The 63,109-nt window shown below is 43.2% G+C and overlaps 1 protein-coding gene and 2 pseudogenes across 2 annotated transcripts; 2 read left to right on the plus strand and 1 right to left on the minus strand.

Moving 5' to 3' along the window:
• The first annotated feature begins 20,192 nt into the window (after positions 1 to 20,192).
• On the plus strand, positions 20,193 to 26,068 carry LOC111965985 (heterogeneous nuclear ribonucleoprotein H). Of its 2 annotated transcripts, none has more exons than XM_023990427.2 (10): positions 20,193 to 20,320; positions 20,872 to 20,975; positions 21,088 to 21,243; positions 21,443 to 21,586; positions 22,350 to 22,488; positions 23,451 to 23,635; positions 24,687 to 24,799; positions 24,882 to 25,017; positions 25,150 to 25,326; positions 25,464 to 26,068. In XM_023990427.2, exons 2-10 carry the CDS (start codon positions 20,891 to 20,893, stop codon positions 25,550 to 25,552), a joined length of 1,224 nt encoding a protein of 407 aa, XP_023846195.1. In that variant the 5' UTR covers positions 20,193 to 20,320; positions 20,872 to 20,890; the 3' UTR covers positions 25,553 to 26,068. The 2 variants fall into 2 exon arrangements, with proteins under 2 accessions (XP_023846195.1, XP_070300391.1); XM_070444290.1 differs by having other exon boundaries at positions 25,150 to 25,330; positions 25,464 to 25,550.
• A 633-nt stretch (positions 26,069 to 26,701) lies between these two features.
• Positions 26,702 to 48,390, minus strand: LOC111965536 (RUN and FYVE domain-containing protein 1-like; annotated as a pseudogene).
• Positions 48,391 to 49,239: 849 nt separating this feature from the next.
• On the plus strand, positions 49,240 to 57,534 carry LOC111965538 (proheparin-binding EGF-like growth factor; annotated as a pseudogene).
• The last annotated feature ends 5,575 nt before the right edge of the window (positions 57,535 to 63,109 follow it).

Below are 63,109 nucleotides of genomic sequence, written 5' to 3' on the forward strand. Positions count from 1 at the left end.
CGTGGGAACATACCGCTGGCGTGGGAAACATACCGCGTGGTTGGAAACATAACCGCTGGTGGGAACATACCGCTGAACTACGGTGGAAACATACCGCTGGGTCCGGGAACATACCGCTGGTGGTCGAATATACCGCTGTTTGAAACATACCGCTGGTGGAACACTACCCGCTGGTTGGAAACATACCGCTGTGTGGAAAACAGTACCACTGTTGGAGAACATACCGCTGTTTGAAACATACCTGCTGCCGTGGGAACATACCGCTGGGGACATACCCTGGTGGGAACATACCGCTGCGTGGGGAACATACCGCTTGAACATACCGCTGGGGAAACATACGCTGGTGGGAACATACCGCTGTGGTGGAACATACCGCTGGTGGAAACATACGCTGGTGGGAACATACCGCTGGTGGAACATACCGCTGGTTGGAAACATACCGCTGGTTGAAACATACCGCTGGTGGAACATAACCGCTGGTGGGAACATACCGCTAGGTGACAACGATCAACCGCTGTGGGTAGGGAACAACCGCTGAGTTTTCCAACCAGTGGTATGTTCCCACCAGTGGTATGTTTCAAACAGCGGTATGTTCCCACCAGTGGTATGTTTCCACCAGCCGTATGTTTCCACCAGCGGTATGTTTCAAACAGCGGTATGTTTCCAACCAGCGGTATGTTTCCAACAGTGGTATGTTTCCAACCAGTGGTATGTTCCCACCAGTGGTATGTTTCCAAACAGTGGTATGTTTCCACCAGTGGTATGTTTCAGTGGTATGTTTCCACCAAACTGACTTGTTGTGGATAAAAATCATTGCGTGATGATGGAGTGCACACAAAATGTACTTTTTCGTGTAAGTTTTCATGTACAGAGTAAAAATCGAGAGTTCAATGTATTTCCATTGCATTTTCAACTCTATCGATAGTTGTCACAAAAACTGTTAGGTTAAATAGTAAATATGTCTACTCTGGTCCTCGTACCTGCACTCTAGCCAACAGCTGGCAGATACAGTGCGCGTAGGCTGTGAGGACCACACCATGCACAGCAAGTTCACTTCCATATGATGGTTATTATTTCAAAATTTGAGCATAAAGGCGTTTCCACTGCCATTTCCCAGATAATTTATTTTACCGACACAAAAAGAACCCACCATGTTGAACTAACAAATGATCTGTCAGCAATTATGTAGCTGGCATTTATGCAAGATTTTGTTTCTGGGTTGCTGAGATTACCCATTTGATAATGGAGGAGGTAAGGGATAAATGTATACTTTTATAATCATTTGGTAGGTGCTTACATTTGTCCTATATGTTTTTTATCTATGCACTTTACCCCTACCTACATGTACAAATGACCTTGACTAACCCGTACCCCCGCACATTGACATTGACTATGTACCGGTATCCCTTGTATATAGCCTCGTTATTGTTATTTTATTGTGTTACTTTATATTTCATTTTTTACTTTATTTGATTTAGTAAATATTTTCTTAACTCTATTTCTTCAACTGCATTGTTGGTTAAGGGCTTGTAACTAAGCGTTTTTGTTGTGTTCAGCGCATGTCACAAATAAAATTTGATTTATTTGATCATTCAGGATAATTTAAGGTAAAAAATATTCTCTTAAGGTTCCTGTAGGATCCTTTAAGATAATATAAGGTTAATTTAAGAACCTATAGTCTGCAATCAGTTCGTTGTTGAACCTTTGTAGACTTAAGGGGTGCTTTGAAGAACCCTTTCCAAAAGAGGGGTTCATTTTGGAACCATCAGTATGCTCGTGAATAATGGGCGCTGGTGCATATTTAAGTGATAATGCCTGAGAAGCCGCTGTTTGGAGGATATATTGGTTTGTCTCTGGCGGCCAACCGTGCCAATATACCCTCCAAACACCGGCTTCGAGGGCATTATCACATTTATACAACGGGTTACCAACATATTCAAATAATGATTGACATATTTTCATTAAAAAAGTTATTTTGATGAATTTATTCATACTACTGTATTTCATCCTTCCACAAGATATAGTCCCAACACAAATCTAGGCTTGCTACCCAAGCCAGCTGGTCGTTAGTTCTATCGGTTCGGTCAACAGAGATGTGACCCAGTTGTTCAGTCTTTTTTTTCTGTTTCTATGGACGTTCGTTCTAAATGTTCTATTGCCATCCTGGCTGACAACATTCTTATCCCTTGCTTGCCAACTACCGCTAACTTACAGGCGCATCATTTTTTTTAGCCAGCATAACAACAAAGTAGGTGCATTTTCATTTGTTTAAGCTGTTTTCTAGTGATGTGTTTTCATAAAAATACAGTGGGGAGAACAAGTATTTGATACACTGCCGATTTTGCAGGTTTTCCTACTTACAAAGCATGTAGAGGGTTCTTGTCATTTTTATCATAGGTACACTTCAACTGTGAGAGACGGAATCTAAAACAAAAATCCAGAAAATCACATTGTATGATTTTTAAGTAATTAATTTGCATTTTATTGCATGACATAAGTATTGATCACCTACCAACCAGTAAGAATTCCGGTCTCACAGACCTGTTAGTTTTTCTTTAAGAAGCCCTCCTGTTCTCCACTCATTACCTGTATTAACTGCACCTGTTGAACTCGTTACCTGTATAAAAGACACCTGTCCACACACTCAATCAAACAGACTCCAACCTCTCCACAATGGCCAAGACCAGAGAGCTGTGTAAGGACATCAGGGATAAATTGTAGACCTGTACAAGGCTGGGATGGGCTACAGGACAATAGGCAAGCAGCTTGGTGAGAAGGCAACAACTGTTGCACAATTATTAGAAAATGGAAGAAAGTTCAAGATGACGGTCAATCACCCTCCGTCTGGTGCTCCATGCAAGAATCTCACCTCGTGGGCATCAATGATCACGAGAATGTGAGGGATCAGCCCAGAAACTACACGGCAGAAACACAACCCTGGTCAATGACCTGAGAGAGCTGGGACCACAGTCTCAAAGAAAAACCATTAGTAACACACTACGCCGTCATGGATTAAAATCCTGCAGCGCACGCAAGGTCCCCCTGCTCAAGCCAGCGCATGTCCAGGCCCGTCTGAAGTTTGCCAATGACCATCTGGATGATCCAGAGGAGAATGGGAGAAGGTCATGTGGTCTGATGAGACAAAAATAGAGCTTTTTGCTCTAAACTCCACTCGCCGTGTTGGAGGAATAGAAGGATGAGTACAACCCAAGAACACCATCCCAACCTGAAGCATGGAGGTGGAAACATCATCTTTTGGGGATGCTTTTCTGCAAAGGGGACAGGACGACTGCACCGTATTGAGGGGAGGATGGATGGGGCCATGTATCGCGAGATCTTGACCAACAACCTCCTTTCCTCAGTAAGAGCATTGAAGATGGGTCGTGCTGGTCTTCCAGCATGACAACGACCCGAAACACACAGCCAGGGCAACTAAGGAGTGTGCTCCGTAAGAAAGCATCTCAAGGTCCTGGAGTGGCCTAGCCAGTCTCCAGACCTGAACCCAATAGAAAATCTTTGAGGGAGCCGAAAGTCCGTATTGCCCAGCGAAAGCCCGAAACCTGAAGGATCTGGAGAAGGTCTGTATGGAGGAGTGGGCCAAAATCCCTGCTGCAGTGTGTGCAAACCTGGTCAAGAACTACAGGAAACGTATGATCTCTGTAATTGCAAACTAAGGTTTCTGTACCAAATATTCAGTTCTGCTTTTCTGATGTATCAAATACTTATGTCATGCAATAAAATGCAAATTAATTACTTAAAAATCATACAATGTGATTTTCTGGATTTTTGTTTTAGATTCCTTCTCTCACAGTTGAAGTGTACCTATGATAAAAATTACAGACCTCTACATGCTTTGTAAGTAGGAAAACCTGCAAAATCGTCAGTGTATCAAATACTTGTTCTCCCCACTGTATATATATAAATACATTTTTTATTTGTACTTACCCCTTTTTCTCCCCGGTTTCGTACTATGCAATTGGTAGTTACAGTCTCGTCTTATCGCTGCAACTCCCGTACGGACTCGGGAGAGGTGAAGGTCAAGAGCCGTGCGTCCTCCGAAACACAACCCAGCCAAGCCGCACTGCTTCTTGACACAATGCCCACTTTAACACCGAAGCCAGCCATACCAATGTGTTGGAGGAAACACCGTACACCTGGCGAACGTGTCAGCGTGCATTGTGCCTGGCCCGCCACAGTAGTCGCTAGAGCGCGATGGGACAAGAACATCCCTGCCGGCCAAACCCTCCCCTAACCCGGACGACGCTGGGCCAATTGTTCGCCGCCCCATATGTCTCCCGGTCACGGCCGGCTGCGACAGAGTCTTGACACAAACCAGGATCTCTAGTGGCACAGCTAGCCCTGCGATGCAGTGTCTTAGACCACTGCGCCACTCGGGAGGCCCCTAGTGATATTTATCTGGATACATCCATAACAATGAGCTGAGGTGCGATTTCGCCTGGCATAGCAAATGTGCTCACTTGTCAGTACACTGTTGTTCAGAGGAGCTAGCCAACAACACAGCTAACACAATCACTTCAAACTGAAGCTACATGTATATATCCATAAAAATGATGCCAGCTGATTCATGATTTTGACTGGCTGAGAAACGCTGTCTGCCTGTCAATCTAAAAGAAATGTGAGACAATATCTAGATGCTTTTTACAGTGGAGATCAAGTTTATAAATTGCTTGGCTGGGCTAATGAGACAGTGGATTGTGCAGTCAGATGGAACAGAGTAAATAGGCATTTTAACGTCATACATTTAGCTGGTGGTAACTTGTGCAATAGACACCGGCTGGAATGCGGTTTTAACCAATCTATATTCAGGATTAAACCCCCCATTGTATAAAATTAAAATTGCAAACATTGGTCAAAAGACAACTGGAAGTGGGAAGCACGCGGATGGTTGAAGAGACGTGACAGATAAGAGATGACTTGCAGCGAATTGACGTGAAAGGTGAGTGAACCTAGCTATTTGCTAGCTAAGATACTACTTAATCAACCTGCTAATGTAATGTACTCTTCGTATTTCATCATCTAGCCATGCTAAATAGCCTGTAATGTTATCTGGTAATTGTTGTTTACGTGTTGGTACGTTTTAGCTAAAATTAGCTAGCTAGTAAAGTTACTCAATATTGAGAAATGTTAGTCCTCATTTCAACTCATGATACACTCTCACCATCTCCTTCCATCCTCCTCCCTTTAGTACCTGGCTTATCATGGCCCTGTCCAATTAATTGGTGGAGAGTTCGGGAGCTGTGAGTTCTGATAGAGCAATGCATCAACCTACATGAATAGGTAAGACACACACACATACACACACACACACACACACACACACACACACACACACACACACACACACACACACACACACACACACACACACACACACACACACACACACACACACACACACACACACACACACACACACACGCGGCCCCACACATCAGACACACACACACACACACACACACACACACACACACACACACACACACACACACACACACACACACACACACACACACACACACACACACACACACACACACACACGCGGCCCAATGAAGGTTATGTTAAATTTGACAAAAAGAAGAATACATAAAACAGATCTGATTAGTTAGATGCATTTGATATTGAATACTCATGTTGTTTATGTTGTGTTTGTGTCTAATTGATGTCTTTCAGGTTGGTGTATTGGGGCGGCCTGTTCTGTCCTATGTATTTCAGACCAAGGCAAGACAACGTTTAAAGCTCACTATGGATCTACAAACAGGTTAGCCTCTATAACATCTTTGGATGTATTTGCAGTGTGATTATAGTGTGTTCTGTGTAATTCCTTTGTCTTTTCCAATGCTAACTGAATGGTGAACGAATGTATTTACAGTCAATCAATCAATACAGTGTGATCATTGTGTGTTCTGTGTAATTCCTTTGTCTTTTCCAATGCTAACTGAATGGTGAACGAATGTATTTTACAGTCAATCAATCAATACAGTGTGATCATTGTGTGTTCTGTGTAATTCCTTTGTCTTTTCCAATGCTAACTGAATGGTGAATGTCTGGTGTCATTGTGTCTTCTTTTTGTATGTGAGAAGAGAAGTTGTTTCTGGGGGGAAGGGATATGTTTCTTTCACATTCTGTATATTCTAACCAAATTATACTCCAGTTTAAGAACTGGGATAAACTGCAAATCACATTGTGGGGTAGGCCATGTTATAAATATGGTTATAGCTCCTAAACTGAATTACGTTATCAGCATGTTTCCACTGTCCATACCTGCCTTCACCTTTAACACCATAGACAAAATGATGACTCAGTTTATTTGGACTAGGAAAAGGGCAATAATTAACCTAGCTAGATTACAGGCAAGGGTTTAGAAGGGAGGATTAAACTGTAATTTATACTGAACAAAAATATAAACAAAATGTAAAGTGTTGATCCCATGTTTCATGAGCTGAAATAAAAAATCCCAGAAATGTTCCATATGCAAAAAAAGCTTAGTTCTCCAAAATGTTTTGCACAAATTTGTTTACATCCCTCTTAGGGAACATTTCTCATTTGCCAAGATAATCATTCCACCTGACAGTTGTGGTATATTAAGAAGCTGATGAAACAGCATGATCATTAGCCAAGTGCACCTTGTGCTGGTGACAATAAAAGGCCACTCTAAAACGTGAAGTTTTGTCACACAACACAATGCCACCGATGTCTCAAGTTTTGAGGGAGCATGCAATTGGCATGCTGACTGCAGGGATGTCCACCAGAGCTGTTTCCAGATAATTTAATGTTAATTTCTCAACCATAAGCCACCTCTAATGTTGTTTTAGAGAATTTGACAGTACATCCAATCTGCCTCACAAATGAAGACCACGTTTAACCATGCTAGGCCAGGACCTCCACATCCGGCTTTGTCACCTGCGGGTTCGTCTGAGACCAGCCACCTGGACAGCTGATGAAACTGAGGAGTATTTCTGTCTGTAATAAAGCTCTTTTATGGTGAAAAACGTATTCTGATTCCCTCAGCCTGGCTCCCCAGTAGGTGGGCCTGGCTCCCCAGTGGATGGGCCTGGCTCCCCAGTGGGTGGGCCTGGCTCCCCAGTGGGTGGGACTGGCTCCCCAGTGGGTGGACCTGGCTCCCAAGTGGGTGGACCTGGCTCCCAAGTGGGTGGGCCTATGCCATCCCAGGACCACCCATGGCTGTGCCCCTGCCCAGTCATGTGAAATCCATAGATTAGGGCCTAATACATTTATTTCAATTGACTGACTTCATTAAATAAACTGTAACTCAGTAAAATCGTTGAAATTGTTGCATGTTGCATTTATATTTTTGTTCATTATATATCAAGAAGCCTTTAAGTGCCCAAATAGGCTCTCTCTCTTTATTGACAACTCAAATTGGCCAATTTGGGTTGACATGCAAGAAGAACTGAATGCCCAATTTGGAGCATCATATTATCTGAGTCAACACTTAAATATGGAACTGCAGAATCCCATAATGTCCCATACTTAGAAATATGGCGTCAAATAAATAAGAGAGAGACATCTTCACCAGATCTGCTTCGTTATAGAACAACCATAAATAAAAATTAGAAGGACAGGTGGTTTTCTAGAAAGAGTGGTATAGGTTTTGTTTTATCCGCCACACTAATGCACTTCACTTTTGCTTTTAGTGTCAACTTGAATTTGAGTGTGGCTGTGGAAGACTGGTTCCTTGATGATGTCTGCGATGATCTCTGATTCCATCCCATCATGCCAAGGTTCACAATCTGTCTGAAGAATGCCAACTCTATTCAATTGTCCACTTTGCAACAAACATACTTTCTCTGTGTCCAGACTATTCACACATATTGGCCTCTATCACCAGCACTAACCAAATTGCATAATTACCTGTGGATTTAATAGGTGCTGGAAAACATATACAGTGCATTCGGAAAGTATTCAGACCCCTTCCCTTTTTACACATTTTGTTATGTTACAGCCTCATTCTAAAATTGATTAAATTAATTGTTTTCCTCATCAATCTACACACAATACAATATAATGACAAAGCAAAAACAAAGTAAAAACACCTCAGGGAGCTGACCAAGAACCCCCTTGGTCACTCTGACAGAGCTCCAGAGTTCCTCTGTGGAGATGGGAGAACCTTCCAGAAGGACAACCATCTCTGCAGCACTCCACCAATCAGGCCTTTATCGTAGAGCGGCCAGACGGAAGCCACTCCTCAGTAATAGGTACATGACAGCCTGCTTGGAGTTTGCCAAAAAGGCACCTAAAGGGCTCTCAGACCATGAGAAACAAGATTCTCTGGTCTGATGAAACCAAGATTGAACTCTTTGGCCTGAATGCCAAGTGTCACGTCTGGAGGAAACCTGGCACCATCCCTACAGTGAAGCATGGTGGTGGCAGTATCATGCTGTGGGGATGTGTTTCAGCAGCAGGGACTGGGAGAATAGTCAGGATCAAGGAAAAGATGAACAGAGCAAAGTACAGAGAGAGCCTTGATGAAAACCTGCTCCAGAGCACTCAGGACCTCAGACTGGGGCGAAGGTTCACCTTCCAACAGTAGGTTCACCTTCCAACAGTTCGCAACATGTAAAGTGTTGGTCCCATGTTTCATGAGCTGAAATAAAATATCCCAGAAATTTTCAACGACCCTAAGCACACAGCCAAGACAATGCAGGAGTAGCTTCGGGACAAGTCTCCGAATGTCCTTGAGTGGCCCAGACTTGAATCCAATTTAACATCTCTAGAGAGAACTGAAAATAGCTGTGCAGCGACGCTCCCCATCCAACCTTACAGAGCTTGAGAGGATCTGCAGAGAAGAATGGGAGAAACTCCCCAAATACAGGTGTACCAAGCTTGTAGCGTCATACTCAAGAATGCTCGAGGCTGTAATTGTTGCCAAAGATGCTTCAACAAAGTACTGAGTAAAGGGTCTGAATACTTATGCTAATGTAATATTTCCGTTTTTTATTTTTAATACATTTGCAAAATTTCTAAAAACCTGTTTTTGCTTTGTCATTATGGGGTATTGTGTGTTGATTGATGAGGGAAAAAAAAAAAAAAATTCAGAACAAGGCTGTAATGTAACTGTCACGTTCCTGACCTATTTTATGTTATTTTTGTATATGTTTAGAGGGTCAGGGCGTGAGTTGGGGTGGGCATTATATGTTTTGTGTTTCATTGTTTAGGTCACTTGTAATTAGCCTTATATGGTTCTCAATCAGAGACAGGTGTTTGACGTTTTCCTCTGATTGAGAACCATATATAGGTTGGCTGTTTCACACTGTTTGTTTGTGGGTGATTGTCTCCTGTGTCTTCCGTGTCTGTGTCTGCGCACCACACGGGACTGTTTTGGTTGTTCGGTTCGTTTATTGTAGTCTGTTCCTGTTCGTGAGTTCTGCGTGTTTTATGTAAGTTTCATGATCAGGTCTGTCTACGTTGTTTGTTTGTTATTCTGTATAAGTCAAGTATAGTTCGTGTCAGTCTTCGTTTTTTTCAATAAATTCATTATGTCAACATACCTCGCTGCGTATTGGTCCACCGATCCTTCTCTCCTCTCCTCGTCCGAGGAAGAGGAAGACGACCGCCGTTACAGTAACCAGATATGGAAAAAGTCTAGGGGTCTGAATACTTTGTAGATGTTTCATCACCTATCGGTCACACATCTACCTGTCACGCCTGCTCCCGCTCTCCCTCACAGGCTGCCCTTCATTGCGCACACCTGTCACCATCATTACGCGCATTAGCGCTCACTGGACTCACCTGGACTCCTTCACTTTGTTGATTTCCTTCCCTATTTCTGTCTGCTTCCACTTTTGTTCCCTGTGTCAGCATTAATGTCATTATGTGTTCATGTCCAGACGCTGTCCTGTCCTGTTTTATGTCCATTGGTTATTAAATGCTCACTCCCTGTACCTGCTTCTTGTCTACCAGCGTAGATCCCTACACTACCGAAACCACAGAGAGCTTTTAAGCTCCAACTTAGATGAGAATTGCCCTCATGATGAATTTCCGGCGACAGTTCCCAGTCCAGAGCTTCCGGCGACAGTTCCCAGTTCCCAGAGCTTCCGGCGACAGTTCCCAGTCCAGAGCTTCCGGCGACGGTTCGCATTCCGGAGCCTCCGGCGACGGTCCGCAGTCCGGAGCCTCCGGTGACGGTCTCCAGTCCGGAGCCTCCAGCGACGGTCCGGAGCCTCCAGCGACGGTGCGCAGTCCGGAGCCTCCAGCGACGGTCTGTAGTCCGGAGCCTCCAGCGACGGTCTCCAGTCCGGAGCCTCCAGCGACGGTGCGCAGTCCGGAGCCTCCAGCGACAGTCCGGAGCCTCCAGCGACGGTCTGTAGTCCGGAGCCTCCAGCGACGGTCCGGCGCCTCCAGCGACGGTCTGTAGTCCGGAGCCTCCAGCGACAGTCCGGAGTCTCCAGCGACGGTCTGTAGTCCGGAGCCTCCAGCGACGGTCCGCTTTCCGGAGCCTCCAGCGACGGTCTGCAGTCCCGAGCATTTAGCGAGGGTTCCCAGTTCTGAGTCCCCGGCGACGATCCACTGTCCGGAACCTCCTGGGACGGCCACCGAGGCTAGATGCCCACTCGGACCCTCCCCTATAGAGTCAGGTTTTGCGGCCGGAGTCCGCACCTTTGGGGGGGGGGGGGGGGGGTACTGTCACGCCCTGACCTTAGAGATCCTTTTTATTCTCTATTTTGGTTAGGTCAGTGTGTGACTAGGGTGGGCAATCTATGTGTTCTATTTCTTTGTTGGCCGGGTATGGTTCCCAATCAGAGGCAGCTGTCTATCGTTGTCTCTGATTGGGGATCATACTTAGGCAGGCTGTTTTCCACCTTAGTTTGTGGGATCTTGATTTTGTTAGTTGCTGTATAGCCTGCAGAACTTTACGTTCGTTTTGTATTTTTTTGGTGTTCATTTTAAATAAAAGTAAGATGTTCACCTACCACGCTGCACCTTGGTCCAATCCATCTTTCAACGGAAGTAACACAACTAGGATACTTCCCAACTCCAGAATATAGACCTCTCCACACTGGTTCATCACCGCCTCATTCAAATACAAGTCACCACTTACTAAGAAGTATTGGAGCATTTGATACGTGACATCCAGGAATTGGAAGCACTGGATGTGAAGTTAACATGCAATGGTGAAAACAAAACCTTCCGAATCACAACAGTTGAACAGTCTCAGCAGATGATCTCTCCTCACGCAGGGTTGAGAAAAAAAGTTTCCTCTGGTCGCATTTGTCGCTTCCAGGCATTGTATCGATGTATTGGCATCAAAAAAGCCTGTTGCTTCTCTCAGCTGAATCATGTGTCATCTCCCATTATCTATCTGTTTCCACCAGACGTCATGCATAACCTTCATGAGGGCATCATACGCGCAGACTGGTGTTGCAACAATTACTCTTGTCCAGATCAACTATGAGGTTGAGAACTTGTCTTATGGCAACGAGATGTGTCTTCTAAACCTGCTCCACTATCCGAGAGAGTCCAAAGGAAGAATGGCCATCTATCAGGAAGTTCATCAGGAAAATGTGCACTTTTCCGTTTACTCCCCCAAATGATTGGGGGAGCTGGAGCTGTTTCCAGGGAAGACAATCGCAAAGATGCACTACCTCATCCACTACCCTAACCTACTATGAACCTTTGATGCACCAGTCCTCCATGCGATTTGAAGCAAAACACCAGTATTTCAAGAGGCTCTCAGCAGTTGTGGAAAACCTTAAAAATACAACGAAGACCCTGGCTAAAAGACATTAGCTCAGACAATGCTGGGAGCAAACCAACAACAACAACACACTGTACGGACACAAGAGACGTCCAACTGAGACGTCCCACTGCATGCACTTCCAAACTCTGCCCGTGTAGTGTTAAGTGCCAGATTCGGAGAAACCATCAGAGCAAAATGTGTCACCAAGACAATGTCCATTGCAGTGAACAACGCGCAGTACAACGTAGGAAACTATCTGGTCATCGACACTCATTCATAAGAGATTCATATGTTCATGGACGTGTGTGTAATATACAGATTCCTTGGTGCTGGTGTGGTAAAGTACTGCTACCAGCCAGTTTCAACAGCCATCTCCACGCATACATGGTTCAACACAGTCAACAATGGTTTCTATAAGTGTCACGAACGTCGTCGGGAGAAGGAGAGGAGGACCAAGGTGCAGCGTGGTAAGTGTTCATACTTTTAATAAAACAACTGAACACTGAACAAAACAACAAAAACGACAAACGAACAGTCCTGTAAGGTGACGAAATAACACTAAACAGAAAATAATCACCCACAACTCAAAATGGGAAAACAGGCTACCTAAGTGTGGCTCTCAATCAGAGACAACGATAGACAGCTGCCTCTGATTGAGAACCATACCAGGCCAAACACATAGAAAAGGAAAACCTAGACCTACAACATAGAATACCCACCCACATCACACCCTGACCAAACTAAAAATAGAAACATACAAAGCAATCTACGGTCAGGGTGTGACAATAAGTCCTGTTGAGGAGATGGATTTCCATGGGGTTAGATGGATACAGGGACACAGAGGAAGAGTGTCCATTCCATTCTGCCACTGGTTTGCGGTTAGTTAAAATCATTGATTTATTAATTTAGGAAACACAACGCACTTTTATTTTCATATGGGTTTTCTATTCTGATACACACGGACCAAACACCGACATGTTCTTTTTTATTTGGGTATTTTCCCCACAGAACACCAAGTTGATGGAGAGACATTGATGTCATTGGACCAAAGAATGGTGGAGCAACTTGTTTCAGTAATCTAAGTTTGAATCAAATTCACAAAATGAATCCTAAGCTGTAAATATGTAAGTCAATGTATGACTGTCATCTGCATCGTTGATTCTATCACAGTGATCCTATCACATTCTTGCTCTTTTGTTTTCTTTCTGAGCCTGAAAGCACAATTAAACTGTATTATTGTCAGTTCCCAACAAACAGCCCAGCAAAATGACCCAGCATCTGTCCAGCAAAATGACCCAGGATCTGTCCAGCAAAATGACCCAGCATCTGTCCAGCAAAATGACCCAGCATCTGTCCAGCAAAATGACCCAGCATCTGTCCAGCAAAATGACCCAGCATCTGTCCAGCAAAATGACACAGGATCTGCCCAGCAAAATAACCCAGGATCTGCCCAGCAAAATGACCCACCAATTGGCCTTCAGCATGATATATCAACTGGCCAGCAACAGGAAACATAATACAGCAAGAATCTGGCCATCTGGGCTAAGACTACCAGAATTTCCAGACGTATTAAAAGAAAAACTAGGGGGGGAAAAGTTGACGATCTCCGTTGCCTTGAGGTTCTCTCGAATTGGAGGTCTCAGATTGTGCAGGTGTTGTTTGCCTTCATGTGTACCTACACTTGGTGAGCATAGTAGTAAACTGATGGTAGCTCAATGTTAATGACATAAGTTCATACATTATGCTTGTGTGTGTGTGTGTGTGTGTGTCAGCCTGAGCACTTCTCCTGTCTCTGTCCTCCATACTCTGTCTTCTCATAATCACTGCAGCTGATAGCATAGCACATAGTCAACTGATACATGATGATAATCAACACCATCAGTCAATGTCATTTGTATTACGAACATAATTGTTAGTCTAACTGTATTCTTGTATGTTTCTACCCCTCGTTGAGAGACCAGACTGGGAAGGGATATGTACGAATTCTTCAGTTTTCATACTCTCGCTAATAACCTTTTTACACTATTGTGCCTATCCAGATCATAATGTGCTGGCTTGGATATTTTCTTCTCACATTGTTAAACCATCACATTTCCAGCAGCATAACAAGGCCATCTTTATTCTGCTCCTCTGACCTCGGTCCCAATAATCCGTCATGATATTTCTCCTCTCCACATTTTATTTTTTAAGGAGTCATGGCACGGCATGATAAAGAATAAATCCAAAAAGAGGGGCAGCTCACGCTATACAAGTACAGGAAATGCAGAAGAAGTTTTGGGAGGCAAGGGAAAAAATAAACCCAGATGACATCAAAAATGAAGACCTGACCAAAATAGCCAAGGTAACTATATACAAATAATGGCTCATATTCAGTTTGTCAAAGTCGAACCGCTGATCCCAGATCCGTTTTTAAGATCAAATATAAGATTGTATGGACAGGTGTGGACCTGATCCTACATCAGCACTCTGAGATGCTTTGTGAATAAAGAACATTTGGCCTTTTTCTATAGACTGCGATCGTGTTTGATGCTGTATGTATCAACATTTGATGATATTTATTTGATTTTCAGATTGAGACTGGTGAGGATTCCTTCAGTCAGAAGTTAMATGTTGAAAAGTGCCCAGAAAAGAGACCGAACAGAAGTTCCCTACAAGACTAAATGAAAAGGACTGAAAAAGAGAGTTTTTATGAAACAACAAGGCACCAAGGATATCTTAAAACAGTGCCCAGCACTCCATTTGTCAGCCATTGTAAGTAGACAAAAAGTCTGATAGAAAGAAATGGTAAAAAGCACAACGAATATAGAATAGCCATGAACTGTCATCTGAATCTAAGATGGCTGCAGCCATTTTATTACACACCCTATTACACAGGTCTGAAGGTCACTGCAGCCATTTTATTACACAGGTCTGAAGGTCACTGCAGCCATTTTATTACACAGGTCTGAAGGTCACTGCAGCCATTTTATACGACACCCTATTACACAGGTATGAGGTCACTGCAGCCATTTTATTACACACCCTATTACACAGGCCTGAAGGTCACTGCACCATTTATTACACACCCTATTACACAGGCCTGAAGGTCACTGCAGCCATTTTATTACACACCCCATTACACAGGTCTGAAGTCACTGCAGCCATTTTAGACACACCCTATTACACAGGCCTGAAGGTCACTGCAGCCATTTTATTACACACCCTATTACACAGGTCTGAAGGTCACTGCAGCCATTTTATTACAACAGGCCTGAATGTCACTGCAGCCATTTTATTACCACCCTATTAACAGTCTGAAGTCACTGCAGCCTTTTATATTTACACACCCTATTACACAGGCCTGAAGGTCACTGCAGCCATTTTATTACACACCCTATTACACAGGCCTGAAGGTCACTGCAGCCATTTTATTACACACCCTATTACACAGGCCTGAAGGTCACTGCAGCCATTTTATTACAAACCCTATTACACAGGTCTGAAGGTCACTGCAGCCATTTTTATTACACAGGTCTGAAGGTCACTGCAGCCATTTTATTACACCCAACATATTACCAAGTCTGAAAGTTCACTGCAGCCATTTTATTACACACCCTATTACACAGGTCTGAAGGTCACTGCAGCCATTTTATTACACACCCTATTACACAGGTCTGAAGGTCACTGCAGCCATTTTATTACACACCCTATTACACAGGTCACTGCAGCCATTTTGCTCCTACCCTACCTCTTCAAAGAAGATCCAAGTGGGCTGTACGTCACAGGGTATGTATTTCCCAGCAGACAAATAAATAAATGCAAAGTTAGTATTACTGTGTAAGGTGTGATGTGCTCAGTTGTTAACTTACTGTTTGAAATATGATTTGAGTAACCTTCATTTTACTTTTTTTTGTTTTACTTCTTTACAGTGTGTTCCCATCACCTACCATAAGAATAGAGGGGAATACGGGGAATACCTTTACGGATGAGAGTCAACTCTTCCTGGATGGGGAGGAGCTACTCACTGAAGAGCCGGAGAACATCTCCATGGGATTGGGAGTGGCAATGGGGGTCCATTTCCTTTTTAACATTGAGTATGCAGCATCATTGAAAAGCACTACGTTGTTCATTCAGAAATGTGTTCTGGGAAATGATGAGGGCGATAAATTACCAACAAATGTTGTACGAATGGGAAACTTTTTGCTGTAGAGAGGGATAAGGGAGACCAGAGATTTCTGTGATGTCTGCAAGTGAGATTTCTGTGTCACGACTTCCGCCGAAGTCGGCTCCACTCCTTGTTCGGGCGGCATTCGGCGGTCGACGTCACCGGTCTTCTAGCCATTGCCGCTCCACTTTTCATTGTTCCATTTGTTTTGTCTTGTTTCCCTGCACACCTGGTTTACATTCCTAATCACACTACATATATATTCCCTCTGTTCCATCCATGTCTTTGTGTGGACTTGTTTTGTTACGTGTTTTGTGTGACGTGCCAGGCTGGTTTTCCCCCGGGTACCGTGTTTAACCCGAAGTATGTTTAATTGTTAAACATTTGCATTATTTGTCACTTTTGCCTTTGGCTGGAGGTTTGTTGGACACTGTTGCGTCCGTCTGTTGTTGTTTCTGCCAAATAAAGTGTGCGCCTGATCACAACTCTCTGCTCTCCTGCACCTGACTTCAACACCAGTAGCGCACAACATTCTGGGACTTTTAAAGTCAATAAAATGAATTTGTGACTTTACTAGTTCACCACTCAATGTTATTTGTATTATTATTGTTAATATTATTATTATTGTTATTATTCATAATAGAATACATGGGACATAAAAGTTTCCTACAGGAACCTTAACACCTTTTTAAAAGATTCCTCAGGGAAAAGGTTCCTGTGTCACTCTCGTCGAAAGGAGTGGACCAAGATGCTGTGTGGTATGTTTCCATCTCTTTTAATAGGAAGAGAAAAACTCAAAGAACAAAAACAATAAAGCGAACAAACGAAACGTGAAGCTAATAATAGTGAACAAAGGCAACTATACATAGTCAAGATCCCACAAATCACAATGGGGAAATGGCTGCCTAAATATGATCCCCAATCAGAGACAACGATAAACAGCTGCCTCTGATTGGGAACCATACCAGGCCAACATAGATATACAATTCCCCTAGATAACCCACCCTTAGTAACACCCCGACCCAACCAACATAGAGAATAAACAGCTCTCTATGGTCAGGGCGTGACATCCTGAAAGCAAAGACAGTTCCAAACATCTCTGCCAATGGGCGAATTCGATTATAGACCGTACACCGGTCTATGGCCTGTGATGTGAACGGGCAAAAGCGGTGAGGGAGGAGCGCCCTTCTCAAATGGAACAGTAAAAATGTAACATGTTGTCAACAAGGCAGAATGTTGCATCGTTCAGAAACACACAAAATCTATTTTCTACAAAATACATGTTTAATTTTTTTTGGGGGGGTGGGGATAAATAAAGCGTTTTTATTAAAAGCAATTATTTTTGCATTTGAAAAAACATAATCCTACTCATTACCTTTCGTGCTTAACTAGGTCACTTTTGTTTTGTGCAGACTTCACAGTGGGCTTTCAACAGGGCACCTGGCTCATGCCTGGGAGGAAGCCCGGTTTCAAAACTAATCCAATCAACTTTCACCCGGTGCAAAACACGCCTACCCCAGGCCAGATTAATCAAATCACCTCATCCTCAGCTAGTTTTCAGTTTTCCCCTCCCCACTCAGACCACTCCAAGACAGTCCTAGGAAAATTATTTATTGAGAAATATTTTCTTGCTAAAAAGCTATTGTTGCCCATTTTAATGGAAATCTATTACACTATGGTACGACTTATTTTTTACCCAGAAATTATTTGATATTGATTTTAAAATAAACTGCTGCATTGGGGCTTTAACTCAATTACTTGAGTTAATTTTGTGTTCCTCTGTGAACTTGAAGTTGTAGATTTAAGGCACGTTCTAGTATAGGTTGTTTTCATTGCCAGGCACTCTTCACAGATGATCAGATGAGAAATGGAGGGAAATGCATTCTGGAGGGAAATGCTGTAGGAATGCTCAACCGCTGTCGCTCATTCAGCCGACAGAAACTTTCAACCGGTTTTCCCCATTAAGCAGCGAATCGGAGTCTGAGGCTGAGCCTTCTCTGGTCTCTACTCCTCCCGTTACGGGGTCTGAGACGCCGAAGCTTCCCACCATTAGCTCTGACAAATTGAAAACCCTAGTCATTGGCGACTCCATTACCCGCAGTATTAGACTTAAAACGAATCATCCAGCGATCATACACTGTTTACCAGGGGGCAGGGCTACCGACGTTAAGGCTAATCTGAAGATGGTGCTGGCTAAAGCTAAATCTGGCGAGTGTAGAGAGTATAGAGATATTGTTATCCACGTCGGCACCTACGATGTTAGGATGAAACAATCAAAGGTCACCAAGCGCAACATAGCTTCAGCGTGTAAATCAGCTAGAAAGATGTGTCGGCATTGAGTAATTGTCTCTGGCCCCCTCCCAGTTAGGGGGAGTGATGAGCTCTACAGCAGAGTCTCACAACTCAATCGCTGGTTGAAAACTGCCCCTCCCAAAAGATAGAATTTGTAGATAATTGGCCCTCTTTCTGGGACTCACCCACAAATAGGACCAAGCCTGGCCTGTTGAGGAGTGACGGACTCCATCCTAGCTGGAGGGGTGCTCTCATCTTATCTACCAACATAGACAGGGCTCTAACTCCTCTAGCTCCACAATGAAATGGGGTGCAGGCCAGGCAGCAGGCTGTTAGCCAGCCTACCAGCTTAGTGGAGTCTGCCACTAGCACAGTCAGTGTAGTCAGCTCAGCTATCCCCATTGAGACCGTGTCTGTGCCTCGACCTAGGTTGGGCAAAACTAAACATGGCAGTGTTCGCCTTAGCAATCTCACTGGAATAAAGACCTCCTCCATTCCTGCCATTATTGAAAGAGATTGTGATACAACATCATCTCAAAAATAGGGCTATTTAATGTTAGATCCCTCACTTCMAAGGCAGTTATAGTCAATGAACTAATCACTGATCATAATCTTGATGTGATTGGCCTGACTGAAACATGGCTTAAGCCTGATGAATTTACTGTGTTAAATGAGGCCTCACCTCCTGGTTACACTAGTGACCATATCCCCCGCTCATCCCGCAAAGGCGGAGGTGTTGCTAACATTTACGATAGCAAATTAAAATTTACAACAAAAAAAACGACGTTTTAATTTTTTGAGCTTCTAGTCATGAAATCTATGCAGCCTACTCAATCACTATTTATAGCTACTGTTTACAGGCCTCCTGGGCCATATACAGCGTTCCTCACTGAGTTCCCTGAATTCCTATCGGACCTTGTAGTCATAGCAGATAATTTTCACATTTTTGGTGACTTTAACATGGAAAAGTCCACAGACCCACTCCAAAAGGCTATGGAACCCTGAACTGTTCACCGGACGTGCTACCTGTCCCAGACCTGCTGTTTTCAACTCTCTAGAGACAGCAGGAGCGGTAGAGATACTCTGAATGATCGGCTATGAAAATCCAACTGACATTTACTCCTGAGGTGCTGACTTGTTGCACCCTCGACAGCTACTGTGATTATTATTATTTGACCATGCTGGTAATTTATGAACATTTGAACATCTTGGCCATGTTCTGTTATAATCTCCACCTGGCACAGCCAGAAGAGGACTGTCCACCCCTCATAGCCTGGTTCCTCTCTAGGTTTCTTTCTAGGGTTTGGCCTTTCTTGGGAGTTTTTCCTAGCCACTGTGATTCTACACCTGCATTGCTTGCTGTTTGGGGTTTTAGGCTGGGTTTCTGTACAGCACTTTGAAATATCAGCTGATGTAAGAAGGGCTATATAAATACATTTGATTTGATTTGAAATGCACTTAATCCCATTGCGCCACACTCTAATAAGAAAAGGTTTCTGGAGGCACCTTTAGGTGTTCCTCAGATTGCAACACTGGCGGAACCCCTAAAGGTGCTTCCTGGTCTAGTAATCAATTTACTGCATGGTGATGTCACCATGGAAAAATCGACATTTCAGCCTATGCAAACCTGCTTATTAGAAGGTCCAATGTAGACTGTATTTTCAACCAGCAACTATCAGGAAATAACAGTGATATATTTTTTGCAAATTTTTACAGTGTTAGTTTCATCAGCCGTTGTACAATATGATACAAAATACAGGAAACTGAATTTTGACTGCACTGGGCCTTTCATTTTAAAATGTACATTTTAAAGTTTTATATTAGGAATGTACCTTAGAGTAATGGGAGTGCATTTTCTCAAGAGCAATGGAAAGCTATGTAAATGTTACATCTGACAGCAAGAAATAGCTTGCAAGTTTCCCAAGAAGCTAGATAGGTCTCATTTAGTCTTCAGCATTGGTACAGTTCAGTTTCCAATTTACAGTTTCCTCAGGAAAAAGGGGGCCCAGATAGGCTACGTCATACTTTTTGGGCGTGGACCAAGTTAGCAAGCTAGGAGCTAGCTAGCAGAAACAGACCGACCTGACACCCCGAAACACAGCTAGCTAGCTATACTAGCAATCGTGGTAGTGATAATATTGTCACTGAATTCAAATTAACAGGTATCTATGTTTATTTTTCAACGAATGTGATTTGTGATAATGCCTTTAATTTGCTTGCTGTTTAGGTCAGCCAATGTGATCAAGCTAGCAAGCCAGGTAGCGAACGTTAGCGCTAACTTATCTAGCTAACGCCAGGCCTGACATTTGTGTCTGACTGTCGGTGATAATGAAATTATTATTATTATCTAATAACGTTAGACACATTGACTTAATCTAGTTAGTTTTTTATATGTAAATTAAATAGAATGTTTCGTGATAATGGATTTAGCTAGCCAGCTAAATGTATATAACTAACGTTAGCTAGCTAGTAGCAACAATTCATAGTTAGTATCTACATTCATAATGCGCTGGCCTAATGTTAGATAGCTAATCATGTCTTGTGACGTTAGACATTTTAAATTGCTGCAAATGCTACATAACTTCATTCACTTACCTAAAAGTAAAATACAATGTAGACGGCGGGCTAGGTAACTAGCTAGCTGAGTAAAGGTAATTAGCTAACGTTATCTAAGCATTGCAAACATACCCTTATGCTTCTTTACTTTCCTCAGTGTTAAGAGAATAGCAACCATGTCTGATGGAGAGGGTTACGTGGTGCGTGTGAGAGGCCTACCATGGTCCTGCTCTGTGGAGGAAGTACGGAGATTCTTCTCAGGTAATAACACCTTTACGATAAAACCTGAATAGCTTGCTTAACACCTTTTATAGCCTACACCTCTCACTTCTGAGATAACTGTGAGTCCCTCTACCCTCTTCTTGGCATATAGAATGTAAAATCGCCAACAATGGCACCAGCATCCATTTTACCTCCACACGTGAGGGCCGACCCAGCGGAGAGGCCTTCGTTGAGCTGGAGAATGAGGATGACCTGAAGATCGCTGTGAAGAAGGACAGAGAAACCATGGGCCACAGATATGTGGAAGGTGTGTGTGTCTGTGTCTGTGTCTGTGTTTGTGTTTGTGTATCACTGCCCAAGTCTTCCTGAAGTTTCAGTGTTCGCAGCTGAAGCATAATATGTGCCTTGGGACTTCACTTTAGGCTACATTTCTCAACCTTTTACACTATGTAACACTAGCAGTAGTGACTTTGGTCTTTGTGTTGACTTGACTTGTTTGTCCACAGTGTTCAAATCCAACAACGTGGAAATGGACTGGGTGATGAAACATTCTGGTCCAAACAGCCCAGAAACGACTGGAGACGGCCTAGTCAGGCTTCGAGGCCTCCCCTTCGGCTGCAGCAAGGAGGAGATTGTCCAGTTCCTCTCAGGTACCAGTAGCTAGCTCCCACTGGTTCACATGAACACCCCCATAACATCCTGTAGGAGGAGGTAAACTGTCCTCAGCCCTCATCAATGATCCAGGATAAGTGACATTTTTCAGTCATTTAGCATACGATCTTATCCAGAGCGACTTACATTATATAAGCTATAGTTTGTCCAGGATTTCCCCCATCACCTACGTTTCTCTATCACTGCTTTGGTCCCAATGAACACTTTTAAAATGAATTATTCTGTACAATAATTTGGCCTGACATGCTAGTCCCGTCTGTCACTTTTCTTTGACAGTTGTCCTTTGGTGTTTTCCCATGAACCCACTATATCATAACAAAGATGTAATTCATCCCATTGGGACAATTATAGAATGGGTGGGTACTAAAGGTAACACAAGTACTGCCAGAGCCACTCATTTTCATTCCTTCACACCTACAGTCGCTTCCTCTTCTGTATCCTTCTCTCTCTCGCTCTAATTTTCTCCTTCTCATTTTCTCTCTCTAATTTTCTCTCCTTTTCTCTCTCTCGACACTCTTTCCTCTCATCCTCCTTTATGTTCCCCCAAATGCAGTAAAAGTAAGTAGCCTGAATGGTTGCTGAGTCTCATTGGTTAAAAATACTCATCTGGTATGTACAGTACATGTCGTAATGCATAGTTTTCATTAATAAATAAAGCAACAACAGAGAAAGCTACCTTTCTGTAACTGGGCATGTGATTTACTGTGTCCCCCACTGGGGTTATCTGTCCTTGGGTTGAAGGGTTGGAAATCGTGCCAAATGGGATAACATTGCCGCTGGACTTCCAGGGGAGGAGTACGGGGGAGGCCTTCGTGCAGTTTGCTTCACAGGATATAGCTGAAAAGGCTCTAAAGAAACACAAGGAAAGAATAGGGCACAGGTGGGGATGGTTGGTTGGTTGGCTGGATAAAGTTGCTGTTCTTATGGTGTACAACTTACAAACATTAACCACAGGTATAACTGACTGACACTCAACAGAACAGTTAATTTAAGACAACACATACTCAGATATTGATTGTAAAGACACATAGTTACAATATTAGATCAGAACACACTAACACTCATTCACTCACAGCAGTCTTTGGGAAGCACATTCTCTTGTTCTTAAACCATTGGGAGATAGATCATATTCTGAGTTTAGTGCCGAGGTGTCTTGTAAGCTCTCAGGTTTGTCACCAAGTTTGGTTGAGAGTGCAGAGTAAAAATTGCAGTTGAATTTGGGCATATCCATTTTACCCTGATTCTTAAGAGTGAAGCTGATTGGTTCCTGGGCACTAAACATCACTACAGGTAGCCAATAGACAGACAGGATTCTCCCAGGTGTTCTAACTCACTGAGGGCCAATCAACATGAGGACATGGACCCTGCACACTGTCACTCACAGGTAATGCTCAGCGAGTGGGTCTCCATGGATAACAACAGGACAATGACCATAGCAGGGACACAGATTGTACTGTAACATCAGTGTTAACTGTATCGGGTATCTGCAGGTGACCATAAGAAAAGTGCCTGTTGTACTGTCAAGGCTCTTATACTAGACAGTATACTGTTACCCACCAGATCAAGTCTCACATAGTTCAAGACTCACCTACCTATGGAGCAGTACTGCACATGGCAGCACTTGTCCTGAATTGCCCAACTTTATCAGTACCCTCAATGACAAGCAAATACACCAAAATGTCAACTCATCACCTGCATATTGAACACCCAACTATATTGGTACCCTTTCCATTTGAACAGACACATTGATTCAGCCGTAGGAGCTGTACAGTAGCTAGCTGTAGTCTACACCCCCTCTGTGTGGTGGGGTCTTCATGGTGATGTGTACTGTATGTGTCTCAGGTACATTGAGATCTTCAAGAGCAGCCGTGCCGAGGTGAGGACCCACTACGAACCCCAGAGGAAACCTATGGGGATGCAGAGACCGGGGCCCTATGACAGACCGTCTGGGGGCCGTGGGTACAACATGATGGGGGGCCGAGGAGGGGGCTCCTACGACAGGACTAGACGCGGAGGCTATGGTGGAGGTGTGTGTTGGGGAGAGGGTGTGTGTGTGTGTGTGTGTGTGTTTCATCCGACTGGATTAATTGGGAGCCATTATCAGTCATAAATGTTTATGGATCATAACATGATGGTCTCCCAGTCATGCTCTTCCTAGCCCTATGTCATGCTCTTCCCATGCCAGTCATGCTCTTCCCTCTATCATGACGATATGCTGTCTCCAGTCATGCTCTTCCTAGCCCTCTATCATGACGATATGCTGTCTCCAGTCATGCTCTTCCTAGCCCTCTATCATGACGATATGCTGTCTCCAGTCATGCTCTTCCTAGCCCTCTATCATGACGATTGAGTCTCCAGTCATGCTCTTCCTAGCCCTCTATCATGACGTATGATGTCTCAGTCATGCTCTTCCTAGCCTCTATCATGACGATATGCTGTCTCCAGTCATGCTCTTCCTAGCCTCTATCATGACGATATGCTGTCTCCAGTCATGCTCTTCCTAGCCCTCTATCATGACGTATGCTGTCTCCAGTCATGCTCTTCCTAGCCCTCTATCATGACGATATGCTGTCCTCCAGTCATGCTCTTCCTAGCCCTCTATCATGACGATATGCTGTCTCCAGTCATGCTCTTCCTAGCCCTCTATCATGACGATATGCGTCTCCAGTCATGCTCTTCCTAGCCCTCTATCATGACGATATGCTGTCTCCAGTCATGCTCTTCCTAGCCCTCTATCATGACGATATGCTGTCTCCAGTCATGCTCTTCCTAGCCCTCTATCATGATGATATGCTGTCTCCAGTCATGCTCTTCCTAGCCCTCTATCATGACGATATGCTGTCTCCGAGTCATGCTGTTCTTCCTAGCCTCTTATCTGACGATATGCTGTCTCCAGTCATGCTCTTCCTATCCTCTATCATGACGATATGCTGTCTCCAGTCATGCTCTTCCTAGCCCTCTATCATGACGGTATGATGTCTCCAGTCATGCTCTTCCTAGCCCTCTATCATGACGGTATGATGTCTCCATGTCCCAGACCAGTCTCTCCATAACTAAGGTGTATGTGTCTAACCTCAGGTGTGTCTGATGGGCGGTATGGTGACAGTAGCTCCTCCTTCCAGAGCACCACAGGTCACTGTGTTCACATGAGGGGTCTGCCCTACAGAGCCACAGAGACTGACATCTACAATGTGAGTTCTAGGATCTCCTACTAAGAATGGTCTGTGTGAGAGACGGTGAGTATAACACACTGCTTCCTCCCTCCCTCTGTAGTTCTTCTCTCCTCTGAACCCAGTGAGAGTGCATGTAGAGATCGGTCCTGACGGCAGAGTGACAGGAGAGGCTGACGTGGAGTTTGCTACACATGAGGATGCTGTGGCAGCCATGTCGAAGGACAAGGCCAACATGCGTGAGTCTGATCTTTTTATACATTTTTTAGCCAGCCACCGCCATTATGAAAGGCACTCTAAAAACGTTCTCTCTTCCTCCTTCCCACCTTATGATTAAATGCATGTACTAACCAGCTGTCTCTGTCTTGCAGAGCACCGCTATGTGGAGCTATTCCTGAACTCTACAGCAGGGGGCAGTAATGGCTCGTACAGCAGTCCGATGCAGGGGGGTATGGGGAACCAGTCCTCCTATAGCAGTGGAGGGCTGAGCTCTGGATACTCTGGAGGCTACAGCAGCCAGGGCAGCATGGGAGGTTACAGTGACTATAGTGAGTATCAGCTCTGTAAAACACACCCACCTCCACCACTGATGTGTATGTATCTGCGTATGACCCGGACCATCAAGCTTTAGACTGTGTGATCTCTGAACTCCTCGGTCCTATAGTGTGTATCTCTCTCCTGTCAGGTAACCAGGGCGGTATGAGCAGCAGTTACTATGGCGGCAGTGGAGGAGGCAGGAGTTCCAATGGTCTGGGGTCAGGATGGGGGATGTAGGTCTTTAATCCAGCATGTGTTCGGATGGAAGGACTGGAATTGTAGTTCTCACCTGGTCTTTTGGATGGGTTTTGTAGTTCTGAGCCAATTTATAGTGAGGGTTGGGAAATGTTTTTTGTTTTAGACTGATTGTATTCATGATTGAGGCTCCTTTTGAAGTTAGGTTGGTAGAAATTAGAGCCGTTTTGTTTCCATCCTCTCCTACTGTTGTTAATGACATGACTGCAGCAACACAGACTGTATGATACTGCAGCAACACAAACTGTATGATACTGCAGTAACACAGACTATGACCGTGGTTGTTTCGTCATCGTTACCAGGAAGTGTGTTTTAACGAAGATTCAAAACAACCAACTCTGATTGACCCAGTCTGTTTATTTAACCCGAGCATTAAGTAACTGACTGCAGGGTTGGGGTAAATTCAATTTAAATTCCAGTCAATTCAGAAAGTAAACGAAATTCCAATTCTACATTTTCATAAGTGAAAAGCATTGACCCTGCCTGACTGTCATATGAGTGTATGAACCAACACTTCTGTAAATAGTATTCTAGATGTTCCTGGACTTTTCTCCAGTAGCTGCAAAAATATCTAGCTTTTCTGTTGAAGTCTGAAACAATGTTAAAATAATGGTGTGTGAAGTTGACATTTTATATGGTGAACAAAGAGCACATTTAAGTTAGTTTTATATTGAAGTGATTGTTATGGGAGGGTTTGGGGGGAATTCTCCACGAGGGATGGATGCTTTACTTAGTTGGCAAACAAACCTTAAGTTTTTCTGTTATAAAGGTTTCTTTCTACTGCCTATGCAGAATTCTTTGTATTTCTTGTAAGGTGCACAAGAGTGAATACAATTTTAAGATGTATACATGTCTTTGAGGTGAGTAGTTTCCCATACAGTCAAGAAGAAACTCATTCAGATAAGTTTTTATTAAATATCTTGATAGAAAACATTGCTCAAAACACGCCCCAATGACTGGTCAGAAAATGGCTGTTAGTATGCACAAAACTCATTATATACATTCTAAAATAGACATGATGTGTTAAGAACATTCTGTAGTCCTCCGTTCCTTTGCCTCACGAAGTGAAACTTTCACATGATTCTATCTATATAAATCAGCTCTAAGACCTTTTCAAAGCTAAATGAAAAACTCCTGCTCTAAATTACTATAATAAAGTCAATCAACGTTGCTTTTCTTGAACTATTTAAATGCTATTATTGAAGGTCAGTTCGTCTAACATTTTCCCACAATTGAGATATTGTTGCATAGTCGGTCATTCATATATTACAACAAACAATGATGTTCCAATACACTGTGGCTCCCTTCAACTATCATTTTACATTTGGCATCTTAGAGGGTATATACGGGAATGGAGTTAGTTCGTAACAATGAACAATTAGCCCCGCTGACTCACTATTTAGTGATATTATTGAGTGAAATCCCCCCAGATGAGTTTAAAAGAGAGAAGGCAGTATTAGCACAAGAAGAGGGTAGAAACCTCTACAGTTCAAAAGTCAACCGTGCCCAAAGATCCTGAATTTCAGGTAAGTGGCAAAACAGAACTTTATAGATCACACCAAATCTGTTCCTGCTCAAATTGGATTAAAATGTGTTCTCAATGACCAAGAGTACTGCGGGCTTTGAGCACAGTAGCCTAGATCACTGCAATGACTTGAGAGAAGAAAGATTGAGTGTGTGTGAGTGTCTGTTTGCTTGCGTGAGAAGGAGTGTGTGTCAAGAGGAGTGTGTGTATGAGGATCTGCTTGTGTGTCAAGAGGAGGTGGAAGAGGTGCTCCTCTGCAGCAGTAGGGAGTGGCAGATGTCACAGACCCGTACAGGTCGAGGGTAGGAGGGCAGGGCCAACTCGTTATTAGAACAACTGTTACAGTAGATGTCTCCACAGTTCCTACAGTGGTGCTGCAGAGGGAGAGAAAACACATGTCCAAGTAGAACTATTTGTAACACTTGTGGCAAATGAGAGTTTCAAATAAATGCATTTATATACTGAACAAAAATATTAAAAAACGCAACATGTAAAGTGTTGGTTTCATGAGCTGAAATACAACATCCCAGAAATGTTCCAAACGCACAAAAAGCTTTCGCTTAAATTTTGTGCACAAATGTGTTTACATCCCTGTTAGTGAGCATTTCTCTTTTGCAAAGATAATCTATCCACCTGACAGGAGTGGCAAAGATTAAACAGCATGATCATTACACAGGTGCACCTTGTACTGGGGACAACAAAAGGCCACAAAAATGTGCAGTTGTCACACAACACAATGCCACAGATGTCTAAAGTTTTAAGGGCACGTGCAATTGGCATGCTTGACTGCAGGAATGTCCACCAGAGCTGTTGGCAGAAAATTCAATGTTCATTTCTCTACCTTAAGCAGCCACCAATGTCATTTTAGAGAATTTGGCAGTACGTCCAACCGGCCTCACAACCGCAGACCACGTGTAACCATGCCAGCCCAGGACCTCCACATCCGGCTTCTTCACCAGCGGGTTCGTCTGAGACCAGCCACCTGGACAGCTGATGAAACTGAGGATTTCTGTCTGAAATAAAGTCCTTTTGTGGGGAAAAACTAATTCTGAATGGCTGGGCCTGGCTGCCAAGTGGGTGGGCCTATTCCCTCCAGGCTACACCCCTGCCCAGTCATGTGAAATCCATAGATTGACTGATTTCCTTATATGAACTGTAACTCCGTAAAATTGTTGTCATGTTGCGTTTATATTTTTGTTCAGTATAAATCCTTTACATCTGCCACAGACCATAGTTCACAACTGATGGATGGACAGAGCTTTACCTTTCTGCGAGCGATAGAGAACTCCTTCTGACAGTGTTTACACTGTGTAGCCTCATCGTCTTTCAGCCAGGCTTGGCCCTGATGGACACGGACAGACAACAATGCTCAATCACAAATGATTACAGAAATGAGTGAGCGTGTGTCTGTCGTGTAGGTGGGAGTCATAGACTTCTCCTTGTACCTGAAGGATCCTATGAGCAGCGGTGTTTCTATGTCTCATCTGTTCTTCACTAGTAAACTCCATAGAGACTTGGTATAACGGTGGGCTAGGGGAAGTGTTAATGTAGGAACACCTTACCTTCAGGGCTTTGTTGACCTCTTTGAAATCCTCCATCTTCAGTTTAGACCTATGAGAGAGTCACACAAAGATAAAACAGATGGAACACAGGAAGTAAATGAAGAGGGATGTTAAGAGGATTAGGAGTGGGCCTAGTTCAGTACTCACTGGCTGAGGTGTAGGCCCATTTCCTGTAAGGCCGCCTAGTACGGTACTCACTGGCTGAGGTGTAGGCCCATCTCCTGTAACGCCGCCTAGTACAGTACTCACAGGCTGAGGTGTAGGCCCCTCCTGTAAGGCTGTCTAGTATAGTACTCACAGGCTGAGGTGTAGGCCCATCTCCTGTAAGGCCGTCTAGTACGGTACTCACTGGCTGAGGTGTAGGCCCATGTCCTGTAAGGCCGTCTCCTGATCCTGACAGGTCTGCTGGAGCTGCTGCTTCTCCTGACGAACATCCTGCAACTCCTAGAGACACACATAAACAAGCTCAGAAGAAAAACGGGAGGTAGACTTCTCTTTTCTCTCTCTGAGTGTGTGAGAGAGACACTGACCGTGTGTAGCCCCTGTATCTGCTGTAGTTGGGTGCGTAGCTCAGTGCTGTTGTCCTGTTCTCTCTGTAGAGCTCTCTGAATGGCCTGTCTCTGCTCCTTCTACTAGCGGCAGAATCAATCTCAGACCAGCCTAGAGAGACAGGGGGAGTGGGTCACAACGTGTCTGGTGTGTGTGTGTGTGTCGTGTGTCTGTGTGTGTCATACGTACCTTAGTGTCCAGGTCAGACAGTTTGTTTCTGCAGGGAGTCTACTTTGCCCTCCAGTTCGGTTCTCATGTTCTCTGTGTCTGGTCACTCTGTCTAATACAGCGCGCAGAGTTCTGCAGTCTGAAAATACATGGGCTAACATTAGTTTTCAATCATGTTAAAACACGGAAACCATTCTGCACCCACCACACACACACACACACACCACAGTCTTGTAACAACTAACCTTGTGGGGGCACAATTCAGTCCATTCAAAATCCTATTTTCTCTAATCCTTACCCTAACTTTCACCCTAAAACTAACCCTAGTTCATTATCCAAACCTAATTCTAACCTTTACACTAAAACCCCTAGAAATATCATTTGACATTGTGGGGACTAACAAAATGTCCCCAGTTGGTCAAATTTAGTTTGTTTACTATTCTTGTAGGGACTTCTGGTTAACACCTCCACACAAACCTCTGCTCCAACCCTTAATGGTGGTCTCCATTTGGTTCATCTTCTCCTCCAGTTGTCCCTCCTCCTCCTTCCATCTGGCCCCTCGCGCTCACAGTCTACACACACACACACACACACACACACACACACAACACACACAACACAACACACACACACACACACACACACCACACACACACACACACACACACACACTCTCTGTCAAGAGGTGTTGCTGAGTATGTGTGTGTTTCATTTTTGCTTGAGCTTGTGTGTGTCTGTGTATTTCTGTCCGTGTGTGTTACCTGTGTCTTATGGAACATCTGCAGGTTGAGGGTTTTGACCTGGTCTAGTTGTTGTCGGAGAGCTTGCAGTGTGTCCTGTTTCTCATGTGTGTCTTTCTCCAGCAGCCTCATGGCCATCTCCATCTCCTGCTTTAGTCCTACCTGCAGCTTCAGCTCCCTCTCCAACTCCTACACTCAGGAATAAAAGGTTCAGGGACACACACACCTATTGTAGAGGCAGTATAACACATGTTCGTTAGCTAGGAATCTCAAAGAAATGTAGAGATAGTTGTTCACTCTCGCTGTTTCTCAACACACACACACTGTCTGATGCGCTTCTCCTCCTGGTACTGTTTCACACAACACTGTACATCTCATCCAGGCCTGCCGTGTCTGTCTGTATGTCTCAGCTCTACTGCACTGTCCTCCAGGTCGCCTAGGATACACACGGACGTGAAATCCATCTCTTCATATTGTCTGACTTAGATGACAGTCGGACAGACTGAAAACGGTTTGCAGATGCATAGGGAGTGAGAGTATCTGACCTCCTCTTTCTTCTGGCTGCTCTGGACGATGGTCTCATTCTCATGCCTCAGGGTTTCCTGTTCCTCCCGTAAAGAGTTAATCCTGTCTGTCGCTGCCGTCAGCTGTAGGGTTATAACACATCCATAAGCATATATAGGGTTAAAACATAGCACTATGTAGGGTTATAACCACATCCATAAGCACTATGTGGGTTATAACACATCCATAAGCACTATTGTAGGGTTATAACACTCCATTTTTTTATTTTTTTTATTTAACTTTATTTAACCAGGTAGGCAAATTGGAACACGTTCTCATTTACAATTGCGACCTGGCCAAGATAAAGCAAAGCAGTTCGACACATACAACAACACATAGTTACACATGGAGTAAAACAAACATATAGTCAATAATACAGTGAAAAAAAATAAGTCTATATACAATGTGAGCAAGTGAGGTGAGATAAGGGAGGTGAAGGCAAACAAATATATGTATAATAAAATAAAAATATAAAAAGGCCATGGAGGCGAAGTGAGTACAACACAGCAAGTAAAATAAAACTAAAAAACACTGGAATGGTTGGTTTGCAGTGGAAGAAAGTGCAAAGTAGAGCACAGAAATAATGGGGTGCAAAGGAGCAAAATAAATTAATAAATAAATACAGTAGGTAAAGAGGTAGTTGTTTGGGACTAATTGTAGATGGGTTATGTACAGGTGCAGTAATCTATGAGCTGCTCTGACAGCTGGTGCTTAAAGCTAGTGAGGGAGATAGGTGTTTCCAGTTTCAGAGATTTTTTGTAGTTCGTTCAGTCATTGGCAGCAGAGAACTGGAAGGAGAGGCGTCCAAAAGAATTGGTTTTGGGGGTGACTAGAGAGATATACCTGCTGGAGCGCGTGCTACAGGTAGGTGCTGCTATGGTGACCAGCGAGCTGAGATAAGGGGGGCTTTACCTGCAGGGTCTTGTAGATGACCTGGAACCAGTGGGTTTGGCGACGAGTATGAAGCGAGGGCCAGCCAACGAGAGTGTACAGGTCGCAGTGGTGGGTAGTATATAGGGGCTTTGGTGACAAAACGGATGGCACTGTGATGAACTGCATCCAATTTTTGAGTAGGGTTTTGGAGGCTATTTTGTAAATGACATCACCGAAGTCGAGGATTGGTAGGATGGTCAGTTTTCAAGGGTATGTTTGGCAGCATGAGTAAAGGATGCTTTGTTGCGGAATAGGAAGCCAATTCTAGTTTTGACTTTGGATTGGAGATGTTTGATGTGGGTCTGGAAGGAGAGTTTACAGTCTAACCAGACACCTAGGTATTTGTAGTTGTCCACATATTCTAAGTCAGAGCCGTCCAAAGTAGTGATGTTGGACAGGCGGGCAGGCACAGGCAGCGATCGGTTGAAGAGCATGCATTTGGTTTTACTTGTATTTAAGAGACAGTTGGAGGCACGGAAGGAGATTGTATGGCATTGAAGCTCGCCTGGAGGGTTGTTAACACAGTGTCAAAAGAAGGGCCAGAAGTATACAGAATAGTGTCGTCTGCGTAGAGGTGGATCAGAGAATCACCAGCAGCAAGAGCGACATCATGAGATGTAAACAGAGAAGAGAGTCGGTCCAAGAATTGAACCTGTGGCACCCCCATAGAGACTGCCAGAGGCCCGGACAACAGACCCTCGATTTGACACACTGAAACTCGATCAAGAAGAATAGTTGGTGAACCAGGCGAGGCAATCATTAGAGAAACCAAGGCTGTCGAGTCTGCCAATGAGGATGTGGTGATTGACAGAGTCAAAAAGCCTTGGCCAGGTCAATGAATACGGCTGCACAGTATTGTTTCCTATCGATGGCGGTTACGATATCGTATGACCTTGAGCGTGGCTGAGGTGCACCCATGACCAGCTCTGAAACCAGATTGCTAGCGGAAGAGGGTGTGGTGTGATTCGAAATGGTCGGTAATATGTTTTGTTGACTTGGCTTTCGAAGACCTTAGAGGCAGGGTAGGATAGATATAGGTCTGTAGCAGTTAGGGTCAAGGGTGTCCCCCCTTTGAAGAGCGGGATAACCGCAGCTGCTTTCCAATCTTTGGGGATCTCAGACGACACGAAAGAGAGGTTGAAAGAGCTAGTAATAGGGGTGGCAACAATTTCAGCAGATAGTTTTAGAAAGAAAGGGTCCAGATTATCTAGCCCGCTGATTTGTAAGGGTCCAGATTTTGCAGTCATTTAGAACATCAGCTGACTGTATTTGGGAGAAAGAGAAATGGGGAAGCTTGGGCGAGTAGCAGAGGGGAGGGCAGTGCTGTTGTCCGGGGTAGGGGTAGCCAGGTGGAAAGCATGGCCAGCCGTAGAAAAATGCTTATTGAAATTCTCAATTATAGTGGATTTGTCGGTGGTGACAGTGTTTCCTATCTTCAGAGCGGTTGGAAACTGGAGGAGTGTTCTTATTCTCCATGGACTTTACGGTGTCCCAGAACTTTTTTGAATTTGTGTTGCAGGAAGCAAATTTCTGCTTGAAAAAGCTAGCCTTGGCTGTTCTAACTGCCTTGTGTAATTTGGTTTCTGGCTTCCCTGAAAAGTTGCATATCACGGGGGCTGTTCGATGCTAATGCAGAACGCCATAGGATGTTTTTCTGTTGGTTAAGGGCAGTCAGGTCAGGAGAGAACCAAGGGCTATATTGTTCTGGTTCTAAATTTCTTGAATGGGGCATGCTTATTCAAGATGGTGAGGAAGGCATTTTAAAAAAAATGACCAGGCATCCTCTACTGACGGGATGAGATCAGTATCCTTCCAGATACCCGGCCAGGTCGATTAGAAAGGCCTGCTCGCTGACAGTGTTTTCAGGGACGTGTTTGACAGTGATGAGTTGGAGGTCGTTTGACCGGCTGACCCATTACGGAGCAGGCAATAGGAGAGTGAGTATCGCTGAAGTCTTGGTTGAAAACAGCAGAGGGTATATTAGGGAGGCAGCAGTGATATGAGGGTACCGAGTTTACGGAATTGGGAGGGTATGGTAGTTCATTGATAATTTGTGTGAGATTGAGGGCAATCAAGCTTAGATTGTAGGGTGGCTGGGGTGTTGAGCTGTTCAGATTTAGGGTCGCCTAGAAGCACGAGCTCTGAAGATAAATGGGGGGCAATCAGTTTCACATATAGTGTCCAGAGCACAGCTGGGGGCAGAGGGTGGGTCTATAGAGGCGGCAAGGTGAGAGACTTGTTTTTAGAGAGGTGGATTTTTAAAAGTAGAAGTTAAATTGTTTGGGAACAGACCTGGATAGCTATAACAGAACTCTGCAGGCAGTTTTGCAGTAGATTGCAACACCGCCTTTTGGACGTTCTATTCTTGTCTGAAAATCTTGTAATTGGGGATGAAAATGTCTGAATTTTTGGTGGTCTTTCTAAGCCAGGATTCAGACACGGCTAAAACATCCGGGTTGGTAGAGTGTGCTAAAGCAGTGAACAAAGCAAACTTAGGGGGGAGGCTTCTAATGTTAACATGCATGAGCCAAGGCTATTACGGTTACAGAAGTCATCAAAAAGAGAGCGCCTGGGGAATAGGAGTGGAGCCAGGTAACTGCAGGCCTTGGAATTCACCTTACATCACAAAGAGGACAGAGGAGGGATAATAGGGGGACTAGAGCTATGAGAGATATGGTTCGCCTGAGCTACTAGAGCAGAGAGTAAAAGGGAAGTTTCTGGGGGCGATAAAATAGTTTAAAGGGAATAATGTAGAGAAAAAGGTTGGTAGGATGTGAATACAGTGGGAGGTAAACTAGGTATTGAGTGATGATGAGAGAGATATTGTCTCTAGAAACACCATTGAAACCAGGTGATGTCATCGCATATGTGGGTGGTGGAACTGAGAGGTTGGATATGGTATAGAGAGCAGGGCTAGAATCTCTACAGTGAAATAAGCCAATAAACACTAACCAGAACAGCAATCGGACAAGGCATATTTACATTAGGAGAGGCATGCTTAATCGAGTGATCCAATAGGGTCCAGTGAGTAGAGGTTGTTGGGGTCGTGGCGATCCAGACAGCTGGCCGGGTATATGGCTATCGGTAGCATGAAGGATGGAGGTCTGTTTGTAGATACCTCGTGCGTTTCCGTCGGGTAGGTTAGTGGGGTTCCGTGTAGTGGGGTTTGTTCAGATAGCAGCCGATAAGACAGCGTAACGGATATAGCTGGGCCATCAGATGAAGCGTTTCAGGTGAACGTCGGGAGGGATAATGCGTTGGATAAATCGGCAGTATAACGATGGCAGTCAGTCGCGGACGAATGGAGATCGTGAAGCTCCCGGGAGGGGTGCTCCGTAATCTGCAGCAAGCAACAAAAGAACGGGATCCGGATGGTGACTGCGACTCCTCATAGACTGGCTTAGGGCTGCCAGTCATGACAAATTTTGGAGTTTGCGGTCGGGGTCGCAACGCTATCAGCCAAAAAGGTTCACCACGGTTTGACAAAGGCACTAGGCTGCGAAATCAATGGGCAGGACCAGAGCCTGCGGCTGGGAATTCGGGGAAATCTGAGGAGAAACAAGTCCCGGAATGCTCCGGTCCGAGTCGCGGTTGCACAAAAGTGCCGGTAGATATATCGAAAGCTTACAAGGAATAGACTGGGAGACCACAAAAGGACTGGTGCGCTGAAACACAAACCGCTAGCCAGCAAACCGGCTAATTTCGGGGCACGCTACATGATTAGCTTCTGCGGTAGGCGTAATCGGAGTAGCTTCTGGTTAGCTTTCAGGCTAGCTTCTGAATTAGCCCCTGGCTAGCTTCCACGATGGATTTTCAGATTGAGGTAAATAATACTTTTTGTAATTGGTGAAGCGGGTTGCAGGAAAGCTTTTGCAGGAAAGCGTTTGTAGTTGAGTTCTTGGATAATAAAATAAATAAAAGATATGCGAAGAAAAGGTGTAAATATATATATATACAGGACACGACACGACAATACGGAAAAAGACGTCTGAACTGCTAAGCCACCTTGGATGTAGCCTACTTCACAGAGAACGTGCCGAAAAGTTGACAAAACAAAAGTGAGAACAGACGAGGTATTACACAATTAGAGCAAGCAGGTATGATTTTCTCTCTTGTTTTGAGCCCGAGGCAAGAAGGCACCAATGCCTGCCATCCATAAGCACTATGTAGGGTTATAACACATCCATAAACACTATGTAGGGTTATAACACATCCATAAGCACTATGTAGGGTTAGTTTTTCCCCCTTGAGAGTAATCGCATTGTCTGAATGTGTTAAAATACACTGAAAACATCTAAATAGATCATCTATACAGCTAAAATCTACAATGCCATGTAAAAACAAGTTGACATTGAGGTTAAAGTGTGCTTTTCACAATTTACCTAATTTTGCTAACTTACTTTACACAAAATGACATCAATATTCTTGTAAAGTTTAGCAATTAACTTGATAATAATAATTTAAAAAATTAGACAGCCCAAGACAATAGGGTTATAACATCCATAAAAACAAAGGGTTATTAACACATCCATAACTACATAGGGTTATAACATATTCATAAGGACTATGTAGGGTTTTAACTAGGTATGTGAATCTTTCCATGTATCTAGATACATGGGCTCAGATACGTTTTAGTTGGAAATGAGTCGGTGCGATTCGATTTGATTAGAGCAACGAATCAATGCGATCCGATGCACTAACATTTGTTGCCAAAACACATACATTTTCCATAAAAATTGTAATCTGCTGCTGAAGGAGCTCATGAGCTAGGCCTCTGAGCTGGATCTGCCTGAGCTGAGTTGTGTGGGTGTAAGTAAGTAAGTGATGGATACTGACCAAAAACAGATGCAACATGTAAAGTGTTGGTTCCATGTTTCTTGAGTTGAAATAAAACACCCCAGAAATATTCCATATGCACAAAGATTATTTCTCAAATTTTGTGCACAAATGTGTTTACATCCCTGTTAGTGATCATTTCTCCTTTGCCAAGATAATCCATCCACCGGACAGGTGTTACATATCAAAAAGCTGATTAAACAGTATGATCATTACATAGGTGCACCTTATGCTGGGGATAATAAAAGGCCACTCTAGAATGTGCAGTTTTGTCACACAACACAATGCCACAGACGTCTCAAGTTTTGAGGGAGAGTGGAATTGGCATGTTGACTGCAGGAATGTCCACCAGAGCTGTTGGCAGAGAATTCAACGTTAATTTCTCTACCATAAGTGGCCTCCAATGTCATTTTAGAGAATTTGACAGTACATCCAACCGGCCTCACAACTGCAGACCACGTATAACCACGCCAGCCCATGAACTCCACATCTGGCTTCACCTGCGTGATCGAGTCCAGCCACCCGGCTCAGCTGATGAAACTGTGGGTTTGTACAACAGAAGAATTTCTACACAAACTGTCAGAAACCGTCTCAAGGAAGCTCATCTGCGTGCTCGTCGTCCTCACCAGGGTCTTGACCTGACTGCAGTTCGGCGTCGTAACCAGCTTCAGTGTGCAAATGCTCACCTTCCATGGCCACTGGCACACTGGAGAAGAGAAGTGTGCTTTTCACGGATGAATCGCAGTTTCAACTGTTCCGGGCAGATGGCAGACAGCGTGTATGGCGTTGTGTGGGCAAGCAGTTTGCTGATGTCAATGTTGTGAACAGAGTGCCCCATGGTGGCGGTGGGGTTATGGTATGGGCAGGCATAAACTACGGACAACAAACACAATTAATTGCATTTTATCAATGGCAATTTGAATGCACAGAGGTACCGTGACAAGATCCTGAGGCCCATCGTCGTGCCATTCATCCCCCACCATCACCTCATGTTTCAGCATGATAATGCACGGCCCCATGTCGCAATAATCTGGACACACTTCCTGGAAGCTAAACATTTCCCAGTTCTTCCATGGCCTGCATACTCACTAGACATGTCACCCTCTTTGGTATGCTCTGGATTGATGTGTACGACAGCGTGTTCCAGTTCCGGCCAATATCCAGCAACTTCGCACAGCCATTGAAGAGAAGTGTGATAACTTTCCAAAGGCCACAATCAGCCTGATCAACTCTATGTGAAGGAGATGTGTCGCGCTCCATGAGGCAAATTGTGGTCACAGCAGATATTGACTGGTCGGGGGGGGGGGGTTAGAAGCTGTCATTGTAAATAGTTCAGGTAGCCATTTGATTCATTGTGTTCAGCAGCCTTATGGCTGGGGGGGTAGAAGCTGTTAAGGAGAAGTTTATCTAAAGTTCCATGTAAAACACTTGTATCATTCATCAATGTTTATTATGAGCATTTCTGTAAATACTCCAATTACACGGCAGGATCTGGTCAATGACCTGAAGAGAGCTGGGAACACAGTCTCAAAGAAATGCAAATTAATTACTAAAAAATCATACAATGCGATTTTCTCAATTTTTGTTTTAGATTCCGTCTCTCACAGTTGAGGTGTACCTATGATAAAAATGACAGTCCTCTACATGCTTTGTAAGTAGGAAAACCTGCAAAATCGGCAGTGTTTCAAATACTTGTTCTCCCCACTGTATATATATGTTTTTTGTATTTTTTTTATGTTCCATCCTAAAAATGTGGATTAATTAAGCAAAGGTTTTGATTTGTTGTCAAACAGATGGAAAGGGTCTTAGAAAACATCTAGCAGAAACAGACTTAAAGTATCATACATACATCAACACACAGTAATGTAGAAGTCAAGACCCCTGACAACTAATATCAACACTTCTATTTAGTTAAAGATCATTTTTCTGCCTTCTGTAAGTTTGAGAAATATTGCCTTGTGCCTTGAAATTCCATTACCAAAAACTCACATATCCTGATATTTTCTCATTTCTCTCCCTCATAAGGGAATATAATGACAGTTCAGAGAAGTAACAAGTGAAGGTAGATCTATCAATTAGTTAATGTTTTTACTGATATCCTTTGTTTTAATGAATTATTGGGTGATTAAAACTCGAAATTACATTACCAGATCGTAACGAAATTTCAGAAAAATCCGTAACGGAATTTTCTTAAGGTAGAAAGTAATTTGAGCAAAACATTTTAGTGAACTGGCGATTCGTAACGTTTGAATAGATTTTCTGACTGATGCATGTTACATTTGGATCAGTTTGGTGTCCCACGGACTGATGTACTCATATCTTAAACATTTGAACTGGGGACCGATGTGCATCAGTGAATCGTTACATCGCTAGTTATAAGCACATACATTAGCTCTACACAGGGTTATAAGACACCCATGAGAACTATGGTTATTATAACACACTCTAAGTCGGGGGGGGGGGGGGGGTTCTAAAGCTAAATATGGAATTGTTTTAAGATGGTCATACCAATGATCATATATTTAGCCATTTGATTTAGAATTTTAGGGTAGGGGTTTTAAGGCAGGGTGTCAAACTCATTCCATGGAGGGCCTTGTGACTGCAGTTTTGTTTTTTTCAAATTAAGCCTGAGACAACCAGGTGTGGGGAGTTCCTTACTAATTAGTGGGGATGGGTATCGTTAAGAATTTAACTGTATTACTACTCTTAACGATACTGCTTATCGATCCAGTACTTTAACGGTATTCTTATCAGTTCTTTTTGTTATTTTTTATGGAAAAAACCCCAAAACAAATTAAAACAGAATCAACATTGCTTTATTTTTGAAATGTAAAATAAATAATTATTTACGCAAAAGAAACAGCAATGTTTTGAACAAATTACTATTATAGACAAATGTTGTGTTTGATGGAAATGTAAAACAAATGAAATAAATAATATTTTCCTGCAAAAGAAAAGACAGTGTTATAGAACAACACGGGGTGGGGCCTGCAGGTAGGCTGCAAAAGGACTAACGCTTCGAACACACCCGACTGCGTCATTGCGTTTCGATACACAAGAAGTACATTCATTTCCAATGGAACGCTGCATTTGCCTTGCAGCATTGCGTTGCAGAGGCAGTTGCAGTGCGTTCTGTGTGGTGGCATACGTTCGATAAAATCGAACGTATGCATCAAATTGTATGAGTGGATTTGACAGAAAGTAGCAAAATATGAATGTAGATTTTTTTTGCACACACATTCGTAAAGAAATGTGTGATTACAATAAAACAGTTTGATTGCATAATTTCTTTACATTTTTTATAAATTTTATTTGCCAAGTATATTATTTTATTCGATGACATCCTCAAATTAATTGTGAGAGCCTATAATATAATTTCCCTCCAATGCAGTTTTGGAGCGAAATGCAATAATAATAGTAAAGATAGGCAGAGTAGGCTCTTTCAACAATGAGACCAACGACCACCTGCATTGGCTAGGTTAGCAAGCTAGGTTAGCTAGCTAGCTAACGCTAACTAGCCACATCTAGCACAAGCTCACTACTAAACTGACCTGGCAATCCTACTATCGTGAACACTTGTCTCCAAGCAGCATTTTTTTGTGTTTATGTCCCTGTAGCTGTCAGCAGTTGTGTCAAAAAGACACGGTTTTGAGGATACTGCGAAAATTATTCTCTCTTCCATGTGTCCAACCGCATGCGACCATTTGCAAAAGGTACCTGCATCAGTATAGTTGCCTAGCTGCGCAAAATGTTATGCAGCAGTGATGCAATGACGCAGCCGGTGTGTTCGAAGCGTAACGGTTCTTAGCCGTTCTTCTGGAGAAAGATCAACATATTTGCCTTCTCTGGCAGAAGTCGGGACCACTCCTGGCTTATTGTGTTCCCTGCAGTCGAAAATACCCTCTCGCTAGGGGTGGAGGAGGCTTGAGCACAGAGGTAGCTTGTTGCAATGTTTGTGAGCAGGGGCAGAGTATCTCTCTTCACCCACCACCACATCACAGGATCTTCAGCCATGGGGATGGGAGGCAGGCCTTTGTAGAGCTCGATCTCCAGGTCAACACACTGGCTGAGGGACGAGGTGTCCTGTTGGATCGTCAACCTCAACTCCCTGTCCACTTCTGAGAAAAAGCTCCTCCAAGGCACTCCTTGTTTTGTACAATGGTGGGACTGTCTCCTCCATTTCCTCTCCTTCAGACTCCTCCTCTTGTTGCTGGTGCTCTGTGTCTGTCTCCTCCATTTCCTCTCCTTCTGACTCCTCCTCTTGTTGCTGGTGCTCTGTGTCTGTCTCCTCCATTTCCTCTCCTTCTGACTCCTCCTCCTGTTGCTGGTGCTCTGTGTCTGTCTGCTCCGGCTCCTCTGACAGCCCCGGTGTTGCTCCTGTCACATTGGCCTCAACAGTTGCCTTCCTCAGCCTGTCCCAGGTGGCGTCACTCACCGGCCTCCCTTTGAATCTGGGGTCCATTGCTGTGGCCTCATTTTTTAAAATGTATTTTACCTTTATTTAACTGGGCAAGTCAGTTAAGAACAAATTCTTATTTTCAATGACGGCCTAGGAATAGTGGGTTAACTGCTTTGTTCAGGGGCAGAACGACAGATTTTTACCTCGTCAGCTCGGGGATTCGATCTTACAACCTTTCATTTACTAGTCCAACGCTCTAACCACTAGGCTACCTGCCTCCCCGATGCAGGAAAGCTTGAATGTCCTCAACCTGATAGCACTCAGAGAGGTTCTCCCACACCTTCTCTTTGATGGTTGCCACAAACGTATCTTCATGTTCACAGTGAAGTGCTCTTCCAGTTTGTGGAGGATGGGTTTGATCTGTCCACAGGTGGCATTCTTTTCACATGACACACACAGTGTGGATGTATAGAGGATTCTCATGAGCTGGACAAACTCCTCAGCCTTATGGAAGTCCTCGTCCTTCAGACGGTCCAGGTTGTCCTTGGGCATTGCTTTTCACAGTCGTGGGTCCAAGGCTGCTGCTTGGGGTCGCTGGATACTGCTCCATGAATCTCTCTATCATTAGATAGAACGAGTTTCATCTGGCTCTTGACATCAAGGATGAGTGATGTTGCGGAATGCCTGAAACAACAAAAAACAACATTTAATTCCCTCAAACTTTAATATTGAATTAAATTGTTAAATGTGGGAATTTAAAAATAATACTTTAATAGATTGAACTGGCTTCTTACCAAGGAGCTGCTGCTTTTCCTTCAAGACTGTTTTGGACATCGAGGATCTCTTCAACCACACGACCAGCTCTGATTCGGCTGGACATCGAGGATCTCTTCAACCACACGACCAGCTCTGATTCGGCTGGACATTTATCAATGGAAGTCATTTAGTAGATTTTCTGTGCTGCCAGATTCAATGTGTGTGCTAAGCATCCTATTTTTAAGATGTGTAGCCTCCTGATGGCAACATCCATATTGCCAGCATTATCAACAGTCACAGCTACAATCTTGCTCGGTGCAGGGGACCTTCTGTTTTACACTGCCCTGGTGCAGGGGACCTTCTGTTTTACACTGCCCTGGTGCAGGGGACCTTCTGTTTTACACTGCCCTGGCGCGGAGGACCTTCTGTTTTACACTGCCCTGGCGCGAAGGACCTTCTGTTTTACACTGCCCTGGCTTGTGTAGTGTACTGTAACAGTGAGATAGTGGTCCTGACAGAGGCTGGTCCACCTGTCTGATGTGATGGCCAGCTTTGGCACGTCCTTCAGCTCAGTGATCACAGCTCAGTGATCACTATTTGTGGTTGAGGGCCTTGCTCATCTCCCTACATTAAAAAATAGTTTGTGTTGAATTATCATTATTTAATTATTGTGTTGTGTATTGTGGAGTGATGGGACTAACATACAACTCTTTTATACTACTATATCCTAAACATGAATACAACTCACTATATAGAGTGTTACCTAAAGCCCTTGGACTCCACTGTTGCAAAGGGGTGTAGGCCTTTCACTATGAACTTGGTCACGGCTAGGTGTCACTCATTCACCCTCTCCTCAGTCATCCTCCCACTAGCTGCCAGCGTGAAGGGGCTTTGGGCTTGTCTTTGGCTTGGACCAGTGGTATTAGAGGGAGGAGTGGGTTGGTTCATTGTAGCTGCAACTTTAACAAAAAAGTTGCAAGATCTTTAAATGAGTGATTGAATTTCTGAACACACCCATAGCTAAACAATCAGCTGGCTAATGGTTCCTTTTGATCATGAAGCGAAGTTCGCATAATTTAGTTAACTCTGTGTGGTATCTAGGCTGCTAGCATATATTTGATTTTACTAGGAAAGTCAGTTAAGAACAAATTCTTATTTACAATGACGGCCTACCAGAAGACAAAAGGCATCCTGGGGACGGGGGATTAAAAAATAAATACAATATAGGACAACACACACATCGCAACAAGAGAGACAACATACCTAACGTAGATCGGACAACGAGAGATGCTCTACGAGCTAGGCAGTCAAACTGTGCATTTCTCTGCCTTTACATGATGCACTTTCCATAGATGTTTGGACAGATTGCTCGTGTTTCCGCCCTTACAAGAAAAAGTCTTGTTGCACTTGTGGTAACAAGCATTGTCAGCATCGCCTCTGGTGAAGTGTAACCACACTTTTGAACGTTTTGTTCTCTCTGCCATCGCCACTAATTAAGAACAGGGTCTTTCTTGTGTGTGTGTGTGTGTGTGTGTGTGTGTGTGTGTGTGTGTGTGTGTGTGTGTGTGTGTGTGTGTGTGTGTGTGTGTGTGTGTGYKGKRGCGYSAGAGAGATCTCWCTTCTGGATTGGGAATAGMRAAAATGCATCAKAGAYRAATGTCTTMATYTTATTGCAAATTAGAAACGGTTGGTGAGATAAAAATGTGCAAGATAATGTTTATGTAGCAATAATAATTAGGAAATGTATTTTCTTAATTTCTCCAGTACCGAAAGCAGAACCGATAACATCGGAGCTTATCGATACTACGGTCTTTCATAATTTAGCCCCAGGGCCCGTTGAATACCGGGTTTCGGTACCCATCCCTACTAATTAGTGACCTTAATTCATCAATCAAGGACAAGGGAGGAGTGAAAATTCACAGACACTCTGCCCTCTGTGGAATGAGTTTGACACCTGTGCCATTAATTGTTTTTGGGATAAAAACATTGAATTTGGCCTCAATGCTTTTAGCCCATAGAAACACATCGAATAATAGCGTCATACATGGATAAACATGGGACATGTATTTAACCCCTTATTTTAGGCACTAAACTATCTCCATATACTGTACACACACACACACTTTCATTAATTTTTAAAAACTGGTATCTGGCTAACTTCAGACTAGTCTTGTGGGGGTTGTGGGCATCCTAGAGCAAAACGTACGTGTTTGTGAGAGACTCACCTTTCCACAGAGGGGTCATATTAGTGTGTAGCACAAACTGTTCAGACGCTACAGACAGAAGTTGGCAGATCGGCTGTACCGACTTCAGACGAGTACCAAGACGCTTGTGGGGGTCGTAGGGCAAAACGGAGAACACCATCGTGTTCCTGAGAGTCTCATCTTCCCATAGAGGGGTAATAGTTTTATAGGCAAAACAATTTGGACGCTACAGACGTGTTTGTGACGTTTTTGTGAGAAGACCGATTTTAGGGATGTCTTATGGTCTGCAGTGGATTGAGATGCATCCCAAATAGATCTCTGTAACTTCATAATCACTACAACACATTCAGAAGTTCCTGACCTCCTCAATGAGCTTGCTGTTGGTCTTCTCTATGGAGTCCATCTTGGCCTGCAGGTCAGTGACGGTGCAGCTCAGGTGTCTGTTCAGCTCCTCGATGTAGTGCTTCTGGTCCAATATGGCCGTCAACTTAGCATCACTGACAGAGAGGAGAGAACAACAGAGAGAGAGAGAGGAGTGTGGTTTATGTTGATGGTTTATCTTTGTATCACTGAGAAAGAGAAGAGGAGCGAGAGGAAAGGAAAATAGGAAAAACAAAGAGAGGAGTGTGTTGGTGTGAGGGAGGAAAGACCTTGTACTTACTCCTTAGTGGTCTCAGTGGTCATAGGGTCCTTCAGGTACAAGGAGAAGTCTATGACCCCCACCTGGGAGTCCAGGTCCTCTCCTTTGATACAGAGGTTAGCATCAATGATGTTTAGCCCCACCAGCATCCCTCCTATCACTGTCCCCTCCTCCTCCATCATCAACGCTCCTGGATCGTAGAACTCACTGTAGGAGGAAGGAGGCAGAGAGATTTCCTAAGATAGAGACAATAACTACTGTAAACATGAATAGGACTCAAAATGCTTACCGGAATTACATGTTTATCACACTGATTCAGTTCTAGCAACAGAGCCTTGCGCTGTACTCACCCCAGAATGTCCTTACGGTCCAGCAGGGCTTTCAGGTAGTCAGACAACTTCTTCTGCATCAGGGCCAGATGCAGCCAGGCCCGAGCCCGACCCAACCCAGTCTTTAGCCCTGGCAGGTCTCTGGCACTGGTGGTAATATCAGCAGAATCAGGACACAGCTTCTGAACCAGCTCCAGAGGACCCCAGATAGACTTATTCTGATTGATGAATGACTTCTTCACTACAGAGAGAGAGAGGGAGATAGAAGAAAGGAGAATGTTTAGGTAGTGTTCGATGGGTGGAAACTAGTGCCGCAAGAATGCTACAGTCTCCAACTCTGCTACTGGAGACCAATTGGTTGTGCAGGCTTTCACTCCAGCACGGAAGTAACAAAACTGACTGAGCTAATCAAGTCCGCAACACACCTAGTCGCGCTCCAGACTGAGGGTTGTCCGGTCACCCCTGTTCTAGAGCAAGTCTCACCTTTCAGTCCGTGTTTGAGGCACTGCTCCAGAACCACAAAGAACTGCTGCAGAGGCGGGTAGTCAGAGTCCATGGTTCTGCCCAGACTTAGAGAAGACTGGATCAGGCCCTTAATACTCAGCTTCATCATACTGAACAGGTTGGAGCGCTCCACAGCCATATGGTCCTTCACTGCTACAGACAGAGAGAGAACGAGAGAGAAAGAGAGAGAGAAATTGCTCAATGTAATTGAAGAATCAATAGAATCTAACCCCTTCTGAGAAAATTAGAAAACTCTAAACAAACAACAACACGAAGAGTTATCTTTCCAAAACGGAGATGTGTGGATAAACCACTTCTCCAATATGTTTGTTATAGAGGCAAAGAACAAACAGCAAAAAAATATACATGATCAAATACAAATCCTAGAATCAACTATTAAAGGCTACCAGAACCCACTGGATTAGCCAATTACATTGAATGAACTACAGGACAAAATACAAACCTTCCAACCCAAAAAGGCCTGTGGGGTTGATGGTATCCCAAATTAAATATAGAGACCACAAACTCCAATTGGCTATACTTAAACTCTTTAATATCACCCTCAGCTCTGGCATATTCCCCAATATTTGGAACCAAGGAGTGATCACCTCAAGCCACAAATTTGACCCCAATAACTACCGTGGGATATGTGTCAACAGCAACCTTGGGAAAATCCTCTGTATTATCATTAACAGCAGACTCGTACATTTCCTCAATGAAAACAATGTGCTGAGCAAACGTCAAATTGGCTTTTTACCAAATTGCTATATGACAGACCATGTATTCGCCCTGTACACCCTAATTGACAAACAAACCAAAACAAAGGCAAGTTCTTCTCATGCTTTGTTGATTTAAAAAAAGCTTGACTCAATTTGGCAAGAGGGTCTGCTATACAAATTGATGGAAAGTGGTGTTGGGGGAAAACATACGATGTTATAAAATCCATGTACACAAACAACAAGTGTGCAGTAAAAATTGGCAAAAAATACATTTCTTCCCGCAGGGCCGTGGGGTGAGACAAGGTTGCAGCTTAAGCCCCACCCTCTTCAACATCTATATCAATGAATTGGTGAGGGCACTAGAACAGTCTGCAGCACCCGGCCTCACCCTACTAGAATCTGAAGTCAAATGTCTACTGTTTGCTGATGATCTGGTGCTTCTGTCCCCAACCAAGGAGGGCCTACAGCAGCACCTAGATCTTCTGCACAGATTATGTCAGACCTGGGCCCTGACAGTAAATCTCAATAAGACAAAAATAATGGTGTTCTACAAAAGGTCCAGTCGCCAGGACCACAAATTCCATCTAGACACCGTTGCCCTAGAGCACACAAAAAACTATACATACCTCGGCCTAAACATCAGCGCCACAGGTAACTTCCGCAAAGCTGTGAACGATCTGAGAGACAAGGCAAGTAGGGCCTTCTATGCCATCAAAAGGAACATAAAATTCAACATACCAGTTAGGATCTGGCTAAAAGTACTTGAATCAGTTATAGAACCCATTGCCCTTTATGCTTGTGAGGTCTGGGGTCCGCTCACCAACAAAGAATTCACAAAATGGGACAAACACCAAATTGAGACTCTGCATGCAGAATTTGGCAAAAATATCCTCCGCGTACAACGTAAAACACCAAATAATGCATGCAGAGCAGAATTAGGCTAATTATCAAAATCCAGAAAAGAGCTGTTAAATTCTACAACCACCTAAAAGGAAGCGATTCCCAAACAAAGCCATCACCTACAGAGAGATGAACCTGGCGAAGAGTCCCCTAAGCAAGCTGGTCCTGGGGCTCTGTTCACAAACAGACCCCCAGGACAGCAACACAATTAGACCCAACCAAATCATGAGAAAACAAAAAGATAATTACTTAACACATTGGAAAGAATGTATATATTTTTTTAAAGCGCTAACTAGAATGCTATTTGGACCTAAACAGAGAGTACACAGTGGCAGAATACATGACCACTGTGACTGACCCAACATTAAGGAAAGCTTTGACTATGTATAGACTCAGTGAGCATAGCCTTGCTATTGAGAAAGGCCGCCGTAGGCAGCTGCACTTCCTAACCTCCAGCCAAATGTATGACCATAGAGACACATATTTCCCTCAGATTACACAGACCAACAAAGAATTTGAAAACCAATACAATTTTGATTAACTCCCATATCTACTGGGTGAAATACCACAGTGTGCCACTACAGCAGCAAGATTTGCGACCTGTCACCACAAGAAAAGGGCAACCAGTGAAGAACAAACACCATTGTAAATACAACCCATATTTATTTTATATTTTGTACTTTAACTATTTGCACATCATTACAACACTATATATGAACATAATGACATTTGAAATGTCTTTATTCTTTTGGAACTTTTGAGTGTATTACTGTTAATTTTGTATTGTTTATTTCACTTTAATTTATTGCCTATTTCACTTGCTTTGGCAATGTAAACATATGTTTCCCATGACAATAAAGACCTTAAATTGAAATGTGGAGATAAAAATAGGTGGGAAGAGATCATAAACTGAGTTTCTGTGCAAAAGTAATTTAAAAAAAAACACTAAAACATGATCACGGATAAATATAGAGTGTTAGTCTAGATTTATGTTGCCATTCTAATTTCCTCGCTAGGCAGGAGTCATGTGCTGTGTTGACAGCAGAGACGCAGAAGAGGGAAGTACTTCAGCACGTAACTCCCTAGTAAGTTTTTATGCTTCCAAATTGGCGTGAAATACAATAACATTACGTGCCTGGTAGGTATTGGTTAGTGTTGGTGTCATTCTCGGTAGACTTTAGTTTAGTAGGACTGGTAGGAGAGCTAGCGGCAGATCCCGACGATGTTGCGTTTCTCAAAGCTGCACCGTAGGTGACCCCACTGCTGATCGTCTCGGTCGCCTTCCGTGCCAGCGACAGGATCGGTGTTGACCAATTGCTCTCGGTCGCCGGTTTGTCTATTGGCGCCTCTTCATCGCTGCTAATGCCAACAGGGTGGCTGTCTGGAAGAACTTCCAAAACTTTGGGTTCCTCTTTAACATCGCTTTCTTCAACAACTGTGTTTGTTTCCCTTACCTCGTCGGCCATTTTTTTTTATTTTTTAATAATCGAACATGTGACTGCAGGCCAGAGCAATCGTCTATGATGCCTGCGAGAAGTCCAAAGTAATCGAGTTATGATTTTCAGTGATTCAGTAAGTGTTCTTGTATTCGTTTCACATCGTTTAACTTGTTTTCTTTCTATATAAATAGTCAAAATAATATGTTACGAAAGTTTTAAGCGAAGCTAACTATTGGGGACAACAGCCAATGTTCATGAGGTTATAGATGTGTATCCGTTTCAAGCCACTAGATGTCCCTATTGATATTGTCCCGTGTCCTTCAGGTGTGTTAAATTGCGTATGAAGGTATATGATGAAACTGAGGTTACAGAACTGCATTCAGATCAGTAGCTTTTGGTTGACAACATATTATTATAGATTTAAACCAGTTTAAAACATGTTTAGCTGGTTTCCAGGTTATAGATTAAGTCTAGTCTTTGACTAAGTGGATCTTTCAATAGGGAATCTCCATTGAATCTCCATGGTTTTTAGTCCATGACCAGGCATATTAAACTGTGCCCTATTATTAAACTGACCCTGAATGCCATCATTTGCAATATTTTTCTATTAATGTAGTCACAGGTCTAACGCTAACTTTTCATAAGTCCTTTATTCACATTCATTCAAATGATACAGAGCGAGGCACAATGTGATCAGCGATATGATGTGACACAAAGCACTTTTATGTTATTTTTTTCAACTAAAATGCCTAAACAGTCAACAAACATAGACACATTTTTATTTAGCCTACATTAGTTTGTTGTAACTTTATTAGTTTGTTGTAACTTTAAACCACTCTAAGTACAGTTGAAGTCAGAAGTTTACATACACTTAGGTTGGAGTCATTAAAACTTGTTTTTCAACCACTCCACAAATTTATCGTGAACAAACTATAGTTTTGGCAAGTCAGTTAGGACATCTACTTTGTGCATGACACAAGTAATTGTTCCAACAATTTTTTACAGACAGATTATTTCACTTATAATTCACTATACCACAGTTACAGTGGGTCAGAAGTTTACATACACTAAGTTGACTGTGCCTTTAAACAGCTTGGAAAATTCCAGAAAATGACAGGCTAATTGACATCATTTGAGTCAATTGGAGGTGTACCTGTGTATGTATTTCAAGGCCTCCCTTCAAACTCAGTGCCTCTTTGCTTGACATCATGGGAAAATCAAAAGAAATCAGCCAAGACCTCAGAAAAATAATTGTAGACCTCCACAAGTCTGGTTCATCCTTGGGAGCAATTTCCAAACGCCTGAAGGGACCACGTTCATCTGTATAAACAATAGTAAGCAAGTATAAACACCATGGGACCACGCAGCAGTCATACCATACAGGAAGGAGACACGTTCTGTCTCCTAGAGATGAACGAACTTTGGTGCGAAAAGTGCAAAACAATCCCAGAACAACAGCAAAGGACCTTGTGAAGATGCTGGAGGAAACAGGTACAAAAGTATCTATATCCACAGTAAAACGAGTCCTATATTGACATAACCTGATAGGCCACTCAGCAAGGAAGAAGCCACTGCTCCAAAACCGCAATATGGGTCTTCCAAATGGACAATGACCCCAAGCATACTTCCAAAGTTGTGGCAAAATGGCTTAAGGACAACAAAGTCAAGGTATTGGAGTGGCCATCACATTGCCCTGAACTGAAAAAGCATGTGCGAGCAAGGAGACCTATAAACCTGACCCAGTTACACCAGCTCTGTCAGGAGGAATGGGACAAAATTCACCCAACTTATTGTGGGAAGCTTGTAGAAGACTACCCGAAACGTTTGACCCAAATTAAACAATTGAAAGGCAATGCTACCAAATACTAATTGAGTGTATGTAAACTTCTGACCCACTGGGAGTGTGATGAAAGAAATAAAAGCTGAAATAAATAATTCTCTCCACTATTATTCTGACATTTCACATTCTTAAAATAAAATGGTGATCCTAACTGACCTAAGACAGGGAATTTTTACGAGGATTAAATGTCAGGAATTGTGAAAAACTTAGTTTAAATGTATTTAGCTAAGGTGTATGTAAACTTCCGACTTCAACTGTATAAACCATTATAATAAGGTGTATAGCGTATAAACATGTTGTGATAATTACATTGAGCAAAAATATTAATGTAACATTGACCTCCATATGTCTCATGCAGCGCAACACATCTCCTTCACATATTGTTGATCAGGCTGTTGATTGTGGCCTGCGGAATGATGTTCCATTACGCTTCAGTGGCTGCGCGAAGTTGCTGGATATTGGCTGGAACTCGAACACACCGTCATACACGTCAACCCAGAGCATCCCAAACATGCTCAATGGGTGACATGTCTGGTGAGTATGCAGGCCATGGAAGAACTGGGACATTTTCAGCCTCCAGGAATTGTGTACAGATCCTTGCGACATGGGGCTGTGCATTATAATGTTGAAACATGAGGTGATGGAGGTGGATGAACGGCACAACAATGGGCCTCAGGGTCTTGTCACGGTTTTTCTATGCATTAAAATTGCCATAGATAAAATGCAATTTTGTTTGTTGTCCGTACCATATGCCTGCCCATATCATAACTCCACCCTCACCATGGGGCCCTCTGTCCGGTCGCAAACCGCTCGCCCACACGTCGCCATCTGCCCGGTACAGTTGAAATCGGGATTCACCCATGAAGAGCGCACTTTTCCAGCATGCCAGTGGCCATTGAAGGTGAGCAGTTTCCCACTGAAGTTAGTTACGATGCCGAACTGCAGTCAGGTCTAGACCCTGGTGAGGATATCGAGCACGCAGATGAGCTTCCCTGAGACGGTTTCTAACAGTTTGTGCAGAAATTATTCAGATGTGCAAACCCACAGTTTCATCAGCTGTCTGGGCGGCTGGTCTCAGACGATCCCGCAGGTTTGAAGTCAGATATGGGGGTGCTGGGCTGGCGTGGTTACATGTGGTCTGCGGTTGTGAAGCCGGGTTGGACGTACTGCCAAATTCAATTATCTGGAAACAGCTCTGGTGGACATACATGCAGTCAGCATGCCAATTGCATGCTCCATCAAAACTTGAGACATCTGTGGAGTTGTGTTGTGTGACAAAATTGCACATTTTAGAGTGGCCTTTTATTGTTCCCAGCACAAGGTGCACTTGTGTAATGATCATGCTGTTTAATCTGGTTCATGATATGCCACACCTGTCCAGTGGATGGATTATTTTGGCAAAGGAGAAATGCTCACTAACAAGGATGTAAACAAATTTGTGAACAAAATTTGAGAGAAATAATATTTGTGTGCATATGGAACATTTCTGGTATATTATATTTCAGCTCATAAATCATGGGACCAACACTTTACATGTTGCGTTTATATTTTGTTGTTCAGTATAGATTACAGTAGCCTACTGTAGAGGCGTGGTCGAGCCAGTCTATATAAATCGTGACGCCTTTAGTCTGGCGCTCCTTCTACTCGTCCGGACTCTGCAAAGGCTGTGTTTGTGTGCGCCACCGTAAGCCGCTACCCGAGACGCGCCCGGCATCTTGAATAAGAAAGTCCCACTGAGAAAAGACATAGGCCTACTAGGAACCTTTTAAGGGTAGCAATATCGAGTACGTGGTCAAGATATAGGAAAACGATATACAGTGATTTTTGCAGAATTACAGTTGGTGGTGATTTGAAGTTCGAAGACATGAGGATTCTACGAGTTGCGCTCCTGCTCGTCCATGCTTTTGGTAAGTATCAAGTTACACTTTTATATCTCAAGTCAGATTATATAGTTCCTTTTCTGTCGCGTTTATACTTTAACATTGGATGAACTATTGGTGGTAATAGTTTCTCCTAGACTTGATTCCTCCTAAGTGGTCTATTTCGTATTCATAAGAGACATGTCTTGGAGTTACACTTGTTGACTGTACAAGAGTGGGAACTTTTCAAGCATGACCTTCTGAGCATGTCTCATAAACTTTTAAAAGAAGAGTTAATGATTTTCATAAGGTGTAGGCCAGCCTATGCTATTCAAGAACGAAGTGTGGTCATATTTCTATTTTAAAACATGCTTTATGTAACTGGATATACTTATTTTTAACTCATATTCTTGAACATTAGCTAACTGTCTGTCTATGCAACATTTTGTGTACCATAGCCAAGCAGGATTATAGTCTCTCCTGTACAGAATACTGTACATGCATGATGTTTATGGGGGCCTCACAGTTCTTGGAGCTGAAATGCAACGATCCAGTTGTATAGGCTCACCTGGAGGGGCCGTGGGGCCTCATGCAGGGCTCTTAGTCTAGAGACATGTTTCAACTTGACATGTTTCAAATTCCTCCATTTTCTTGGCACCTGAATTAATTACTGTGTTGGAAAGTAAAGCTTGTGTTCTCAGTGAGCAAAACTGCTTGAAAATACCTCATTTCAACCAGTTTTGCCTTTGAAATGATGTATTTTCAACCAGTGTTGTTCACTTGGTTAACTCCTCAGTGTCCGTCAGAATCTAGTCTACATCTCTAAACCGCAGACTACTGAATGGTGGAGCATCAATAATGATAAAATGTTAACCTTGTGTTTCCTTGTGTTTCCCAGTGGTCTCGAGGTTGGTGAGCGGAGCTGTGGTGGACAGGTATGAGAGTGAGAGGCCACCGCAGCACACAGCATTTATCAACCTGTTGGATGTCCTGAGCGACAGCAGGATGGAGGGAGGGATGGAGAAGAGTAATCACGGAGTGGAGGGTCCACTGTTGGAGGATGAGGAGTACTATGATTACTACCATGAAGATGAAGAAGATGCCTCAGGGGAATATGAGGTGGAATTACCTCGAGGTATTTAGTAACTCGCTGTGATTTATGTTTGTTTATTGCTCTGTTGTAAAACATCATCCTGTTGTTTATAGGTTCTGGAATCCTGACTGACACGTGTATTAGAATACCCTTTATGATTTATTACACTATTATTCATGAGTTTCTGGCAGGTTGTCAGTCAGTTCCATTTTAACACCTGTTGCTATGTAACCTCTAGTTAAATTGACTGGATGGACCAGGTAGCCTAGTGGTTAGAGCGTTGGGCCAGGAACCAAAAGGTCGCTGTTTCGAATATCTGAGCCGACAAGGTGAAAAATCTGCCGGCGTGCCCTTGAGCAAGGCATTTAACCCTATTTTGCTCCAGGGGCGCCATACTACTATGGCTGAGCCTGTAAAACAACACATTTAACCTATTCGGTGTATGTGACAGTAAAACATGTGTTCTATGAGGTGTGTTGGCTAGACGCGTGGATTCAGTTGTCTGTGTTCTATGAGGTGTGTTGGCTAAGACGCGTGGATCAGTTGTTGTGTTCTATGAGGTGTGATGGCTTAGAGGTGGACTTCAGATTTCGTGTTCTAAAGGTGATGAGGCTAGACGCGTGGATTCAGTTGTCTGTGTTTCTATGAGGTGTGATGGCTAGATGCGTGGATTCAGTGGTCCTGTGTTCTATGAGGTTGATGGCTAATGCGTGGGATTCAGAAGTTGCTGTTTCCTATAGGTGTGATGGCTAGACCGTGGATTCAGTTAGTCTGTGTTCTAATGAAGGTGTGATGGCTACATCCGGGAATTCAGTTGTTCTGTTGCTATGAGGGTGATGCGTAGACGCGTGGATTCAGTTGTCTGTGTCCTAATGGGGTGTGATGGCTACGATGCGTGGATTCAGTTTCTTGTGTTCTAAGAGGTGTGATGGCTAGACGCTGATTCAGTTGTCTGTGTTCTAATGAGGTGTGAATGGCTAAGACGCGTGGATTCAGTTGTTCTGTGCTTCTATGAGGTGTGAGGCTACATACCGTGGATTTCAGTTGTTGTGTTCTATGAGGTGTGATGGCTAGATGCGTGATTCAGTTGTCTGTGTTCATGAGGCGTGTGATGGGCAGAATGCGTGGATTTCAGATCTTCTGTGTTCTAATGAGGTGTGATGGCTAGAACGCGTGGATCAGTTGTCTGTTTCTATGAGGTGTGATGGCTAGACCGCTGGATTCAGTTGTCTTGTGTTCTTTTCTTTTTTTAGTTGTACATTGTCGACTAAACCGTCAAGACCCATCGGCCATACTTGGAAGCTTGGGAGGAAGGGTTTTTGAGGGGGGGGAGGGGAGGAGGGAGGGAGGGAAGGGGAAGGAAGAAGGGAAAGGGAAAGAAAGAGAACCCTGTCTGAAGAAGTATAAGGACTTCTGTATCCAATGGCAGCTGTCATTACCTGAGGGACAGCAAAGCTTCCGTCATGCATGTAAGAAATACACCTCTCTCTCTCTCTCCTGTCTCTCTCCTCTCTCTTGTCTTTCATCACGTCTCTCACGTCTCTACACATGTGTCTCCTCACTGTCTCTCTCATCTCTCTACTGTCTCTCTCTGCTCTCTCTCTCTGCTCTCTCGTCTCTGATCTCTCACTAGATCCTCTCACTGTCTCTCTCTCTCTCTCACTGTCTCTCTCTTTCTCTAACTTTCTCTGTCGCTCTCTTTCTGTCTGTCTATCTCCATCTCTATCTCTCCAGAGGAACAAAATGCCTGTTGTACTGTATGTTGCATGAATACCATCTCACCCCTCTCTCTCTCTCTTTCTCCTTGTGCAGATGTCGTCCCAGTTACTCTGGGGAGCGGTGTCACCTGTTCACGCTGGCTTCAGAGGGGAGGGACGTGGGAGGATACAGCAGGACCACAGCTCTGGCTGTGGTGGCAGTGGTGTTGTCTTCTCTCTGTCTAACCATCATAGGCCTGCTGCTGGTGCTCAGGTCAGTACTACAGCCTTAATACACACACATACACATACACACATACACACATACACACACACACACACACACACACACACACATACACATACACATACACATACACATACACATACACATACACATACACATACACATACATACACACACAAACACCACTTTACCCACTTTTGTTTACCACCAGCACAGCTGTATGTCACGTTACACAATGCATTATGCAGCAGCTGGAGATTGATAAAGTCAGTATTGGCACTGTATTGTGGAAATGGGCCAACAGGAAATGAATAGTACACAACCTAATTGAATGTAGAGGAATGGGAAATGAGGCTATAACAAACATGACAGGGTAGATCAGCATGGATATAGTTTAGCGCTATTGTTCTCACCTGACAACAATAATTATTGTAACCACAGGTGCTGTTGTTCCAGGATCCACAGGTCTTAACCCTGTTGTTTTTCTCCAGGTTTCACAAGAGAGGAGCGTACGACGTAGAGCATGAGGAGAAGGTGAAACTGGGATCATCGCCCAACCACTGAAGAGCTGGAGAGAAGGGTGAGTTACCAGGGAACCCCAAACTCCTCTCTTTTCAAGTCCTGAACTGAAATGTTAGTTCCCCTCCTAAATTGGTAGGAGTTGGACGGAAAGTACAATGTCATCATAACATTACAGTATGATTGTGAAAGATTAGTCTGGGTTTTGTTTTCACACGGTCTGAGTGTTGAAAGAAACTTGATTGCTTATTGTGTCTCCTTCTTTTATGTCAGGACAGGATAGGGAAATTCTACCTCAAAATAGAAAAGAAGAAGTGGAAATAAGCCAAGCGATAACCCAGAGAGACTTGGTATGGCAGAGAGGGGGACTGGATGGCCGTGACCTGGACACATAGCCCCACCCCATCTCACTGATGAACAGATGTGATTGGGTAGCTCGATTCTGCGGTAAGCCCTGCAACCTATCAGGAGAGAGCCTGGCTAAAACTGGAACTCTGATTGGCTGGGAGAAAAGACTGGAGTGGTGATGACAATATGGAAGCTGAGATGAAGAGAAGGAACATTTCTGGGCCCGTATCCACAAAGTGTCTCGAGGAAGGAGATCTGATCTTGGATCAGTTTTGCCTTTAGGTCATTGTGAATAACATTATATTGACAGGCCCTATATCAGCACACTCCTATCAGAGATGCTTTGTGGAAACGTCCCTGGATTCAGTGCTGCTTCTTGGCTATGTTAAACAGACTACCAGGAGTCTCAGCCTAAAAGGACACCATCTTCTCTTCATCTGCCAGAAACAGAGAGAACCCTGGTCTTTCTTCAACAGGAGTGTTTTTACCAATCAGCATTTTGTATTTTCCTTCACATGCTCATTCTTTGTCGTTTTCTAGTGTACTGTAAAACTTTTATTTATACCATATATTTGTCTTTTAATTTATTTGTTGATGTGATGTTGCTATATTTATGCAGATATTTAACTCCTTCTTCCACCCAAAGATGCACTTCCAGTTTGTAAAGGTTATCTATAAGGTCATCTTTGTGTTTTTATATTTAAATGTTAAATAATATTTATTGATGAAAATGAAGATAAAATGAATTAAAAATGTACAGTATATTTGGAGAAATAGACATTTCAACGTAAGCGTCCTCTTGGTCTCATAGATATACCTGATTACTGACTTTGATATCAGCACTCTGTGTACAGGCTGCTCAGAACACACACCACTGTGATTAGTTGGTTGATTGATTGATTCAATAAACAACAGTGTGGTGTACTATACCAATGTACCACTGACAGGTCTCTCTGTGTGTACCATTATGACGTGGTTGCATTGGTCTTCTGTGTTTGACTCTGAAGAAGACATACAAAACATCCAGACATAGAAGTGAATTGAATAGAAATTACTCTACTCTAGAATCCCAAAATATAGAATATAGGAAATATTCTAGAATGTTTATAATCTAGAATCCAGTTTAAATATTTCTGTATTACAATCAGGATGTGGAATTGATCCAACGTAAACTCTGGTGCCTTGTCGAGTCCAGTCATTGTAGCGAGTGTTGGAAGATAGAAACTTACACAAGTGGTGTAGTTTTATTGTCTTTGAGAAATGAGTAGACATAAATATCCCAAAATGTTATCTCCAATTTCTGTTATTTATTTCTGTTACCATGCCAGTTGTGTTGTCTTGTTTTAGCATGGTGGGTGTGGTGATGGATATACTATAGTTACTGTAATATGGTTATTTACTGTACTGTAATATACACTGAGATCCATACTAAGATCATGATGAAATGTGAATTCATTCAAGTGTTCAGCCTTTTTAAAAACGAATAACCCTCCTTGAGAAAAACATCCTGGACACAACCTGCAGTTTTGAAGTGATTTCTAGTAAAAAAAAAAATGTTTTTCTTCTCAGAAAATAAAGTTTTTTTTTCTCGGAATCCCTGAAGTCATTGTATTATGTGTTATCGATGTTACGAAGGCTGCATTTACACAGGCAGAACAATTCTGATATTTTTTCCACTAATGGTCCTTTGACCAATCAGATCAGATTTTTTTGCCAATAATTGGGCTGCATGTGTAAAAGCTGTATTGCTCATATCCTGTATCCTGTTGCTATCTATACACCGATGAGTGTTTTAAACTCAGAATCATGATGCTACAAAGTTACCTCTAGACACTGATCTAATGTCTGTTTAGGGTCTGTTTTGGATTGGAAGAAAGGCATCTTAATCAAGATTCAAGATCTGAGGTGGTTAAAATATATATCATTTTTACCTCAAGTTGCTCCTATCTGTTATTATAAGTTAATAACATTTCTATACTAATGGTCTAGGCTTCACCTTGATAGTTAAGGTCACCATTATTATAGCTATCTGGTTAACTTCCTGTATTGCGTGTGTCACTATGGCCTCATATTGTAGTGATACTTAAGAGAGACCGGTCTGGGACGACAACACTACTGTGTGCTTTTGGTCTTTCAGTCACTGGCTGTAATTATAGAAAGGATAATATTTATGTTCCGTTCTCACCCCCTCCCTTTTACCCCTCCTCTCCTCCCTCCTTCCCGCCCGTGCTTCAGCTACTCCTTTCAACCAGAGCACCTGTATCCTGGCCAAAGGTCACCTTCAGGATGTGCAGCCAGCCCTTGCAAGTGTTCTGAAGAGTTCCCTCTTATGTCATTTCCTAAGTAACTTAAGTTTACTCTTAACTTTGTAAGAACAATTTCTCTTTCCATAAATCATCTTGACATGTGTTCATGCCAATGACCGAAGGGCTGGCAAAATCACAAGCAGACCTGGTCTGCCAGCTACAGGGATTGTGTATCCACAGCTGTTCTGCTTCGATCTACAGTACTCTAGTATATCCACAGCTGTTCTCCTTCGATCTACAGTAAGCTAGTATATCCACAGCTGTTCTGCTTCGATCTACAGTAAGCTAGTATATCCACAGCTGTTCTGCTTCGATCTACAGTAATCTAGTATATCCACAGCTGTTCTGCTTCGATCTACAGTAAGCTAGTATATCCACAGCTGTTCTCCTTCGATCTAAAGTAATCTAGTATATCCACAGCTGTTCTCCTTCGATCTACAGTAATCTAGTATATCCACAGCTGTTCTCCTTCGATCTACAGTAATCTAGTATATCCACAGCTGTTCTGCTTCGACCTACAGTAATCTAGTATATCCACAGCTGTTCTCCTTCGACCTACAATAATGTGAAGATATAAGACTACGTAGTTGTGATGACAGAACCCCATCAGGATCCCTGACAGATAAATCTGACATTACTAAGTGGCTGGTTACAGTGGGTGGTGGGGGACATGAACCTACTGCACACTAGCCAGGAACAGGAACAGGAAGCCTTTGGGGGAGCAGATGAAGTTGGGACACCTGATCTGAGAGTACACCGCATCATTCCACTACACCACCACAGTATTAGTCACACAGCCAACAGATGGCATGCTCAGAGACGCTGCCTACTAATGTAACATATGAGTAACTCTACGTACCACTCCTGAATACACGCACACACACACACACACACACACACACACCACACACACACACTACACACACACACACACACACACACACACACACACACACAAACCGACACACACACACACACACACACACATGCAACTATACTATAACACTTAATCCTTCCACCACTGAGCACCCCTGAATACCAACACCCCAAAGAGGTGATGTAGAGCTCACAGCAGCCCCGTACAGTAAATACCCTGTGGCTAAACAACAATGCTGTGGTGCTGTGTAACATAACATCGTCTGGCTTACAGTTTTTTACAATCACTTTGGCACTCATTTCGGAAAATTGATGTCATTTTTCAAAACTCTAGACACAAAATGCACAACCAATGATCAAAATGCTAATTTTTCAAAACTCTAAAACTTTTTCCAATTGCTTGGATACAATACATATAAAGCTAAGATCATTTGTTCATTGAACTAAAATTACCTGTTCAAAATGACACAACTTAACATCAAATTATTACCATTTCAAAATGCAATTCACACATTACATCTGAGATGACTGTCTATTCATATCATTACAATGATCTAACTATCAATTGATACAACTGCTCAAAATTATAAGTAACTGTTGCGTTACTCTTAATGCATAGTTTTACTTAAACTGACGAACAATATTCCATGTTTAGATCATGAAAGTTTCAGGATAACGAGATCCATTGACACCAATTACCGTGGAACATGAACCAATTGGACTTCATTATCTATGGATGTAATATTTCATCATCATTCTTTATCAGACACTGTTTCTATGGTCCCATGCACCACTTTTCCAGACCATGTTTTCAGATTTGACATTACTGTACACTCACCGGCCACTTTACTAGGTACACCTATCTAGTACTGGGTAGGACCCCCTTTTGCCTCCACAACAGCCTGAATTATTCACGGTGCTGTACGTTAAGAGATGCCCTTCTGCACACCACTGTTTTAAACAGCTGTTATTTGAGTGTTTGTGGCCTTTCTGTTGGCTTGAATGAGTCTGGACATTCTCTTCTGACCTCTCTCATTAACAAGGTGGTTTTGCCCACAGAACTGCGCTCACTGAATGTGTTTTGTTTATCGCACCATTCTCTGTAAACTCTAGAGACTGTAGTGCGTAAAAATCCCAGGAAGGCAGCTGTTTCTGAGAGCGCCTATCATATACCTTCCACCTCCATGTGGAGAAAAATTACTCAATTGTGTTAAGGAAAGGAGAGTATGGGGTAAGCACAGGGTGGTAATTTGTGGATGGGCCTGAAACCCATGTGTGACATCAACAATCATACCACGGTCAAAGTTGCTTAGATTACGCATCTTTCCCGTTCTAATGTTTGGTCGAACAACAACTAAAGCTCTCTACACTATATACTCTATATATTGAGTTGCAGGCAGCCACATGATTCGCTGTTCGAATGTAACCTTCCTTGATGAGCTAAATCAGGTCTGTAGAGCTGATGGCATGACCTATGTCATTGTGTGGGATAATGTCAGGTTCCACCATGCTCAAATGGTGCAAGCATGGTTTCAGGCCCATCCACAATTTACCACCCTGTACTTACCCCCATACTCTCCTTTCCTTAACCCGATTGAGGAATGTTTCTCGACATGGAGGTGGAAGGTATATGATAGGCACCTCACGAACAAGCCACCCTTCTCCAGGCCATGGATGACGCATGCAATGACATCACGGCAGACCAGTGTCAGGCCTGGATTCGCCATGGCTGAAGATTCTTCCCAAGATGTTTGGCTAATGAAAACATCCATTGTGATGTGGAGGAGAACCTGTGGCCAAATCCACAAGACAGGGTTGATGGAAATATAGAAGTACAGTAATCAATCTTTTGTTTTGCTTTTTACAGTAAGCCAGGTGAGGAACACTGCAGTTGACCTTTAACTGTTTTTAATTTTTTTGTAGCTAATTATTTTTGCTTTGATTCAAAGAAACCTATGTTGTGATTTTATTGTATTTCATCAATACATTTCATATTTTGTTCAATGACTCCACTGTGTGTAGTTTTCTCTCTACTAGTCCTTTTACAGTGATGTATTTACGTGTAGGAGCATAATGAAACATGTATCACATATTTTGTACTACAATATTTAATGATTGTACGAACAACTACACAGTGAAACTATCGGTATCTTGTGTGTAGGTGATCTAAATGAATGGTCCTATGGTATTTCATGATAAATTAGTTATTTGAACCAATGATTCTGCAAGTGCAAGGTTTCTTTAAAGATATGAATGCACAATGCAATGTTTTGAACATTGGACAGCCTGGGTTTCAAGTGATGACCATTTTGAGTTTTGTGTCTCGAGTTTTGAAAAATGACCACAAGGTTCTGAAATTAGTGCCAAAGTGATTGTTAAAAACTGTATTGGTCTGGTTTATGTGGCACACATAGACAGAGACAGGCTGAGACTCAGCAGGACTCATTGAGAGAGACTGGCTGAGACTCAGAAGGACTCATTGAGAGAGACAGGCTGAGACTCAGCATGACTCATTGAGAGAGACAGGCTGAGACTCAGAAGGACTCATTGAGAGAGACAGGATGGACTCTAGGACTCATTGAGAGAGACAGGAGGAGACTCAGAAGGACTCATAGACAGAGACAGGCTGAACTCAGCATGGCTCATTGAGAGAGACAGGCTGAGACTCAGCAGGACTCATTGAGAGAGACAGGCTGAGACTCAGAAGACTCTTGAGAGAGACAGGATGAGACTCAGAAGGACTCATAGACAGAGACAGGCTGAGACTCAGCATGACTCATTGAGGAGACAGGCTGAGACTCAGAGGAACTTTCCATTGAGAAAGACAGGATGGGACTCAGAAGGACTCATTGAGAGAGACAGGATGAGACTCAGAAGGACTCATAGACAGAGACAGGCTGAGACTGAGCGGGACTGATAAACAGAGACAGACTTGAGACTCAACCAACTGTTACTCACACAGTGAAATCACCTTCTGTCCGGATGCTGATGCTGGTGGTGTGTGTGTATGTGTGTGGGTGACCTGCTTCCCCCGGCCATGGGCCTGGCTGTTTGATGTGGTATCTTTGTTGGTTTAGAAACCCCTCTGGAATGCAGTGAGGGTGGGAGGGTAGGAGAGATGCCCCCCTGTGGAGTGCAGTGAGGGTGCAGCTAGACCTTTACAGACTATACCTTAACTAGACCTTTAACAGTTATTTAACTAGACCTTTAACTAGCCACCTTTAACGAGACCTTAACTACCTTGCAACTAGACCTTTAGCTAGACAAACCATTTACACTTATAGGATCCTTTAACTAGACCTTTAACTAGACCTTAACTAGACCATTAACTAGACCTTTAACTAGACTTTAACTAGACTAACCTTTAACTAGACCTTTAACTAGACCCTATTAAACTATACACTTTAGCTAGACCTTCACTAGACCTTTAGCTATACCTTTAACTAGACCTTTAACTAGACCTTTAACCTATAGCCTTTAACTAGACCATTAACTAGACCTTCAAGCTAGACCTTTAACTATACCTTTCCTTTAACTAAGACCTATTACAACTAGACCTTTAACTAGACCTTTAACTAGACCTTTAAACTAGACATTTAACTAGCCCTTTAACTAGACCTTTAACTAGACCTTTAACTAGACATTCTAGACTAATAGACCTTTAACTAGACCTTACTAGACCTTCACTAGACCTTTACTATACCTTTAACTAGACCTTTAACTAGACCTTATGAACCTTTAACTAGTAGACTTAACTAGACCTTTACTTCTAGCTAGACCTTTAACTAGACCTTTACCTACCTTTAACTAGACCTTTAACTAGACTCTTAACTATGACCTTTAACTAGATCCTTTAGCTAGACCTTTAACTAGAACCTTTAACTAGCCTTTAACTAGACCTTACTAGATAGACCTTTACACTAGACCTTCTGACCTAGACCTTTAACTAGATATAGAAAACAATCTGTAGAATTCTTCAGATTAACC

Source organism: Salvelinus sp. IW2-2015, linkage group LG6.2 (assembly GCF_002910315.2).
Source record: "Salvelinus sp. IW2-2015 linkage group LG6.2, ASM291031v2, whole genome shotgun sequence".
NCBI lineage: Eukaryota > Metazoa > Chordata > Actinopteri > Salmoniformes > Salmonidae > Salvelinus > Salvelinus sp. IW2-2015.

Coding starts and splice junctions, on each gene's coding strand:
- LOC111965985 (XM_023990427.2), top strand. CDS start 20,891: ATGTCTGATGGAGAGGGTTACGTGGTGCGTGTGAGAGGCCTACCATGG. Junction 20,976..21,087: donor AGTACGGAGATTCTTCTCAG/GTAATAACACCT, acceptor CTTGGCATATAG/AATGTAAAATCGCCAACAAT. Junction 24,800..24,881: donor CAGAGACTGACATCTACAAT/GTGAGTTCTAGG, acceptor CTCCCTCTGTAG/TTCTTCTCTCCTCTGAACCC.